The sequence below is a fragment of the Eutrema salsugineum genome, unplaced genomic scaffold (assembly GCF_000478725.1).
Source record: "Eutrema salsugineum unplaced genomic scaffold, Eutsalg1_0 scaffold_11, whole genome shotgun sequence".
In the NCBI taxonomy this organism is placed as follows: domain Eukaryota; kingdom Viridiplantae; phylum Streptophyta; class Magnoliopsida; order Brassicales; family Brassicaceae; genus Eutrema; species Eutrema salsugineum.
The window spans coordinates 2163591-2234406 of NW_006256901.1; the positions used below are offsets into that span (position 1 = coordinate 2163591).

General features: G+C 38.9%; 8 protein-coding genes and 2 non-coding genes across 10 annotated transcripts in view; 7 read left to right on the forward strand and 3 right to left on the reverse strand.

Moving 5' to 3' along the window:
- Window positions 1–1204, forward strand: part of LOC18026341 (protein EXORDIUM-like 5) — a 1436-nt gene extending 232 nt beyond the window's left edge. Inside the window, exon 1 of the mRNA XM_006409272.2 lies at window positions 1–1204. This exon is cut by the window's left edge and continues 232 nt beyond it. Coding sequence (XP_006409335.1) covers window positions 1–908 — 908 coding nt within the window. The 3' untranslated portion in view covers window positions 909–1204.
- A 6019-nt stretch (window positions 1205–7223) lies between these two features.
- LOC112089667 lies at window positions 7224–9251 on the reverse strand. Its single transcript, XM_024160414.1, has one exon. The coding sequence runs from the start codon at window positions 9249–9251 to the stop codon at window positions 7224–7226; it is 2028 nt and encodes a 675-aa protein (XP_024016182.1).
- Window positions 9252–13698: 4447 nt separating this feature from the next.
- LOC112090013 lies at window positions 13699–13805 on the forward strand. The gene has a single exon (XR_002901372.1). It is a non-coding gene; the product is annotated as a small nucleolar RNA R71 (small nucleolar RNA).
- A 7707-nt stretch (window positions 13806–21512) lies between these two features.
- Window positions 21513–21619, forward strand: LOC112090014. Its single transcript, XR_002901373.1, has one exon. It is a non-coding gene; the product is annotated as a small nucleolar RNA R71 (small nucleolar RNA).
- Window positions 21620–27011: 5392 nt separating this feature from the next.
- On the forward strand, window positions 27012–29554 carry LOC18026342 (probable serine/threonine-protein kinase PIX13). Its single transcript, XM_006409273.2, has 6 exons — window positions 27012–27429; window positions 27823–28139; window positions 28252–28387; window positions 28477–28619; window positions 28708–28831; window positions 28924–29554. Exons 1-6 carry the CDS (start codon window positions 27354–27356, stop codon window positions 29352–29354), a joined length of 1227 nt encoding a protein of 408 aa, XP_006409336.1. The 5' UTR covers window positions 27012–27353; the 3' UTR covers window positions 29355–29554.
- Window positions 29555–29630: 76 nt separating this feature from the next.
- Window positions 29631–31899, forward strand: LOC18026343 (pentatricopeptide repeat-containing protein At2g17210). The gene has a single exon (XM_006409274.2). It carries the CDS (start codon window positions 29631–29633, stop codon window positions 31854–31856), a length of 2226 nt encoding a protein of 741 aa, XP_006409337.1. The 3' UTR covers window positions 31857–31899.
- Window positions 31900–32056: 157 nt separating this feature from the next.
- LOC18026344 (ubiquitin domain-containing protein DSK2b) lies at window positions 32057–35671 on the forward strand. The gene is made up of 9 exons (XM_024160629.1): window positions 32057–32518; window positions 32766–33539; window positions 33809–34041; window positions 34127–34240; window positions 34375–34430; window positions 34816–34850; window positions 34994–35083; window positions 35161–35313; window positions 35404–35671. The coding sequence occupies exons 1-8, from the start codon at window positions 32266–32268 to the stop codon at window positions 35307–35309; spliced, it is 1704 nt and encodes a 567-aa protein (XP_024016397.1). The 5' UTR covers window positions 32057–32265; the 3' UTR covers window positions 35310–35313; window positions 35404–35671.
- A 401-nt stretch (window positions 35672–36072) lies between these two features.
- LOC18026345 (zinc finger protein ZAT2) lies at window positions 36073–36930 on the forward strand. The gene has a single exon (XM_006409277.1). It carries the CDS (start codon window positions 36073–36075, stop codon window positions 36928–36930), a length of 858 nt encoding a protein of 285 aa, XP_006409340.1.
- A 279-nt stretch (window positions 36931–37209) lies between these two features.
- Window positions 37210–38765, reverse strand: LOC18026276 (receptor like protein 42). The gene has a single exon (XM_024160649.1). The coding sequence runs from the start codon at window positions 38646–38648 to the stop codon at window positions 37362–37364; it is 1287 nt and encodes a 428-aa protein (XP_024016417.1). The 5' UTR covers window positions 38649–38765; the 3' UTR covers window positions 37210–37361.
- A 9060-nt stretch (window positions 38766–47825) lies between these two features.
- LOC112089668 lies at window positions 47826–49311 on the reverse strand. Its single transcript, XM_024160416.1, has 6 exons — window positions 49238–49311; window positions 48925–49131; window positions 48703–48835; window positions 48446–48603; window positions 48263–48362; window positions 47826–47918 (listed from the first exon to the last, which is right to left on the reverse strand). The coding sequence occupies exons 1-6, from the start codon at window positions 49309–49311 to the stop codon at window positions 47826–47828; spliced, it is 765 nt and encodes a 254-aa protein (XP_024016184.1).
- Between the last annotated feature and the right edge of the window lie 21505 nt (window positions 49312–70816).

The following is a 70816-nucleotide window of genomic DNA, read 5'->3' on the forward strand; positions in this document are numbered from 1 at the left end:
TCTCCCTCACATCGTCGAAGAAATTCGAAGGATCTTCCGATCTGATTCACCTCCGGTACCATATGGGTCCAGTACTCTCTTCTTCCCCGATTAACATCTACGTAATCTGGTACGGACGGTGGACTCGTCCCCACAAATCCCTAATCAGAGATTTCCTAAATTCAATCTCCGACGCAAAAGCCCCTTCTCCCTCCGTCGCCGACTGGTGGCGCACCGCCACGCTTTACACTGACCAAACCGGAGCCAACGTCTCTCGATCGGTACTCATCGCCGGAGAATACTCCGACGCCAAATACTCCCACGGCCAACATCTCACGCGCCTCTCAATCCAAGACGTAATCGCCACCGCCGCGAGATCCGCTTCCTTCCCGGTGGACCACAAGAACGGGATGTACCTCGTGCTGACGTCACACGACGTCACGATGCAGGACTTTTGCCGCGCCGTCTGCGGTTTCCACTACTTCACGTTCCCGTCGATGGTCGGTTACACGATGCCGTACGCTTGGGTTGGTCAATCGGGGAAACAGTGCCCGGAGGTTTGTGCTTATCCGTTTGCTTTGCCGGGGTATATGGGTCACGGTGGTCCCGGTGAGCTCCGGCCGCCGAACGGAGAAACGGGAGTGGATGGGATGGTGAGTGTGATTGGGCATGAGCTTGCGGAGGTTGTTTCGAATCCGTTGATTAACGCTTGGTACGCCGGAGAAGATCCGACGGCGCCGACGGAGATCGGGGATTTGTGTGAAGGGTTGTACGGAACCGGCGGAGGAGGAGGGTATATTGGTCAAGTGATGCAGGATAGAGAAGGGAAGACGTTTAATATGAATGGTAAAGGAGGGAGGAAGTTTTTGGTTCAGTGGATTTGGAATCCTAATTTGAAAGCTTGCTCTGGTCCTAACTCTGTGGATTAGACGACGGAGGAGGAAGAAGAAGAAGATGAGGCTTGTGTTGATTGATGATGGTGATTAACACTAATCACCTTGATTATGATGGAATAACACCTTTGATTAGAGTTAGCTTATTAGGTTAGTAGTGTAACACTTCTCTTGATTTTCGTTTTCATAATTATTTCTTTTTTATATATATAGCTTATACTGCTTTTGTGTTATTTGAATGAATCTTGATTTCAAATGCTTTTTATTAGTGGTACATGTTCAGATCTTTGGGAAAGCGAAAAGTTTGTTTGAATTCAAAATGTTTTTTGATATTTTTTCTGCATTATTTAATAGTAATCGGTTTCAATAAATGTTATTGTACGATAACACTTATACATGTCTTCAGAATTTAAGGAAAAGACAAATAATTAAAATGGACTAGTATTTAAAAGGTTTGTTGGATTGAGAACTGACATGATCTAGAGAAACGAATCTTAAAACTCTTACAAGGTAAGATTCTTAATTAATCATTTAATTGCAATTATATTTATTTGTCGGATAATATTCCAAGCGTTCATCTTTACATGTTTTATTTAATTAATTCTAATTTTAGTAGTGCTTAATTATTCTACCAAATGTGTTGGTTTACTTGTCAGTATGATTTTTATTATAATGTCTTTTATAATTTATGTATCTAATACAACAGAAAGTCAGAAACTACAAGTGTTAGTGTGTTCCCAAATGTTGGAATGTAATAATAAAGGTAAGCGAAAAAGACTTTAAAGACTATGCGAGTGGTAGAGACAATTGAGAGAAGGAGTTTTGTGAACAACAGCTAAGAAAAGGTCCCAACATTTGAAATTATAATCATTACCAATGTCAATGGAAACTCCAACCTTTTTATTTTCTTGAACCTTTTTCATTTTTTTGATAATGTTTATCAATGGTTTTTTGATGGGTTTCTATTAATATAATAATTTTTTTAATTGAAAAAGGAGGTTTAAAAAATAAAATCGATTTTTATTTAAGAAATGAAAGGATCGATCCTTCTTGCTTACTTGGCATGATGTTATTGGTTCTTTTATGTTCTACTTTATTTTTCTTCCTCTCTTTCATTTCTTTATGTCCTTCGTCTCTTTCTTCTCTCTGTTTTCTCCAATTCACAGTAAAAAAAACACAATTATTTGTGGATTTCTTAAATCAATTTAATTAATATAATAATTAATAAGAAATCTGGATTGATTTCTCTGATAAACTTGCTCTAAGCTATCGATCTCATAATACTTTCCACATAGTTTCACTGTAGATAATTGATGTTATCGGCAATTCATGTTGAAATATACATTATTCGTTCTTAAGTCTTAACTACAAGTCTATGCAATTTATAGGCATGTCATCAAAGTGTGCCAAAACCCACAATTTAAATTAGATGGGTACAGATAAGTTTTTAAGATCAGCAAATTTAAATGATTGATCTGCTCAAAGTTTAATCCTTAAGCTACTCTGCAAGAGCACAAATGTGCAGTTGTAGTATGTAGGGGTCGAACCACAGAGACAAGAGATCACTCAATAAACCTTATAGAGATCGAATTACGCTAAGCAGAAATTTTGGAAATAAATAACGATGCAGCAGAAATAAACTAAACAGCAGTGAAAACATTTGTAAGATTCAGATGGATGGAGATTAGGCTTAGGGCGTTTCTCAGGAAATCAATGAATGTAGATCAATCGATTTATCAGGGTTCAGGTTTAAGCACTGTTCTTGAACTCGAAACACAGAATTATAATTAACCAACTTCCGTTGTGAGAATTATCTAAGTTAAAATCCTAGAATTCCAAATTCATTTGCAAATAATGCACAAGTTGATATGTTCACAAAGCATCTAAACCAAATTCTTTTGCGAATAACTACTTTGCTCACTCTAGGTTCTTTCCAGTTATTCAATTACACTTCCGTGTCAATTAATCAACTTAAGATCTAAGTTCTAGGTGATCAGTCCAGAATTAGCTTTAAGAACAACTTATGGTGAAGAACTAATCAGATTATGAACCCTAACTAAATCAATTAATCAAACATCCAGAAAAAACCTTAATGAGAACCCTAAACCTAACAAGCTAACTACTCAGACATGGATACTGAAACAATAAACATGATTGAATAGATTGCAATAAGAAGATGAATAAAATAAATAAAGGGGTTCGAAATCTTCTCTCTAAACGAACAGAGTTCAGACTTGTCTCCCCAAGCTCTAAAAATCACAAAAGCCGAAAAAGTAAGAAGGTGTCTTGCTCGAAAATCTAAGGTCAGGTTCAGAAGAGACTAAAAACCTTATTTATATCTCTAAAACACGTCTTGGGCTTCTTTGGAAACTTCTGGGCCCAACTCCTTCTTCAAACAGGAAACAAAATCGCATTTTCCTTATTTCTTTTACAAGTGTCGAGCGTCACTCTCCATGGTGTCGAGCGTCACCAATGCACATGATTTGTCCTTCGCGAATTTGATCCTGATTTAGATCCAAAGTGCTCCAAAATCTCTAGTTAAGCTCCAAACGTACCTAAGACCTGTAAAGACTCCAAAAGACTCGAAAAACACTAAAAAGACTCAATAAATAAGACTTATACCATGGTTAAAAATCATAAATACTATGATATATCATCTCTCCCAGACTTAGCATTTGCTTGCCCTCAAGCAAACAGAACACCAAATAAGAGAAGAGGTTTGAAAACCCGGAGACTCAACCTTTCATTAGAACATCGCTTTGACCGATCACCCTGCAACTCAACTACTGCTTCATCATTCCAAATCGAACCACCATGTACTTCTCCGCAGACATTCACAGCTTCCCAGATTAAGTCCAAAATTCCACAACATTGTCCATAAAACCTCATCGCTGGATCTCACTGATGATTCCAATGCCAAGAACCTTCTAGACTCTTTCCCGTACTATACTCAAACAAATCAGCCATACACACTTTGGTACTTTTCTCTCCCCCAGACTTATTCTTTTGCACACTCATCATCTCTTCTATTTTTTTATGGCATATACACGATAAGGTTAAAGTTGCGAGTACTGATGGTGTTTGCCATCGAGTCCCCGAGATGTCTTCTTACCTTGTATCAAAGGGTTTCAGCAAATAATGGGGTCATAGGAAACTTTCCTACCCTTCGCTTCCTTCTTTTGTGTGATCATTCCAACTTAGAAGTGAAATAATGGGATCCTTGGAAATTTCCTAGCCCTTCACTCCTAAGCGAAAATCATCTCAATCTTTTCGCCTTTTTCTTTCTTTCTTCACCTTTTTAGCTCGTCACAGGGAGAGAAACACCAACATTAGATTTCACACAGGCTTTCATTTGTCAAGTATGAACGAGGAATCAAGCTCTATGAACATCAGTCACATCAATGAGGTAAAAGAAAGAGTTCAGAAATTAGCTCAGGTTAGTGGATTCTGTTAGAAACATGGACGCCTCTAGTCAACTGGTCAGCCTTTGGATTTTTCATTAGTCGGATCTAGACTGAATCTGCAGCAGTGGTCACTTAGATGAAAGGTCAGCACAATAATTCCGGGAAAAGCATCATGATCTCCAACAGGTTTTGACTCAAAAACGTTTTGACACAACTGACTCTTAAGAAAAACAAACACAATGTCAGCGACTACCTCCCCCAAACTTGAACAACACTGTCCTCAGTGTTATCGAGTCCGAAGTTGGTGACAAAGAACAACTTCGAGTTCTCATAGGCATGATGCCTGATTTCGTCCAACTCGTTCAGCTGTATCAGTCTCCTCTCTGCAGCAGATTTGATGTCGAAATTCATCAGCTTTATCGCCCAAGCTGCCTTGTGTTCGATCTCCACTGGAAGGTGACAGGGCTTTCCATAGAGCAGGTGGAAAGGCGTGGTGCTTAGAGGCGTTTTGAACGCTGTCCTGAACGCCCAGAGTGCATCGTCCAACTTCGCAGCCCAGTCCTTCCGAGTTTTACCCACTGTCTTCTCCAAGATCTCCTTGATCTGTCGATTCGAGACTTCAACCTGTCCACTCGTCTGAGGGTGATAAGGAGTTGCAACTCGATGATAAACTCCATGTTTCCTTAGGAGTTTTTCGAAAACCTTGTTAATAAAGTGAGAACCACCATCACTTATAACAATTCGATGCACTCCAAATCGAGGGAAGATGATGGTCTTGAACATCTTAAGAACCACTGAAGAAACGTTGGTTGGGCTGGCAATGGCTTCGACCCACTTAGAAACATAATCAACAGCAACCAGGATGTACTTATTCCCATAAGAAGAGGGAAAATGACCCATGAAATCGATACCCCAACAATCGAATACTTCAACCTCAAGGATGAAATTCTGTGGCATCTCATGTCGCTTGCTGATCTTCTCTCTCCTCTGACACGCATCACACTGCGAGATAAAGGCATGCGCGTCGCGAAACATTGTAGGCGACCAAAAGCCTTCTTGAAGAATCTTAGACACTGTTTTGAAGGTTGCAAAGTGTCCAGCGTATTCAGATCCATGACAATGAAACAGCACCTCTGGAACTTCTGACTCTGCGATACATCTTCTGTAAATCCCATCAGAACAGTGCTTGTACAGATATGGCTCATCCCAGTGATATCTCCTCAGCTCTCTCAGGATTTTTTTCTTCGCATAGCCCTTAAAGTTCTCAGGTTCAGCCTCTGCAGCGAGATAATTGGCAATATCAGCATACCAAGGACGTCGGGTGGCAGATACAGCAGCTGAACTGATCTCAGGAAATCGGCTTCGAATTTTAGAAGTCTCTGTGTTCTGCTGCGCAAGGTGTCGCGCGACACTACTGGTGGTTTCGCTCGACACTAACGTTTCTTCAATTCGAAAAGCCTACAATTCTTCGTCAAATCTGCTCTGAAACCCAGTTTCCACATAATATACATTCTCTTCTGGAAGAAAAATCATCTATGGGTACATTCTCTTCAACCCTGATGCGTGAGAGATGGTCTGCAACACCATTCTCAACACCTTTCTTGTCTCTGACCTCAATATCGAACTCCTGAAGAAGTAAAACCCATCGCAGTAACCTTGGCTTTGCATCCTTCTTCTGCATCAAGTATTTGAGTGCAGAATGATATGTGTGCACAATAACCTTCGATCCCACAAGGTAGGATCGAAATTTCTCAAAAGCAAAGACCACAGCCAACAGCTCCTTCTCAGTAGTAGCATAGTTTCTTTAAGCATCATCCAGAGTTCGACTGGCATAGTAGACTGCATAAAGCTTCTTGTCCTTCTTCTGTCCAAGAACAGCACCAACAGAAAAATCACTGGCATCACACATCATCTCAAAAGGCAAATTCTAGTCAGGGAGCTGCACAATAGGGGCACTTATCAGAGCTTGTTTGATCTGTTCAAACGCGGCAAGGCATTCATCTGTAAGCTCAAACTTGACATCCTTGCATAGCAGATCAGTAAGAGGACGTGCAATCTTGATGAAGTCCTTGATAAATCGACAATAAAACCCTACATGACCCAAAAAGCTTCTAATCGCTTTTGCAGAATCAGGTGGTTGTAAACTCATCATGACGTCAATCTTCGCACGATCCACTTCGATACCAGCTTCAGAAACTTTGTGTCCAAGAACAATCCCATCTCTAACCATAAAATGACACTTTTCCCAGTTAAGGACCAAGTGTTTCTCTTCACACCGAGCCAATACCTTGTAGAGATTATCCAGACAGTCTTTAAAAGATGATCCATAAACTGAGAAATCATCCATAAAGACCTCCATGAAATCCTCAATCATGTAAGTGAAGATAACTATCATACACCTCTGGAAAGTTGCAGGAGCATTACAATGTCCAAAAGGCATTCTGCGATAAGCAAAAGTGCCATATAGACATGTAAAAGTTGTCTTCTCTTGATCATCTGGATGGATAGGAATCTGTAAAAACCCTGAGTAACCATCAAGGAAGCAGTAATAGGGATTGTTTGCAAGTTTCTCCAGCATCTGATCAATGAAGGGCAATGGAAAGTGATCTTTCCTGGTTGCTGCACTCAGCTTCCTGTAATCGACACACATCCTGTGTCCAGTCACTGTGCGCGTTGGGATCAGCTCATCTTTGTCATTCTTCACAACTGTAACTCCTCCTTTCTTAGGAACCACGTGCACATGACTGACCCAATCACTATCTGAAATTGGATAGATGATCCCAGCTTCCAACAGCTTCATGATCTCCTTCTTGACCACTTCTTTCAAATTAGGGTTTAACCTGCGCTGGTGTTCGATCGATGACTTTGACTCATCCTCCAGGTGAATTCAATGCATGCACAGATCTGGTGAGATACCTGAAATATCATCAAGAGAATAGCCAAGAGCCTAGCGATACTTGCGCAACTTGCTCAGCAGTAAGGTAACCTCGGCGTTGTTCAAAGAAAAATTGATAATGACTGGATAAGTGGAATTAGATCCTAAAAATGCATACTTTAGTCCTGCATGGAGTTGTTTGAGCTCGATCTTGGGTGCCTTCTCTTCACTCCAGTCGGAGAATTGCTTAGCCTTTGCAGGAGGCACAAGTTGATCTATCTGCACTGCCAACTGCATGACATGCTCGCTGGAATCCAACATCTTCAAGTAAGATGCTGAAATTTTGTCCAAGTGCTCAGCTTCAGTTGTAGATGCGGTCAAAGCTTTCTCCAGTGGATCTGTGGGTCGCATCTCATGGAGGATCTCCTCTGCAAATTCTGTGAGTGTGTCCACATAGAAGCTTTGACCATCAATTGTAGGCTTCTTCATCAGCTTTTCCATATCAAAGTTCATCACCAGATCTACATTCAGAGCGATCCTGCCTTTCCTGACATCGATGATAGCACTTGCTGTAGCTAGAAAAGGTCTCATAAGGATAAGAGGATCCTTAGGCTCCTCTCCATACTCCAGAACCACAAAGTCAGTCGGTATCATGCAGTCTCCAATCTCGATTGGAACATCTTCCAATACTCTTTCAGGTATCCTTGTCGATCGATCAGCCAGGATAAGAGATATCCTTGTTGGCTTGAAGTCAGTCATGTCAAGATTGACAGCGACTGAATATGGCATGAGATTGACACTTGAACCCAAATCACACAGCGATCTTTTGAATCTCTCCGTGAAGATGGAGCAATCCAAGACAAAGCTTCCTGGATCATACAGTTTCTCCGGAATTTGGTTCTGAATTACAGCACTGACTTGATCAGAAATCATCATCACCCCTTGTTCATGGCTGTGATTGTTGATCACCATTCGCTTCACATAACGCCTGATAACATGTGTGATTTTCACAGTATCAACCAAAGGTATCTCAATCACAAGCTTTTCCATCAAAGCTTTGCACCGTGCATCATCTAGCTCTTGCTTGGACTTCCTAGGGCTCCTTGGATAAGGAACCTTAGGTTTGTAGACCTTCTCCTCAGCAGATTTTGGACTTGGAGCAATATCAGCTTTGCTCTGCAATTGGTGACGAGCGACACTGGTTGTGGTGTCGCTCGACACCGGCTCTGCAACTATAGAAACTTCTTCAGGATCTTCCAAATCCACGACCTCAGCTGCAGGTGGCGTCTTTTTGGGCTCATAACTCAAATTTTTACAACTCCTCAACGTGATGCCACTGCAGTGATGCCTCAGATTGGTGTCAGTCTTCCCAAGAAGAAAACCTTCTTGTCGTTTCACAGACCCTGCTGTTTGAGCAACCTGCGTATCAAGCTGCTTGATATGGGTGTTCAAAGCCTCGATTTTCCCATTCAGATCAAGGTAGAGAGCATTCATCTTTTCATTGAAGTCCACGGTGAGCTTCTGCTGACCTTCCAGAATTTGTTCCAGTATAGACTTCATCTCATTGTCAGGAGTTTGAGGTTGAGCTGAAGAAGTGCTGTAGTTTCTGGAAAAACTGTTGTTGGAATAAGGCTTCTGGTATTGAGGCTTAGGCGTGTAACCAGATAAGTTTTGACTGCTGTTGAAGGTGCTCCTCTGATTGTTTCCACTGTAGCTTCTGTTACCTTGCTGATTACCAAACCTTTGACCCTGAAACCCTGATCCACAGACAAAGTTGATATCTTCCTCCTCAGCTTCATCCTCAGGTTCGAAACTCTCCACTTCCTGTGCGAATCTGACAGACTTCTTACCCACTAGAAGGCTATGCACGGAGTCAAGCTTAGCCTTCACCTCAGCAATCTGCGATCCATCCACGTTCCCAGCCAGCTTCTTTCGCTCATAATCAGCATTCTTCTTGGTACTATTGCTAGATGCCAAGTTTTCGATGAGCACAACAGCTTCGTCAAGGTATCTAGTGTTGAAGTTTCCATTGCTTGCTGCATCAAGAGCCATCTGAGACCTCCAATCAATACCTCTGAAGAAGATACCCAACAGCTGCATATCGCTGAAGCCATGATGGGGGCAGTCTCGCAGGTATGATTTAAATCTCACCCAAGAAGCCTTGAACGCCTCAGTTGGTTCTTGAGAGAATGTCGAGATTTTTGTTCTCAATTCCTCAGACCTAGCATCATCGAAGAAGTTGTGCAAGAAGGCGTTCCTGGTTTCTTCCCAAGTAGTGAGTGATCCTGGCTCCAACTGCTTCAACCAGTTAGCTGCTTCTCCAGCAAGAAAATAAGGAAACAACTTGCAGAGGAGGAAATCATTGGACACTCCATTGTAGTTGATGCTGGTGACCAAGTCCTCAAACCTCTCGATGTGATCCATAGGGTGTTCATGAGAGTGACCATGAAAAGAATGCTGTCCCACAAGAGTGTAGTACACAGGCTTCAACTCAAAATCGTTCCTTTGAAACGCAGGAGCGCGAATCACAGATCGATTTGCATAGAAATGCTCAGGCCTGTTGTAATCTCCAATCGTTCTTCCACGACCAGCAGCAGGTGCAGGTTCCCTCACGTTCTGTTCTTCTGGAGAATTCCTCTGATTTGGAATGATCACAGCATTACTATGCGGTGCAGGTGGTGGGTTTTGGTTAACAACATTCACCTGTAAAGGTGCTGGTGGAATGATGTTACCATCTCCATCAAGTCTTTGGCCTCTCTCATTGCACACATGACCATCTTGGTCTCTCCAGATACCAGCATCATCACGCACAAGTCCGTTTGCGTTCTCCATCTCTGCCGGTTGCTTTGCCTTTCTGTTCGTTCGCTCTAACTCTGCTAGCTCCTCGTTGCTCAAGTTCACTAGCGGGATGTCTTTGTTGCTTCTGGTTCCACGAGTATGCATAAACCTGAAGCACAAAAGACAAAGAGAGAAAACGAAATAAGTAAATTAGGTTATAAAAACTAAAGGTGTCGTACGACACCACTAGTGGTGTCGCTCGACACTACTAGTGGTGTCGCTCGACACTAAGAAAATCTTAGTCGAAACTCAAAAACTAGGTTTAATGGCGAAATCAAGTCCCCGGCAACGGGGCCAAAACTTGATCTGCTCAAAGTTTAATCCCTAAGCTACTCTGCAAGAGCACAGATGTGCAGTTGTAGTATGTAGGGATCGAACCACAGAGACAAGGGATCACTCAATAAACCTTATAGAGATCAAATTACGCTAAGCAGAAATTTTGGAAATAAATAACGATGCAGCAGAAATAAACTAAACAGCAGTGAAAACGTTTGTAAGATTCAGATGGATGAAGATTAGGCTTAGGACGTTTCTCAGGAAATCAATGAATGCAGATCAGTCGATTTATCAGGGTTCAGGTTTAAGCATGGTTCTTGAACTCGAAACATAGAATTATAATTAACCAACTTCCGTTGTGAGAATCATCTAAGTTAAAATCCTAGAATTCCAAATTCCTTTGCAAATCCTACAGATTTAAACCAGCTTTAATGCACAAGTTCGATATGTTCACAAAGCATCTAAACCAAATTCCTTTGCGAATAGCTACTTTGCTCACCCTAGATTCTTTCCAGTTATTCAATTACACTTCTGTGTCAATTAAGCAACTTAAGATCTAAGTTCTAGGTGATCAGTCCATAATTAGCTTTAAGAACAACCTATGGTGAAGAACTAATTAGATTATGAACTTTAACTAAATAAATTAATTAAACATCCAGAAAAAACCTTAATGAGAACCCTAAACCTAACAAGCTAACTACTCAAACATGGATACTGAAACAATAAACATGATTGAATAGATTGCAATAAGAAGATGAATAAAATAAATAAAGGGGTTCAAAATTTTCTCTATAAACGAACAGAGTTCAGACTTGTCTCCCCAAGCTCTCAAAATAGCAAAAGCCGAAAAAGTAAGAAGGTGTCTTGCTCGAAAATCAAAGGTCAGGTTCAAAAAAGACTAAAAACCCTATTTATATCTCTAAAACACGTCTTGGGCTTCTTTGGAAACTTTTGGGCCCAACTCCTTCTTCAAACAGGAAACAAAATCGCGTTTTACTTATTTCTTTTACAAGTGTCGAGCGTCACTCTCCATGGTGTCGAGCGTCACCAATGCACATGATTTGTCCTTCGCGAATTTGATCCTGATTTAGATCCAAAGTGCTCCAAAATCTCCAGTTAAGCTCCAAACGTACCTAAGACCTGTAAAGACCATTGAGCAAGAACACTTTGCTCCTCTCTGCACTTGTTCCTTCAAACCATTGAGCAAGAACACTTTCTAGAACCTGAGATCACTTAGCAAACCCATCAAAACATTCTAAAAACACTAAAGAAAAGATTAAAAAGACTATATACAAGGATAAGCTTGGGGTGTCTCCCAAGAGCACTTTGTTTAAAGTCACTAAGTTTGACTTTGTAAAACCTTTCTTAGGTTGGGTGAGAAGGAGCACTAATGCTCTTGAACATGTCAATTATCTGAAGCATGAAAGCTGAGCTCTGCTCCCTTTGAGAACCATCAGGCCCATTTCCCTTTAACTCAAGCTTGAGACCTTTTTGCATCAGCTCTTGAATACCATCAGAATCCTTGTCAATGAGTGCCTTTGTGAGACCGGTTCTGAGCTCTGCAAATAACTCTGATTTCCCATTGCAATCCAACTTGTACTTTACAGCTCCGTCCTCACATGTCCAAGGGGTGAGAGTAAAGTCTTGTGAGGAAAATTCAGGTTCAAGGTTCTTTTCTTTTGAATCAGATCTTTCACCTTTGCTGTTGAGCATCTCTAGCTCACTAAGTGTAGGAGACCATGTGAGGAAGATGTCTTCTAATCTGATCAAAGGCTGTGTATTCTCATCCTTATGACCATAGTTGATGTGGGCTTGTTCTCCTTTCTCCACAGCTGAAAGGGATTTAGATTCTCCTAAAACTCCAACACTTCCCACATAATGCATCTCAAGCACCTTGGGCTCTTCTATCTCTTGAGCAGCTGATCCACAAAATTCGGCTAAGGGAGGCTTGACAGGGTAAGAAACGTCCTTATCCACCTTTGTAAGCACCACTCTTTGAGTATCAAAGTCAATCCTTGCACCAGTTGTGTTAAGGAATGAAGTTCCAAGCAAAAGTGGAAGTTCCTTTGTCTTTTTCATCTTCATGACTATGAAATCAGTTGGAACTATGCACTCACCAACCTTCAAAGGATAGTTCTCTATCAGCCCATGAGGTTTCTTTGAGTAAGAATCGCCAAAAGTGATGGAAGAAGGATATTCCTTTAAGTTCTTGATCCCAAGTCTCTCCATCATACTAAGAGACATCAGATTTACACTTGAGCCTGAATCACACAAGGCATTCTCAACTCTGAACTTCCCAAGAGTACAAGAGATTGTAAATTTCCCTGGATTACCCAGCTTTGGGAGTGATGTAGGCTTCATCTTTGGTGAATCTAGGCTGGAGACATCATCCCTTGACTGTACTTGAGCAACAAGCTGGTCCCTTGCTTCAGCATCCCTTGAATTGTTCCATTGCTCAACAAAATCATTCCAATGCTGCAAATAACAAACTGAACAGGCCGCCCCTCCACCTTCTTTTGCAATGTCCTCATTGAGATCAGGTAACAAGCTCATAAAGTCCTCTATAATGGCGTCCTCTTCCTCTTTATTAGGACTGGACCCATCAGAGACTTGACCATAAAGAAGGTATTCAATCTCTTGACCAGCAGCTGAGTGATCATCACTTGAGTAGATGGCATTGCAATAATCTTTGGGGTTTTGAACAGCTTTACCAGCAAGAGGGACCTGAGTTTCTGAAGTGCAGATGCCTTTGTTCTTTCTAAGAGTCATAAGTTCAGAGCTTAATGTCTCCATCTTAGAAGTCAGGTCAATACACTTGGAATCTAGCTTTTGTTGTCCTTGTAAGATCTGTTGGAGAACAATACCGATATCAGGACCTTGCTGTGGCATAGAACCCTGCTGAAACTGTGGCTGACCGAATCCAAGAGGTGGAGACCTTGGTTGCTGAAAACTGACTTGGTTTGTGAAGCTGTTCCCTTGTGCCTGAACCGCTTGTGGCTGATAAGATTGTTGACCTTGGTACTGATTATTTTGAACAAAGCCTTGAGGAGGGTACCCTTGAAACTTATTCTGGTTCCCAATGAAGTGTAACTCCTCTTGAGCAATACCAGGTTCATTGACATTAGTAAAACAACTCCTCTCTTCAGCTACATAGTGTATAGGTTGCTGAGTGACCTTTACCAGCTTTGCAAACTTAACTTTCAACTCCTCTAGGGTCTTTTCCAGCTCTTGTTGTTTACTAGAACCTTCTCCTCTATAGCACCGGTCATAGTCTTCCCCATAAGTGTCTTGGCTCATGGCTAGGTTCTCAACAAGTTCCATAGCTGCAGTGATTTCTTTTGCCAAGAAATTCCCATTTGATGCTGTGTCCAGCTGAGTTCTGATCTTGGGAACTACTCCTCTATACAAAGTGCTAAGGAGAGAGGCTTCTGAAAAGCCATGATGTGGGCATTGAGTTGTATAGCTCCTAAACCTGTCCCAAGCTTCTCCAAAGGTCTCATTAGAATGCTGAGTGAAGCTTGAAATCTTGGTCCTTAGCCTGGCGGTTCTAGCAGTGGAGAAGAACTTAGACAAAAATGCTAACTTGCATTGTTCCCAAGTCTGTATTGAACCGCTAGGTAGGTTCTTCTCCCATTGGTGTGCCTTGTCTCCTAAACTGAATGGGAACAACCTGAGCTTGAAACTGTCTTCAGAGACACCACTGATCTTTGTGAGATCACAAACTCTATCAAAGTGATCCAAATGCTCCAAAGGATCCTCATTTGGCAGCCCATAGAACTTAGAGTTCTGCACCATGTTGAGCATAGAGGCTTTCACTTCAAAATTCGTGTTCTGAACTGGAGGAGCTTGAATGCCAGCTCTGTATTGGTGTGTATTGGCTCGGTCATTGTCTCCTACATAGACCAGTGGACGTTCTTGACGCCAGGGTGGGTTTGGGAAGGGTTCTTGTTGATGAACCCGAGGCCGGTCTTGGTTCTGATTACCCTGAGCTGGTCCCTGATGGACCTGACCGTGTGGAACCTGATTTATGTTCCCATTAGCTCCAATACCAACTCCTTGACCGTGAGCAGCTTCTTGAGCCTGGTGCTCAATCCCAGCGTGCTGATCCATTCCCAATCTCTCCAAATGAGCAGCTCTTTCTCTTTGTCTTCTAAGTTGACCTCTTGTGATCATACACCTGAAAACAAAGACAGAACTTGAAAGGGAATCAGTAAAACAAACTAAACTTGATCTCAAAAACTATATCAGAAACTAATGCTAACTAGCCCCACACAATATGGCAACGGCGCCAATTCATAAGTAAGAGTTTTCAAGCTCTTAGAAGGGTTATCAATCCCCTTGTCAAAGTAGTATAAGGGGTGTCAATCCATATGTGTGGTAGTTAGGCACTAGTTTATAAGATAAGTTCTTAAGTCAAGCTAATCAAAGACAGGTTTGGTGACAAGTAACAAGTGAAAATATAAACAAGAAACAAACAAGCAATGATAAGGAAGTAAACAAAGCTAGCTAAACAAGATGATGATGATTAAACAAATGATAAGAGCTAAACCTCTAGATGTGATCATTGATTAGGGTGCTTTAGAGATTTATTCATGATGCTAAGAACAATAATGCAATGCAAGTTACTCTTTAGTCTAGACTTCAAAAGCAGATTAATTCATTCCCATGACAATAATCTCTTTGTAAATCACTTAATCAAGATTAATTCACCTTAAGCAAGATCAAGCAATCAACAAGCATAAAGTATCAAGTCTAATAATGACCAAACGGTTTCTATTTCAAAGAGACCGAATCTTACACAGAAAGCAGCAACAAGCAATCACATGATCTCAAAACCAATTAACTTAGAACTCAAATCTAGACTAATCCTCTCATGAAGGCATTAATCTTTACACTAATCCACTTTCAAACCAAATCATCATTTGTGAAATATGAATCAGTGAGCATTAAGAAACAGTTTTAATATGTCATTCATGCATTTAACAAATCATTCCCATGATGAAAAAGGCATAAACCCTTAGCTTAGCTCATTCAGACATTTCATCAAACACTTTGTGGGTGGAGAAATGACTAAGGTCTAGATCAGAGTGATGTGCAAAGATCTAGCATTAAGAGCAGCTAACTAAGGAAAGGAGATGAGAATCTAGAACCTAAACATCATAAACCGATCATCTAAGCACCCTAATCTACACACCTAGAAGCTTAAAAGATAACTACTCACTAATCATGATTAACACACCATTTCCTTTGCAAGAGGTGGTGTTAATCATGATTAGATGCAGAGATGAGATGATTAGATGATAAGAAACAGCTTTAAGATGATTAAACCTGCTAGATATCTCTTGATCAAACCCGTTTTTACACTAAGAAGCAGAGAGAAAACAAAAAGAGAACAGATTAGAAGATAAGGTAAAGCATAACTAGGGTTTTAATCTCTAAAAACTATTTATATAAAAGAGTGTGGGCCGGGTCAGCCCAGGATAAACTGGGTACTGACCCGCCATTTCTGGGTTGCTGGAGCCACCCCTCGCCATCTGAAGAAGTCTCACACCGAGGGCCATACACCAGGGGGTCATGTGCTGGGTTGAAACTTTGATGAACACTTGAAGAACATGCATGAGACTTGGCCTTTGATCCGGTTAAAGCTTTGAAACGTGAAGAGGATTTGTTTGTGATCTGGGTTGGAGAGATAAGGACCTTGGCATAACATGCCGAGGGGCTTGGTACCCGAGGTTTGTGAAACATAGGACCTCGGCATAACATGCTGAAGGGTTCACACCAAGGTCTGCTTCAACACTTAGTCGTTTTGGGATCATTTTGGTGATCAAGGGAGCCTTGGTGTTGAAAGACCGAAGTCCTACCTCGAGGTATAGTCCCAAGGCTTCGTAAACATGCCTCCTCGGCATACATGCCGAGGTATTCACGCCGAGGTAGGACACAACACTTAGCTTACAGTCGCATCTCTTAAAACCCGAATTGACCAGCTTCTCTTCTGTTCAGTGTAACTTTCAGCTCATAACTCCAAATGACCTAAAACCAGTTCCATAAGAAAGATAACTCATTCAACTCAATCTTTGGTAAAGAAACTATCGGCGCTTGGGAAGTGGAAGGCTTCCTGGAGGGCTCATCTTCGCAGTGCATTTACAGGATCAGAGAGAGGCGTCTAGACATGTGTCCATTCCGGAGACCGTATTTTCCTGCTCATAGCTCCGAATTGAATGCTCTTGCACGTTATAAAAAGAGGACTCAAATATCTCTGATTCTTATGAAGGCCTCGGAAACCTAATCGGCCTGGAAGTGCGCCGTCCTTCGCATTCTTAGGAGCTCATCGGGTCGGTCCAAGACGGCAGCGAGACAGGGGTTTCTTCCGACGAGTTCAACTTTCTGCTCACGCGTCAGAATTCTATTATTCCACTTGCTATGGAACCATGATCCAATCGTCTCCAACTTTGATGAAGCCTCCGACAGCTGAATCGGACCGGAAGGTTCCCCGGACAGGCGATCATTCAGGAGTATCGGGTTGCTCCGGAATGGATGCGAGAGAGGTCTGTCTTCCGATTACCATATCTTTCGGCTCCGTGGTCCAAATGCTTTGTTTCCAACTGTTATGAACTGTTGACTCAATTATCCCCAACTTTTATGAAGACTCCGACAGTTGAATCGGCCGGCAAGATCTTCCGGTGACGCGATTTCGGAGATGTATCTGCACCCGGGATTTTTGGCCGAGAGACTTGACCGCGGCACGTGTTTTTGGCCGAGAAAGCTACCTGCGGGAAGGATTTTGGCCGAGGATCTTCGACCTTCAGTACAGCATTTTGCCGAGAAACCCAAAATTGCTCCTTTCACCATTTTTGATCATTCCAACTCCATTTCTTCATCTGAATCACATCCTCCACTCCAAATTGGCTCCAAAAGCACCTGTTTAACACTCCAAAACATGCAAAACTCTCTTGGACCTAATGTAATCTCCTAAGTCCTAAAACAATGCCTAAAAACCTAAAATGCATGAGATAAGACATGATTTGGACTAAAAATATGTACACTAAATGATGCAATTTATGAATATATCAACTCCCCCACACTTATCTTTTGCTTGTCCTCAAGCAAAAAGAACAAATGAGAGAGAGAGGTTGAATGCATTGGGAGTTCATATTTCCTTTTAGAGAGAAGTGATCACAATGAGAATTCAAGTTCATGCTCAATTATGCAATGCAAAGCCATACTCAGATATATATCAACTCAACAAGAAATCTCCACAAGTTCTCCTCTCTCTCAACTCTTTCACATTCATTAAGCTTTTATCAAGTGAATCAAATGATGCAATGTTTAAACAAGCTGGCTTGGCTAGGGAGAGGCTATGAGATTAAAATGATCTCATCAGTGTTCAAGCGGGTTTAATGCAGTAAATGGATCTCTCTATGAATGATCAAACTTTGGCAGAATGCTAAAGGTAAAAAGCAACCTATGCATACAAGGGCAAAGACTCATCACACCCCACACTCTACTCAAAGCTTTCTCACTTGCTCACTCTCTCAAGAACCTCACTTTTCACACTCATTCTCCTCTTCACTAGGGGACTTACTTTTCATTTTCACTCTCAAGTCTTGGAGTTCAAACTTTACACAGCTCTTTTTCTTTTGCAACCTCTAGCCTCTTTTTCTTTCTTTTCAAAACATTTGAGCTCTTTGGCTTCTTTTCTTTTCCTTTTACTTAGAGGCTAGACTCTTTCTTTTCAAGACACCAGAGCTCACTTTCTTTAACTCAAAACTCCAAGACTCGTTTCCTTTTCTTTTATTCCCCTAGCTATTTCCACTTTCTCTTTTCCACTCATCTCACCTTTTTCCACTCACCAACAAATCGTTTCCCCCACACTTATTCCTCGCCAACACTCTCAGTTCCTTGATGTTGGAACACAGCACTCAATGAGACCTGCCCTTGTCGCTCTAAACCTAACACTTTCTGCTAAGTTTGATCCAAGGTGGCCTTTCAATTCACACACAAACATTGGCTTGAAAGAAGGATGGGTTCAAGGTGAGGGAACTGATCCATGATGTGGATTCAGCTACTTGAGCTAAGGAAAAAGGGCGGTAAAAACAATGGTTCTAGCTCAAGTATGTATATCGGTATCCACAAGCCTATTCAAGCAATGCATCACAAGATATTTTCAAGTCAAGTTCAAAGGTTCTCACTTAATTAGAGTTGAGTTCAATTCAAACTTGCTTCTCAGATTCAGATCGTTTCAGACTTTGCAAGCACAGAAAAAGATTCACAAGCATATTCAGTTCAAGTTCTCAAAGTGATGTACTCTCTAGAAAACCTATCATTACTCCCTGCAAGATGCAACCTATATGATGCAACTAGACTCGATCCTAAAAAATGTGAATGCAATCTAGAATGAACATTTGTGAAAATTTTCTGATTAGATGCAACTACATGAGACTCAAGACTCAAAGTGGAAAATAAGATCAAAGAAAACATGATTAGTAAACACTAAACTCCTCCCCCACACTTAAATAACACAGTCCTCTGTGTTATAAAAGCATAAGAGAGAAGGGAAAGGCAAAAGCAAGAAAAATGCAAAATGAAAAATTAAGAACTAGATGCATATGTACAAAGAGTTTGGAGAGTTACCAGACTTGTTCATGATGGAATGGAGGCATTGGACATGGAGGAGAATGCTGGTGCTTTGAAACCTTTGCTCTGACTCAAGTCTCTCAAGCGTTCCTCTTTGTTCATGCTCGTTCAGGGACCCCTCTTCCTAGCCATGCCGAGGCTTCTATACCGAGGTGGACAAGTTTCTGTGTAAGTGGCAAGGGCACCTCGGTATTAGCTCAAGATCACCTCGGCTTTGGCTCTCCAAGGCTTCTCACAGCACTTGGTTCCGTGAAGATCAAACAAGAGACCTCGGTAATGATCATCTTTAGGTGCTTGGCCGAGGTCTCAGGTTCACTGCTCCTTTGAATCATAAGGCCGCCACCTTTAAGCTCCTCTCTGCACTTGTTCCTTCAAACCATTGAGCAAGAACACTTTCTAGAACCTGAGATCACTTAGCAAACCCATCAAAACATTCTAAAAACACTAAAGAAAAGATTAAAAAGACTATATACAAGGATAAGCTTGGGGTGTCTCCCAAGAGCACTTTGTTTAAAGTCACTAAGTTTGACTTTGTAAAACCTTTCTTAGGTTGGGTGAGAAGGAGCACTAATGCTCTTGAACATGTCAATTATCTGAAGCATGAAAGCTGAGCTCTGCTCCCTTTGAGAACCATCAGGCCCATTTCCCTTTAACTCAAGCTTGAGACCTTTTTGCATCAGCTCTTGAATACCATCAGAATCCTTGTCAATGAGTGCCTTTGTGAGACCGGTTCTGAGCTCTGAAAATAACTCTGATTTCCCATTGCAATCCAACTTGTACTTTACAGCTCCGTCCTCACATGTCCAAGGGGTGAGAGTAAAGTCTTGTGAGGAAAATTCAGGTTCAAGGTTCTTTTCTTTTGAATCAGATCTTTCACCTTTGCTGTTGAGCATCTCTAGCTCACTAAGTGTAGGAGACCATGTGAGGAAGATGTCTTCTAATCTGATCAAAGGCTGTGTATTCTCATCCTTATGACCATAGTTGATGTGGGCTTGTTCTCCTTTCTCCACAGCTGAAAGGGATTTAGATTCTCCTAAAACTCCAACACTTCCCACATAATGCATCTCAAGCACCTTGGGCTCTTCTATCTCTTGAGCAGCTGATCCACAAAATTCGGCTAAGGGAGGCTTGACAGGGTAAGAAACGTCCTTATCCACCTTTGTAAGCACCACTCTTTGAGTATCAAAGTCAATCCTTGCACCAGTTGTGTTAAGGAATGAAGTTCCAAGCAAAAGTGGAAGTTCTTTTGTCTTTTTCATCTTCATGACTATGAAATCAGTTGGAACTATGCACTCACCAACCTTCAAAGGATAGTTCTCTATCAGCCCATGAGGTTTCTTTGAGTAAGAATCGCCAAAAGTGATGGAAGAAGGATATTCCTTTAAGTTCTTGATCCCAAGTCTCTCCATCATGCTAAGAGACATCACATTTACACTTGAGCCTGAATCACACAAGGCATTCTCAACTCTGAACTTCCCAAGAGTGCAAGAGATTGTAAATTTCCCTGGATTACCCAGCTTTGGGAGTGATGTAGGCTTCATCTTTGGTGAATCTAGGCTGGAGACATCATCCCTTGACTGTACTTGAGCAACAGGCTGGTCCCTTGCTTTAGCGTCCCTTGAATTGTTCCATTGCTCAACAAAATCATTCCAATGCTGCAAATAACAAACTGAACAGGCCGCCCCTCCACCTTCTTTTGCAATGTCCTCATTGAGATCAGGTAACAAGCTCATAAAGTCCTCTATAATGGCGTCCTCTTCCTCTTTATTAGGACTGGACCCATCAGAGACTTGACCATAAAGAAGGTATTCAATCTCTTGACCAGCAGCTGAGTGATCATCACTTGAGTAGATGGCATTGCAATAATCTTTGGGGTTTTGAACAGCTTTACCAGCAAGAGGGACCTGAGTTTCTGAAGTGCAGATGCCTTTGTTCTTTCTAAGAGTCATAAGTTCAGAGCTTAATGTCTCCATCTTAGAAGTCAGGTCAATACACTTGGAATCTAGCTTTTGTTGTCCTTGTAAGATCTGTTGGAGAACAATACCAATATCAGGACCTTGCTGTGGCATAGAACCCTGCTGAAACTGTGGCTGACCGAATCCAAGAGGTGGAGACCTTTGTTGCTGAAAACTGACTTGGTTTGTGAAGCTGTTCCCTTGTGCCTGAACCGCTTGTGGCTGATAAGATTGTTGACCTTGGTACTGATTCTTTTGAACAAAGCCTTGAGGAGGGTACCCTTGAAACTTATTCTGGTTCCCAATGAAGTGTAACTCCTCTTGAGCAATACCAGGTTCATTGACATTAGTAAAACAACTCCTCTCTTCAGCTACATAGTGTATAGGTTGCTGAGTGACCTTTACCAGCTTTGCAAACTTAACTTTCAACTCCTCTAGGGTCTTTTCCAGCTCTTGTTGTTTACTAGAACCTTCTCCTCTATAGCACCGGTCATAGTCTTCCCCATAAGTGTCTTGGCTCATGGCTAGGTTCTCAACAAGTTCCATAGCTGCAGTGATTTCTTTTGCCAAGAAATTCCCATTTGATGCTGTGTCCAGCTGAGTTCTGATCTTGGGAACTACTCCTCTATACAAAGTGCTAAGGAGAGAGGCTTCTGAAAAGCCATGATGTGGGCATTGAGTTGTATAGCTCCTAAACCTGTCCCAAGCTTCTCCAAAGGTCTCATTAGAATGCTGAGTGAAGCTTGAAATCTTGGTCCTTAGCCTGGCGGTTCTAGCAGTGGAGAAGAACTTAGACAAAAATGCTAACTTGCATTGTTCCCAAGTCTGTATTGAACCGCTAGGTAGGTTCTTCTCCCATTGGTGTGCCTTGTCTCCTAAACTGAATGGGAACAACCTGAGCTTGAAACTGTCTTCAGAGACACCACTGATCTTTGTGAGATCACAAACTCTATCAAAGTGATCCAAATGCTCCAAAGGATCCTCATTTGGCAGCCCATAGAACTTAGAGTTCTGCACCATGTTGAGCATAGAGGCTTTCACTTCAAAATTCGTGTTCTGAACTGGAGGAGCTTGAATGCCAGCTCTGTATTGGTGTGTATTGGCTCGGTCATTGTCTCCTACATAGACCAGTGGACGTTCTTGACGCCAGGGTGGGTTTGGGAAGGGTTCTTGTTGATGAACCCGAGGCCGGTCTTGGTTCTGATTACCCTGAGCTGGTCCCTGATGGACCTGACCGTGTGGAACCTGATTTATGTTCCCATTAGCTCCAATACCAACTCCTTGACCGTGAGCAGCTTCTTGAGCCTGGTGCTCAATCCCAGCGTGCTGATCCATTCCCAATCTCTCCAAATGAGCAGCTCTTTCTCTTTGTCTTCTAAGTTGACCTCTTGTGATCATACACCTGAAAACAAAGACAGAACTTGAAAGGGAATCAGTAAAACAAACTAAACTTGATCTCAAAAACTATATCAGAAACTAATGCTAACTAGCCCCACACAATATGGCAACGGCGCCAATTCATAAGTAAGAGTTTTCAAGCTCTTAGAAGGGTTATCAATCCCCTTGTCAAAGTAGTATAAGGGGTGTCAATCCATATGTGTGGTAGTTAGGCACTAGTTTATAAGATAAGTTCTTAAGTCAAGCTAATCAAAGACAGGTTTGGTGACAAGTAACAAGTGAAAATATAAACAAGAAACAAACAAGCAATGATAAGGAAGTAAACAAAGCTAGCTAAACAAGATGATGATGATTAAACAAATGATAAGAGCTAAACCTCTAGATGTGATCATTGATTAGGGTGCTTTAGAGATTTATTCATGATGCTAAGAACAATAATGCAATGCAAGTTACTCTTTAGTCTAGACTTCAAAAGCAGATTAATTCATTCCCATGACAATAATCTCTTTGTAAATCACTTAATCAAGATTAATTCACCTTAAGCAAGATCAAGCAATCAACAAGCATAAAGTATCAAGTCTAATAATGACCAAACGGTTTCTATTTCAAAGAGACCGAATCTTACACAGAAAGCAGCAACAAGCAATCACATGATCTCAAAACCAATTAACTTAGAACTCAAATCTAGACTAATCCTCTCATGAAGGCATTAATCTTTACACTAATCCACTTTCAAACCAAATCATCATTTGTGAAATATGAATCAGTGAGCATTAAGAAACAGTTTTAATATGTCATTCATGCATTTAACAAATCATTCCCATGATGAAAAAGGCATAAACCCTTAGCTTAGCTCATTCAGACATTTCATCAAACACTTTGTGGGTGGAGAAATGACTAAGGTCTAGATCAGAGTGATGTGCAAAGATCTAGCATTAAGAGCAGCTAACTAAGGAAAGGAAATGAAAATCTAGAACCTAAACATCATAAACCGATCATCTAAGCACCCTAATCTACACACCTAGAAGCTTAAAAGATAACTACTCACTAATTATGATTAACACACCATTTCCTTTGCAAGAGGTAGTGTTAATCATGATTAGAAGCAGAGATGAGATGATTAGATGATAAGAAACAGCTTTAAGATGATTAAACCTGCTAGATATCTCTTGATCAAACCCGTTTTTACACTAAGAAGCAGAGAGAAAACAAAAAGAGAATAGATTAGAAGATAAGGTAAAGCATAACTAGGGTTTTAGTCTCTAAAAACTATTTATATAAAAGAGTGTGGGCCGGGTCAGCCCAGGACAAACTGGGTACTGACCCGCCCTTTCTGGATTGCTGGAGCCACCCCTCGCCATCTGAAGAAGTCTCACACCGAGGGCCATACACCAGGGGGTCATGTGCTGGGTTGAAACTTTGATGAGCACTTGAAGAACATGCATGAGACTTGGCCTTTGATCCGGTTAAAGCTTTGAAACGTGAAGAGGATTTGTTTGTGATCTGGGTTAGAGAGATGAGGACCTTGGCATAACATGCCGAGGGGCTTGGTACCCGAGGTTTGTGAAACATAGGACCTCGGCATAACATGCTGAAGGGTTCACACCAAGGTCTGCTTCAACACTTAGTCGTTTTGGGATCATTTTGGTGATCAAGGGAGCCTTGGTGTTGAAAGACCGAAGTCCTACCTCGAGGTATAGTCCCAAGGCGTCGTAAACATGCCTCATCGGCATACATGCCGAGGTATTCACGCCGAGGTAGGACACAACACTTAGCTTACAGTCGCATCTCTTAAAACCCGAATTGACCAGCTTCTCTTCTGTTCAGTGTAACTTTCAGCTCATAACTCCAAATGACCTGAAACCAGTTCCATAAGAAAGATAACTCATTCAACTCAATCTTTGGTAAAAAAACTATCGGCGTTTGGGAAGTGGAAGGCTTCCTGGAGGGCTCATCTTCGCAGTGCATTTACAGGATCAGAGAGAGGCGTCTAGACATGTGTCTATTCCGGAGACCGTATTTTCCTGCTCATAGCTCCGAATTGAATGATCTTGCACGTTATAAAAAGAGGACTCAAATATCTCTGATTCTTATGAAGGCCTCGGAAACCGAATCGGCCTGGAAGTGCGCCGTCCTTCGCATTCTTAGGAGCTCATCGGGTCGGTCCAAGACGGCAGCGAGACAGGGGTTTCTTCCGACGAGTTCAACTTTCTGCTCACGCGTCCGAATTCTATTATTCCACTTGCTATGCAACCATGATCTAATCGTCTCCAACTTTGATGAAGCCTCCGACAGCTGAATCGGACCGGAAGGTTCCCCGGACAGGCGATCATTCAGGAGTATCGGGTTGCTCAGGAATGGATGCGAGAGAGGTCTGTCTTCCGATTACCATATCTTTCGGCTCCGTGGTCCAAATGCTTTGTTTCCAACTGTTCTGAACTGTTGACTCAATTATCTCCAACTTTTATGAAGACTCCGACAGCTGAATCGGCCGGAAAGATCTTCCGGTGACGCGATTTCGGAGATGTATCTGCACCCGGGATTTTTGGCCGAGAGACTTGACCGCGGCACATGTTTTTGGTCGAGAAAGCTACCTGCGGGAAAGATTTTGGCCGAGGATCTTCGACCTTCAGTACAGCATTTTGCCGAGAAACCCAAAATTGCTCATTTTCACCATTTTTGATCATTCCAACTCCATTTCTTCATCTGAATCACATTCTCCCCTCCAAATTGGCTCCAAAAGCACCTGTTTAACACTCCAAAACATGCAAAACTCTCTTGGACCTAATGTAATCTCCTAAGTTCTAAAACAATGCCTAAAGACCTAAAATGCATGAGGTAAGACATGATTTGGACTAAAAATATGTACACTAAATGATGCAATTTATGAATATATCACATCTTCAATAGAGTATGAATTAATTGTGTAGCTATGTGGAGGATGCATGTGTTTCAAGAACTCTAGTAGCGCTCATGCGACATAGGAACCGATCGCCATCAAATAGCTATGAGGAATTGATGTAGATAATTAATTGATTATCAAAGCAATTGATTTTAACGAATATTTCTGAAGAAGTTTTGAAATGAGCTAAACACATCGGATTGAACCATCACGGAAGAAAACTTGAAAGAAAGAAAGGGAAGTATTAATACATACACATGTTGTTGTTCTTTTTTTTGGTAGTGACACATGTTGTTGTTCTTACAAACGAGTAGAAACTAGTAACTATATTATAAATAGTAAATACTAATCAAGGTTACTGTATAAAATTCAATGCATTTGATATGATTGGATCCGTTGGCCCAAGACATACATCAAGATCCAAAGATAGCCCATTTTGGACCAAACCATCTCCCTCTCAATATGTTCAAAATTTTCTTATCCCCTCTTTACGTATGTACGTCAGTACGTGTTTGGTAATTACGTTAGTTATTTTCAAAAACAGCTTTTAAATATTTCTTAACAAAAAATGAATTTGCTTTCTTTTCTCACATCAACTTTGAGGCTTATTTCTTTTCAATTGTTCCGTCCACAAACAAAATCTATGATCATGATCGTTTGACCGACGCATTACGCGTGAGACGTATGTGAAGCTTACATTCTATATTTTACGCGTGTGATTAGAGTAGTCGTCGTCATATACTTTTAATAATGCACATATGATTTGTTGGCAACTATTTAGATCAATAATCTTAACTTGTTTTACATTAATTGCGTGCGGACACGAACATTTGTTTGTTTTATATTTTATTCTGCTAATGGATTATGTTTGTTAGTTTGTAACTTGAGTGAATTCGATGCCAATAATATCTTGTATTTTCTATTTTTTTTATTATTTTTTTTTTGTTTCATGCTAAAATATTATTATGCATCTTGTTACTTTACAAGAATACTACACGAAAATTCTTTCTTCTGTGTGGTTTTCCATTTGTACATAAAAACTCATTACTGTAACGCCAACATCTCATGTCCATGAAACAAAATTATAAGGTAGATATGATTTCATCTGTATCCAAGTAATTTAGTATGTCTTGAATTTCGATACTATACATTAATAACTCATAAAATTAATAATCCAAAAGTTTATCTTTTAATCAATTTGACATTAATTTATAATTTTATGAGAATCTAACACCTGATAAAATTATAATTAATTAGATGATTGTAGCATGTGTTACTTAGTGAGATTTTGCCATTTTTCTAATATTATTTACTTTTTCTGTTTCACGAAAGAGTCGTTTTACAGAAATTAATTGTTTTCTATTTCAAGTGCAGATTTTTAATTTTTAATTTAAAACCTAATAGTTACCTTATTAATTAGAGAAATAAACTTAGCTAATACTGTATATATTAATAAAAGGTACAATAGAGTTTTAAATATATTTTTTTCAAATATGTTAGAAAATGGTAGAATAACAAAAGTTTTGTGAAACAAAAAGAATATTTCTAAATTTCATATTTCAGAAGGTTTAGAAAATTAGAGTTACTTTTGTTTTCAATGTTGAATTAGTAGCTATATTTGAAACAGACATCGACTTGTTGAAAAGTAAAATAAAAAGTTTCAAATGAAGAAAATGCCGAGGATAATTTGTTCGGTGAATTGATTGATTTTCTCTTTCTAGGTGGAGATATGGAAACAATTTCAGTTGACTTGACCTTAAAAAACTTCTCTCTCTCCTCTCTCTTCCTCAAATCCTTGCACCACAACAAATTAAATATACAGACTCGGTCTTCTCTTTCCTCTCTCAATGCCATGGTAACAAATCAACCACTAGTCAGAGAAGTGAAAACAAAAAGAAAAGAAATTTCGTCGAATTGGAGAAAAAAGAAAGCTTTTTTACTATTTTTTCTCTTTTGTCAACTCATTCACACCCAATTTTAAACGGTACTGGTCCGATCTCTATCCATCCCCTTTCATCCTTATTGTATCTTTTCTTGTAAAGTACTCTCTTCTCGCTTCACACGCCATTTTTTTTTTCTTTCTCCCTCCCTGACTTCGGTAAACTCCTGGAAAGAAGGTGTATGATTGTTTACACAGATACTTGTATATAACTGAAAAAGAGGCAAAAAAGGGTTTGGCTTTTAATTTCGTTTGTCGGTATGGGGCTTTGTTGGTCTTCTTCATCTGATTCTCCTTCAACAACAACACCTAGCTCTACTGGTAACATCAGTTCAGGTTCGTCTTTTCAAGTCTCTCCCTATTTTTGTGAGTAAGCTAATCAATTTCCCATATGGGTTTTAGTTAAACTTGTGTAACACGTCGGGATTCATCTGCAAAACCAGTGTTAGTTTAGTACGATGCAGAAATGTTACGCCTTTACATCTCTGCGTGTGGTTTAGCCTTGGTTAAACGATGGAGCCTTTTGCTGATTTGCTTTAGACTCTTCTTTTGGTGTTATCTCATATGGGTTTTACTAAAAGTTTCCTCCTTTGGTTAACAATCTCGTTCTCTTGTTGTTGTTTAATCAAGTTTAAGTTCCATTAATGTTGTTTCTCTTGTTTCTGATATGTTATGCGATTGAATGTTTTGGGGCTTGATTTTGTTCTTGAATGGTTCTAATTGAAGCAGGTCCGTTTAAGTCAACGACTACGGGAACATCAAGAAGTAACATATCTAGCAATAGTGGATTCTCTGCGGGAAGTGGCGAAGATGCTTACCCTGAGGGTCAGATACTTCCCATTCCGAATCTGAGGATATTCAGCCTCGCGGAACTTAGAGCTTCAACGAGGAATTTCAAGTCTGAGAATGTTCTTGGAGAGGGAGGATTTGGTAAAGTCTTCAAAGGCTGGCTTGAAGAAAAGGGGCCAGGGAATCACGTCACTGGAACTGTGATTGCTGTCAAGAAACTCAACTCTGAAAGCTTCCAAGGATTTGAGGAATGGCAAGTGAGTACTGAGTAGGGTCTTAACTTATCAAATGGTAAAGTAGTTATCTCTGATATGCAATAGTGAGTTTTGTTTGTTTACTGGAATGGTTTCTTTCTTGATTTTTGTGCAGTGTGAGGTGAATTTTCTTGGGAGGGTTTCTCATCCCAACCTCGTGAAGCTGTTGGGATACTGCTTGGAAGGTGATGATTTGCTTCTGGTGTATGAGTATATGCAGAAAGGAAGCTTAGAGAATCATCTCTTCCGAAGTAAGAACCTTCTTTTGTTTATGTACACAAGTCATTTCAGATGTTATGATCGGATGATTAATTGCTCTATCTGCTTCTATTTCCTCCAGAGGGTTCTGTTGTTCAGCCGCTCTCATGGGAAATAAGGCTAAGGATCGCAATAGGAGCAGCTAAAGGCTTAGCGTTTCTGCACGCTTCAGAGAAGCAAGTGATTTATAGAGACTTCAAAGCTTCAAACATTCTTCTTGATGGGGTAAGTAAACACAAATGGCTTATGAATTTGATCTAGCAAATTATCAAGCGTGTAACTTAACAACGGTGTTTGCTTGCTCTTTATGCAGTCATATAACGCAAAGTTATCAGACTTTGGATTGGCGAAATTAGGTCCTTCCGCTAGTCAATCTCACATCACAACACGGGTTATGGGTACACAAGGTTATGCAGCTCCAGAGTATGTTGCTACAGGTACTATATACAATACAAATCTCTTTATCTTCTTGGCTCCTTTTGGTTTCCGAGGACAAACTTTGAACATGTATTGGTTTTGTTTCTAACAGGTCATTTGTATGTAAAGAGTGATAATTTCGGGTTTGGCGTAGTTTTAGCTGAGATCTTGACTGGTCTACGTGCTCTTGATCCTACACGTCCTACCGGGCAACACAATCTAACCGAATGGGTCAAGCCTCATCTATCAGAAAGAAGAAAGCTTAGGAGCATAATGGATCCTCGTCTAGAAGGAAAGTACCCTTTCAAATCCGCTTTCCGAGTTGCTCAACTAGCTCTGAAATGCCTTGAACCCGAACCCAAGAACCGTCCATCGATGAAAGAAGTGGTGGAATCTCTCGAACTCATTGTAGCTGCCAATGAGAAACCGTTGGAGCGTAGGTCCACTAGAGCTTCCATAAACGTAGGTCATCAACAAGGCCATTTTCGCCGGCAACATCTTTCTTCATTTCAACCTAGGCAAACAGCTGCTAGAGCTCACTAGTGTTGTTGTTTTGAACACTCAAGATTCTTTTTCTTCTCTCTCTCTCTGGTTTTGTATTCGTTAATGAGGAAACTATTCGCATGTATACTACATGGAAACCAAAAGACAAGACAAGGTTGTAACTAGTAATGTGTAGTGTTTTGCTGTGTGTATTGTAATTGCCTAAATAGTTAAATGAGATCAAGAAAGTTTAAAACTCATAGATAAGTCATATTATTCAATTGTGGTTTGGACTATTTTTATAGAAATGAGCTTGCTTTCATAAGTTTCAAAGAAATGGGATCACACTTGTGCTCAAAGCTACAAGCTTTGTCCTCAAAGATTAAACAAGCTTCCTCCAATGGAAAATGGCGGGAAGTGGTCTCTGGGTATTCAGAGATACAGAGAGCTGGGATTCAATTTAAGGATCCTTTCGTTTTCCCCATCGTTTTTAAAGCTTGTGCTAAGCTCTCATGGCTGTCACAGGGTAGATGCATCCACGCGAGTCTGTTCAAAAGAGAGTTTGAATCTTTTGTTTCCGTCGGGAACTCGATTGCTGATTTCTACATGAAATGCGGAGACTTGAATTCCGCGATGCGAGTATTCGATTGCATGAATTCGAGAGATTCGGTCTCTTGGAACGTAATCGTTTTCGGGCTTCTCGATCATGGTTTCGAAGAAGAAGGGCTATGGTGGTTTTCAAAGTCAAGAATTTTGGGTTTTGAGCCTAATGTTTCGACATTGGTTCTTGTGATTCACGCGTTTCGTAGTTTACGATCGTTCGTCGATGGAGAGAAGATTCACAGCTACGTGATTCGTAGTGGGTTCTGGGGGATTTCGTCTGTTCAAAACTCGATCTTGTGCATCTACTCAGAACGTGATTCGTCAAGCACACGCAAGCTGTTCGACGAAATGTCTGAAAGAGATGTTATTTCATGGAGTGTGGTAATCCGAAGCTATGTGCAAAGCCAAGAGCCTGTTTTGGGATTGAAGTTGTTCCGAGAGATGGTTCGTGAGGCGAAAACAGAGCCTGATTGTGTAACCGTTACAAGTGTTCTCAAGGCCTGTGCGGTAATGGAGGATATCGATATGGGAAGATCAGTTCATGGATTTTCTATACGTAAAGGCTTTGATTTGGGAGATGTATTTGTACGTAACTCACTCATCGATATGTATTCAAAAGGATTCGATGTTGATTCAGCATTTAGAGTGTTTGATGAGACGACTTGTCGAAACATGGTTTCATGGAATTCGATTTTGGCTGGCTTTGTACACAACCAAAGGTACGAAGAGGCTCTTAAGATGTTTGATTTGATGAGAAAAGAGGCGATTGAAGCAGATGAAGTTACGCTCGTGAGTCTTCTTCAGGTTTGTAAGTTCTTTGAGCAGCCATTGCCCTGCAAGTCAATACATTGCGTGATAATCCGACATGGTTACGAATCAAACGAAGTGGCCTTGAGTTCTTTGATTGATGCATATACAAGCTGCAGTCTTGTTGACGATGCAAGAACCGTGTTTGGTTCGATGACGTACAAGGATGTAGTGTCTAGTAGCACAATGATCTCTGGATTAGCCCGCTTTGGAAGATCCAATGAAGCGATCTCAATCTTTTGTCAGATAAAGGATAAGCTCAATGCAATCACCGTCATAAATCTACTTGACGCATGCTCTGTTTCAGCAGACTTGAGAAAATCAAAATGGGCACATGGAATTGCTATCCGGAGAGGCTTAGCCACGACTCACATCTCAGTTGATACCTCTATCGTTGACGCATACGCAAAATGTGGAGCCGTGGAAATCGCGAGGAGGACATTCGATCAAATTCCTAGTAAAAACATCGTCTCTTGGACCGTGATCATATCAGCATACGCAATGAGCGGTTTACCGGATAAAGCATTGGCATCATTCGAGGAAATGAAACGAGAAGGTTACAAACCAAACGCTGTGACATATCTAGCAGTTTTATCAGCTTGTAACCATGGTGGATTGATCAAGCAAGGTCTCATGATCTTCAAATCAATGGTTAAAGATCACAACAAACCTTCATTGCAGCATTACTCTTGCGTTGTAGATATGCTGAGTCGAGCTGGAGAGATTGATAAAGCGATGGAACTAATCAAGAACCTTCCAGAACACGTTAAAGCCGGAGCTAGTGCTTGGGGATCGATTCTAAGTGGTTGCAGGAACCGTTCGAAAAGTGGGATCATGACCAAGGAGGCAGTAGCTGAGGTTCTTGAGCTTGAGCCTTTGTGTTCTTCAGGGTATTTGCTGGCTTCAAGCGTGTTCGCTGCAGAGGAATCGTGGGAAGATGTAGCGAAGATGAGGAAGTTAGTGAAGGAGAGAAATGTTCGGGTCGTGGCGGGTTATAGCATGGTTCTCGAAGGATCCATGGCTAGGAGGTTTTTGGCTGGAGAGAAGCTAAACCAGAGTGATTATGAGTTAACCGACGTCGTCAAGAGTCTTCATCGATGCGCAAGGTTAGAAGACGAAGTTACTGATGGACTAAAGGCCCAATGGGCTTAGCTAAATAATTAAAATACGACTTAACGACACCGTATTTGGCCTTGGCGAAGAAGTAAAATTTCATTAAACGACGCCGTAGCGAGATTTTGTTATCCTCTGATTCGGATCGAAGAAGGAATCCGACCGACCCGACCCGGCCCGACCCGATCGAGCCACCGGTTCGAGGCGATACGTTCTCTGGAGCCGAAGTCATATGATTCTGAGTTGATTGGCCGTTCAGAGCCAACAAAAAGTCATTCTCTTCACATTTGTTATATCCCTTTCCTCAAGAAATCTACCAAAACCGACTCAAGAGTGCTTTTGAGTCTTCTCATCTTCGTTGATTTTTTTTTTCTAGGGTTAGGGCTCTTGATCGATCTCCGCGGAAAACTCTTGCGATCTTCTCTGAGCTAGGATCTAAAATTTAGAAATGGGTGGAGAAGGAGAAAGCCAGCCGCTGACTGCTGTTGATGGTGTTGAAGGAGGAGAAGGAGGAGGAGGAGCTGTGGCCGTGAACGTCAGGTGCTCGAATGGATCGAAATTTAGTGTGAGTACGAGTCTCGATTCGACGGTGGAGTCTTTCAAAGAGTTGGTGGCGGAGAAGAGCGATGTGCCAGCTAATCAGCAGCGTTTGATTTATAAGGGTCGGATCCTTAAAGACGATCAGTCTCTCCTCAGCTATGGTAATGTTTTCTGATTTCGAGATTCCTTGTCTCCTTTGGATTTAATTGATTGAAAATCTCGTAGGGTTTCTCCGTTGGAAATATCAAATTAGTATTCTGGCGATTTCTTAGCTTTTTTTGATGGTTGTTTAGCTAGATACCATGTTCTTGCTATATTGTTTGTGATATGTTTTACATCTTTGGATAGTCAAATGGTTTGCTGTGATCTGATTTTCTTGCATTCTCTGTGGAATTTTGTTGTATCTAGGTTTGCAGGCTGATCACACCGTTCATATGGTTCGAGGCTCTGCGCCTTCTTCAACACCTCCTTCTGCTCCGGCTGCAAATGCTGGAAACCAAACCACTGCACCTAATGTTACTCGAGGGGTTGGTTCAAATGATAGCTCAAATCCTCTCGGTGGGGAATCTTTGTTCCCTGGGCTTGGATTCAATCCTTTGGGTGGTGGGAATGCTATGGCTGGGTTATTCGGAGCTGGTCTTCCAGATCTTGAGCAGGCACAGCAGCAACTAGCTCAAAACCCTAATATGATTAGAGATATGATGAATACACCAGCCATTCAGAACCTTATGAACAACCCAGAATTTATGAGGAGTATGATTATGAGTAACCCGCAAATGCGTGAGCTCGTAGATCGCAACCCTGAGCTTGGTCATGTGCTCAATGACCCAAGCATCCTTAGGCAAACCTTAGAAGCCGCGAGAAACCCGGAGCTTATGCGTGAAATGATGCGGAATACTGACAGGGCCATGAGTAATATTGAATCTATGCCTGAGGGATTTAACCATCTGAGGCGTATGTATGAAAATGTTCAGGAACCATTGTTGAATGCTACTACTATGTCCGGGAATGCTGGAAACAATACGGCTTCTAATCCTTTTGCTGCTCTCCTGGGAAACCAGGGGGTTACTACACAAGGTACCGATGCTTCGAATAATTCTTCGACAACGAATGCTGAAACGGGAACAGTGAATAGTATCCCAAATGCAAATCCACTTCCTAATCCTTGGGGAGCTACGGCTGGTAAGAAGAACCTGCATTTTCATCCTCTTAATTTCCTGCGAGATTTCTCGTCTTTTGACGGATGCGATAATATCTTTTAAGTTCAGAGTGGCTTGTTAATAAGAAATGGAAGTTTTATGTATACCATTGGTTTAGGAGCAATATTGTGTATAATAAATTGGCGAGTAGTTCATGTCAGTCTCAAAATTTGTTGTTATGAGTAGTTTGTGTATGCATAATTTTCTTGGCTGCTTGTTTCTAATTTTACTTTTACTAAACATTATTGACAGGCCAGACAAATGCCCCTGGAAGGACAAACTCTGGTGGGGATGCGAGAAGCCCTGGACTTGGTGGTCTTGGTGCCCTTGGTGGTCTTGGAGGCCTTGGTGGACTTGGTATGCTTGGAGCGGATTCACCTCTTGGTGCCACTCCAGATGCTTCGCAATTGACCCAGATATTGCAAAATCCAGCCATGTCGCAGATGATGCAAAGCATGCTTTCCAATCCGCAATACATGAACCAGGTTACACATAGATTAGTCTGAACTTAAGACATTGCTGCAATGCTGCTATAGTGAGCATATTTTTAATGTTTTCCCTTGGTTCCAGCTTATCAGTCTCAACCCACAACTCCGAACCATGCTAGACGCGAATCCTCAGTTGAGAGAAATGATGCAGAATCCAGACTTCCTTCGTCAGTTTAGCTCTCCGGAGATGATGCAGGTCAGTTTGGCTTCTGTTGTCTTTAAGCATTTAAATTTTGACATGTGGTCTCTCCAAAGAAACATTTCTGTATCTCTAAGAATGTTGAAGTTTCTTCACCCTAATGTGATGAATGTTTTTTTTTTGGTCTTTAGCAAATGATGACTCTACAGCAATCACTTCTCTCTCAGAATAGGAATACGACCACCCAGTAAGTGTGGATACCCTTCACTGTTTTGTTTTGTTTAATCATAGTTGAGCAGTAACAAGTCCTTTGTATATCTTAACTGTAATTTGGGTCGTATTGTGTTTAGACAATAATGTGACTAGCTCTAAACATATAATTCCATTGGTGGTGAATGCAAGAAATGGATTGAATCTTGAGTATTGCAGCATCTCTTGCATCTTTAACTGGGCTGATCATTTGTAACCTCTTTCAAGGGCTGTAAAGTATTTTAATCGTCAAATAAACTTGAATAGAAACATAAACATTATTGTTTCGTTTTAGTTCTCTTTTGGCGTAAGCGTTGATCTCTCTTTTATTTTATTTTTTTCCATCAATCCGTACTTATGTTCCCAATCCATCTTCTCTGTAGGGAGCCGGGGCAGACTGGTGGTGCTGCTGCTGCAGGTACGCTTAAAAGGCTTTAGTTACTTTCTATTAGTAAAGTAGTCGCCTTTTTGTACTCTTTGCTTTCATACATGTTTAATTTTAGCACATATATTTTCAATTTAGCTTAATGAGTAAAATCATTACGATGGTAATGTTTATAGGGACAGGCAATAACATGGGGCTGGATTTGTTGATGAATATGTTTGGCAGTCTCGGTGCTGGCGGCCTGAGTGGCACGAACCAATCCAACGGTGAGATTCACAGGGAATATACTTTTTGTTTGGTTGCTTATGTAACTATCTGTTGACTGGAAAATTTAATTTCACAGTTCCTCCTGAGGAACGCTACGCGACTCAGTTGCAACAGCTACAAGAAATGGGGTTCTATGACAGAGCAGAGAACATAAGGGCTTTGCTTGCAACCAATGGAAACGTTAATGCTGCTGTAGAACGACTCTTGGGGAGTATTGGCCAGTAGCCAGGTTCGTTAACTGATGTCTCAGTTATAGAATAAACAGCCTTGAAATGTGTCTCAGTAATGATGATATTATAATTTATATTTATGGTGATAGGATCGTGAACTTGTGGATAGAAAAACCGCATCAATACGGTAATTTGTGGTCACATCTTCTTTCTCTTTACCCATCCCCAAAACCTTTTTTTTAATGTAATTTGGGTCGTCGTCGTCGTTTAACTTTCAGATTTTATTTGAATTGTTACAACATACATCTGTAAGAGCTTGTTTCTGAACGTGGAATGGCTACATTTACGTTTATCTTATAGTTTTTCGTTGTGCTGTGTGTATTAATGGCTTGAGATCAACCAAAAAAGATTTTGATGCATTTTAGTGGAGACAGTAAATCAAACTGAAATCGATGAATCAAACAACAAAAAGTTTGGTTTTGATTCAGCTTGATTCCTTTCACTTGGAACTAAACCGTGCCCGGTTCAAAGTTCAAATCAAACCGTGCCCAATTGCACTTCATCTCAAGTAATAAAAATGTTTTTTTTTTAAGTATTAAAAATGTAAATCCGAGAAAATAGGGGCTTAAACGAATGAGAAAAAACAATTCGACAAGTAACTGCCAAGAAACCGTTAAGCGATAAGCGACTCCACGAATCAAAACTTAAGTCCCTCTTCTACATAACCAACCATAACTCCCACTCTTCCACTTTTTTTTTCTTTTCTTTTCTTCTTCATCTTCTTCTTCTTTCCTTAATTCTCTCTAAGACTTGCAATAATGACGAACACTTCAGATTCCGATCCCAACTTCAATATCCCATTTGCTCCATCGAATGTTATTCTTCCGAGTTACAATCAAAACCCAAGAAGAAAACGCACCAAACTCTCCAATAACGAAACCGGTTCTTCATCTTCTTCTTCATCAAGGCCTAAACCAGTCAAGAAACCAGACCCTAATGCTCCCAAAATCACAAGACCATGCACCGAATGTGGTAGACAGTTCTGGTCAATGAAAGCACTCTTCGGACACATGAGATGTCACCCTGAGCGTCAATGGCGTGGCATCAACCCTCCTCCTAACCACCAACGAACCGCCACGTCATCATCATCGTTGGCTTCGGTTGCATCGGAGGAAGATCATAACATTGCCTCTACTTTACTGATGTTGGCTAATGGCTCGATGACCGGTTCAAGTGGAGCAGTGGAGGCACGGTTCGAGTGTGGTGTTTGTAAGAAAGTGTTTGGATCACATCAAGCGTTGGGTGGACACAGAGCAACACATAAACATGTTAAAGGATGTTTCGCCATTACAAACTTAACCGAAGAAGATCCTGTTCCTCTCTCTCCTCCTCCTCATCATCATCATCATCAAGAGACCGTTGATCAAGATCATAAGAGCAAGAGTCATGTGAAGTTTGTCTCAGGGATTAATCATCGATATAACATCTGTTCTAGAGTGTTTTCGAGTGGGCAAGCTTTAGGTGGTCACATGAGATGTCACTGGGAGAAAGATCAAGAGGAGAAGAACCAAGATTCGACTGTTATCGATCTCAATGTTCCTCCTGCAATGAACTTGCCCTCTTCTTCTTCAGACACATTGTCAGAATGCTCTTTAGATCTTAGGTTAGGACTTTGATAAGATATAACATATGTATATTTAATTTATAGGGGTGTTATTGGTTTCTTTCTCTGAACAAAACTCTCTATTTATGTGTGTGATGATTTGTAAGATGAAGTTATAGGATTGGGGTATTGTAATTTATATAAAATTAATTCGTTGATGAAGTTGCATAAAGTATTATGTGTTCTATATTATTCAATTCATTTTCATTTGCATTAAGTTGTTTGTATATGTGTTATCCTATGCCATTTTTCTCATTATAAAAAACCAGATGTGTATATGATTATGACAGAGAATTCACCATTCTTACTTAATAGAAAAAAGAAATAGTGCGATGAAGAAGATACTACAAACAAAAGGACATGCTTCAATACAAGACCAGCAACTACTTGACACACACGGAACGACCAAACTCAAAACTGAAAATATCTTATCGGTTTCTACGCTTAGTCCAGACCAATGATCTTGACGAGCCACTCTGTCTTGCAAGAAGCAATGACTTGTGCTATTGTCAATCCAAGAATCAATCCAGGTCCATACCCTACTGCCACTGCTTTCCAGTTCAACACCTCTTCCTCTTCTTCCTTAGGTAGTTGCGTTGGTGGCGCATCAGTCTCAAAGCAACGTTCCTCGAGAGGAAGACCACAAAGCCCTGCATTCCCTTCAAAAGATGATTTAGGCTGGCCAGTAATCTGTGTTCCTTGTGGTATTTCACCCTTGAGTTGGTTATGAGACACATTTACGTAAGCCAAAAAGGAGAGGGTCCCTAGTCCATTAGGAATAGTCCCTGAGAGTTGGTTTCTTGACAGGTCCAATGACTCGAGCTTCACAAAATTGGCAAAAGACAGAGGAATTGAGCCTGTGAAAGAGTTGTTCGATAAGTTGAGTGCAACCAGTGCCTTCAAGAGACCAATGGATTCAGGAATCTGTCCTTGGATTTTGATTCCAGAAAAATCAATGGCGCTGTAGAAAGTGAGGACGTTCGCTTGCTCCATGTGTAGACCTTTGTATTTCAAATCTATATGATCCATATACCTATAGGAAAACAAACCGTAAGGTCTCTTCTCGTATAGCATATATAGACCCCCATCTTCATTCATCGATGATTTCCAGTTTAAGAAGTAACTCGGTGGCAAGTTTCCAGTAAACTGATTATCAGATATCTCAAGAATCCGCAGCTCTGAAAACCCGAGAGGACCTTGATGAGGAGGAGATATAGGACCATAGAATTTGTTTGAACCGAGGATAAGGGCTTGCAAATTTGGTAAAGCCTTGAGCCAGAAAGGAAACGTGTCTTGGATTCTGTTGTTGTCAACGCTTAGAAACATTAGAGAGGAGCAATTAAGAAGAGACTTTGGAAGCTTCCCGGTTAGTTGATTGTAGCCAACGTTGAGTGTTTGTATAGAGGCATCAGCATAGAACACGTCAGGGATACTTCCTTCCAAGTTGTTTTTACGGAGATCCACAACCGTGAAGTTACTTAGACATTGAGGAATTAGACCGGTGAAGTTGTTGTAGGATAGATCAAGGATAGAGAGCGAGCTTCTGTTGCAGATTGAGAGAGGTATCTCCCCTGTGAAACTGTTAGCACCGGCAAACAAGACGTTGGTAGAGTGTGGTAGGTGAGGAAGTGATCCTTGAAATCTGTTTGAATCAAGAATCAGTATCTTCACTGAAGAATTCACTAAAACGTCTGTGGAGCCTTGGAAACCGTTGAAATAATTATCAAACATATCCACCGTTCTTAGACGAGGAAGCTTCCATAAGCCACTCAGGGACTTTCCCTTTGATTCTGTTGTTAGATATGATTACATCCTCCAAGTTATGAAGAGTCTTTAAGATGTTTGGGAACTCTCTGATGCCACACGGCCTCAAGAACAATGTTCCCAAGGTCAATGGGATGTATGAATCTGAACTTAAACTGGTCGGAGATATACTGTTACCAGAAAGATCGAGGTACGACAAAGATTTGAGTGAGGAGAAGAGCCTTAGGTCAATAGGGTAGCTCATGTTTAGGAAAGATAAGTCAACATTTGTCAGGGTAATGAGCTTTGAGATAGGCTCTAATAGTTTTCCTGTAAAAAGGTTGTTCCCAAGGAAAAGGAACTGGAGTCTATATGAAGTAGAGGAGTTAGGAACTTCAATAGAACCGGCCACGGTGAGATAGTTTTCACTCAGATCAAGATATGATAAGTAAGGCATAGTGAGGAGAGAAGAAGGAATTGTGTCAGTGAAGTGGTTTTTAGAAAGTTGTAAAACAGAGAGCTTGGTTAGATTTTGTACAAGTGGGAAGCTACTATTGAGCTTGTTTTCATCAAGCTGCAACTCGGTTAGCCTGGTTAGATTACTAATTGTGGGAGGAACTTGACCAAAGAAGCCATTAGAGGTAAGATACAATCCCTCTAATCTATAAAGATTGCCAAACTCGGAAGGGAGTGAGGAACTGAAGTTGTTGTAACTAAAATGAACCCAATATTAATAAGCATTTGGACTTGTAATATTGAGTTTGTGTGTGAATAAGAAATGAAGTTTAATAAGCAAATGAGTCTTATAAATTCATTTGAGATTTGGGTTTGAGCCTATGGAAATGAAATGTTCCTATTGGCTATAACTAAAAGTGGAAGTTTAGTGAAAGTGTATTTGTCCCACATTGCTCACAAAGGAGAAAAATCTCTTGTATAAATATATGACCTTCTCACAATAAGGGTCAACAGCATTGTGGAAGTAAAAGAGCATTATGCAAAAACACCTATGCGCGCCGCCGCCGCCGGTGCCGGGCTCGTTGCTCATCGCATTTTTTAATTGGCTCTTAGGGCTCTTGGGCTCTTGGGCTCTATATAGCTGGGTGTGGGTCGTGGGCTTCTTAGTTCCTGCGAAATATTTTTTGCATATTGAAAGGATAAATCTTAGGAAATAAAAGATTGCGTCCAGATAATAACGGAAGATTTCCGAATCTTTTTACTCGCGGAAATAGGAGAATATCTCGTAATATTCCTTTTCGCAAAAGCTTATTCCTTGTGGATCAAGCTGAACCTTCCAGTATAAATAGACGTCCTCTTCTCTCATTCTAGATCATCGAATTAAGAATCGAATTTTCGAATACTCCAAACACACAGCAAATCCCTCTCGTCTTGATATCGTAAGTGTCTCGAGAGTTATAGCGTAGTATTTTAGTTCGCAGATTCTATTACGGGTGTTGCGTAATAGTCTCATCACGGTTGTATCCTGGGATTCAAAAATCGCAACAAACTATCACAAATTACGGGCGATTTATTGAGTTAAGGAAAGAGATCATATCTCGACTCCGTGTTTTCGTCTGTTTTCAATCGGTTTTCAAACTCTCGTTTTAATCTCTTACCTTAACATATCGTTTATAATATTGCTATTTTCTATTCGTGATTTCAATCGGATTTTTGCGGTCTTACAATCTTAACTCAATAAATCCGCTTCCTGCTTATTGCTTGAATCGGATTGAATTTTGCGAAACAGTTCTTATAAACGGTTTTTGAGAAAAAGAGTTTTTAAAATCGATCTACAAAGTGTCTGCGAAAGTTTCTTAGCTATTTCGTAGAACTTTTGATCTGTTAAAGACGAATCTTCTGAAACGGTTTATGCGGCAGTCTTAGACAAGCCCGCAAAACGTGTTAAGGTTTAAGAACGTCATCAAAAGACGATTCTGGGAACACCTATTTTCGAGTTCTAAGAATACCTATTGGTAATATCTGTGGAAACTCAAAGCGAATCCTTTTCGGAAAAACGCTGTTCATAGCGACTTAAACGTTTTAATCGCTGATTTGAATCTTGGTTCTCAATACTAACTTCGGTTATCTTCTGTGAACAGATTCAACTATGACTGATGGTGATGTCAACATGACTACCAATGGAAGCTCGGGTGAAGTCAGGATGCCAGCGTCGGTAACCGCAGGACTTCAGCCCGACAAGTTTGATGGTTCGAACTTCAAGCAGTGGCAAGAAAGGATGCACTTCTTTCTGTCGTCAATGCAGCTGAGCAAGTACCTCACAGAGGATCCCCCAACAGTTCCAGACGGAAACAAAGATGTTACGATTCTGGCTACCGTTGAAGCATGGAAGCACTCAGACTTTCTATGCAAAGGGCACATCAAAAATCGCCTGGTGGACCAGCTGTTCGATGTGTACAGTGAGGTCAAAACTTCCAAAGAACTTTGGGATGCTTTGGAAAAGAAGTACAAGTCGTACAATGTCGGCTCTGGGAAATTCGCTACAGCGAAACTCCTCAAGTTTGAGATGGTGGATTCTCGTCCCATCATGCCACAAGTGCACGAGCTGGAACTAATCTTTCAAGAGATTAGGACTGAAGGAATGAAGCTATGTGAGACATTCACGGTGAACTGCTTCATTGAGAAGTTACCTCCAAGTTGGGCAGACTTCCAGAACTATCTTGCTTACAAGCAAAAGGCCCTGTCTCTGGCAAATCTGATCTCCAGATTGCAGAATGAGTCACTAAAACGTGACAAAGTTGGAAAAGAAGATGGTCAGATCATGACCCATGATGCAAACGTGGCTGAGTACAGAAAAAAGGGCAAAGGCAAACCATCCAACAAGGCTGTGCCTAACAAGTTTCCTCCACGAAACAACACTAGCTTCAAGAAGCAAGGTCAAGCACCCATGAAAAACAAGTTCAATGGGAAGTGCAACTACTGCAACAAGCTTGGACATAAGTCTTCAGAGTGTCGCCGAAAGGCTAAGTCTGAGAACAACCAAGCTCACTTGACTGAAGTAGACCTGTGTGCAATGGTTACAGAGGCTAACTTGGTGGAAGAGAACCCCAAGGCGTGGTGGTATGACACAGGTGCAACCACACACATCTGTATTGACAGAGAAATGTTCAGTACCTATCAGAAGTGCAAGACTGATGATCAATTGAAGATGGGAAACGTCTCCCAGTCCAAGATTGAAGGTACTGGAAAAGTTGTGTTGAAGATGACTTCAGGCATGGAAGTTACTCTCAACAACGTGAAGCATGTTCCAGACATGAGGAAGAACCTGATCTCTGGTATTCTAATGAGCAAGCATGGTTTTGCAATCAACTTTGAGTCTGACCAGCTGATACTTAGGAAGAATGGTGTTTTCATAGGAAAAAGTTATGTTAAGTCAGGATTGATCAAAATGTCTGTAATGACAATCCTGAAGAAAAACAAAGTTGTACCTGATTCCAAAGATTTAATTAATAAGAATCCAGTTGCTTATGTGGTTGAGTCTTCTAATATTTGGCATGAACGTTTGGGACATGTTAATTACAAGTCTATTCAAAGACTGATGAATTTGAACATGATTCCAAAGTGCAAAATTAGCAAAGACAAATGTGAAATTTGTGTCCAAGCAAAGCTCACGAAAACACCATCACCTCATGTTGAACGAACTACCGAACCTCTTGGGTTAATCCACACTGATCTGTGCGATTTAAAATATCTACCATCAAGAGGTGGTAAAAAGTATTTTGTGACTTTCATTGATGATTGTACAAGGTACTGTTACATGTATTTGCTGCGTAGTAAAGATGAAGTCTTGGACAAATTCAAAGAGTACAAACTCGAAGTTGAAAAGCAACTGGCAAAGACCATCAAAATGGTCAGAAGTGATAGGGGTGGAGAATATGATGGACCTTTCAATGAGTTTTGCCTGATAAACGGAATCATCCATCAAACTACAGCCCCCTATTCACCTGAATCCAATGGAGCTGCAGAAAGAAAGAATCGAACTCTGAAGGAGATGATGAATGCAATTGCAGGAATCTGGGACACCCCAGAATCTGTGGGGGGAAGCACTGCTCACCACAAATTATATCCTCAACAAAATACCTCATAAGGTAACTGGCAAAACACCGTATGAACTTTGGAAAGGTAATGTATCTTCGTACAAATACCTGAAAGTGTGGGGGTGCTTAGCAAAAGTCGCAGTGCCACCTCCAAAGAAGGTCAAAATTGGACCTAAGACTGTGGACTGTATCTTTATCGGATATGCTCACAATAGTAGTGCTTATCGATTTCTGGTACATAAGTCAGATGTATCAGATGTTCAAGTGAATACTATCATGGAATCAAGGAATGCTTCTTTCTTTGAACACATATTTCCATATAGGGATAAGCAAACTACTAAACGCACTCGTGAAGAAAGAGATGTGACTACTTCTGTAAATGAGATGGAAGTAGAACAGGTTGAAGATGAACCTAGACGAAGCAAAAGAGCTCGTAAGGAAAAATCTTTTGGTGAAGATTTCATGATGGTCTTTCTTGTCGAGAATGAACCGAGATCTTACACTGAAGCCATGTCTACACCAGAAGCTCCATATTGGAAGGATGCTGTCAATAGTGAGATGAGTTCTATAATGCAGAATCATACTTATGAGATAACTGACTTACCTCAAGGGTTCAAAGCACTAGGGTGTAAATGGATCTTCAAGACCAAGCTGAAAGCTGATGGTTCTATAGATAAGTACAAGGCACGCCTTGTGGTGCAAGGATTCAGACAAAAAGAAGGTCTAGATTTCTTTGACACCTATTCTCCAGTTACGAGAATAACTTCGATCAGAATATTGATTGGCGTAGCAGCCTTGCGAGGCTTGGAAATCTATCAGATGGATGTTAAAACTGCCTTTCTAAATGGTGATTTAGAAGAAGAAATATACATGAAACAACCCGAAGGTTTCGAGGTTAAGGGTCAAGAGCACAAAGTGTGTAGACTCGTGAAATCATTGTATGGACTGAAACAAGCTCCAAAACAATGGCACAAAAAGTTTGACAATGTGATGATGTCAAATGGTTTCAGCATTAACGAATGTGATAAATGTATCTACTACAAATGTACTCCAAACGGATACATCTTACTATGTCTGTATGTAGATGACATGCTGATTATTGGCAGTAACAAAGATATCATTCAACAAACCAAGAACATGCTCAATGGAAAATTTGACATGAAAGACATGGGACTTGCAGATGTCATTCTTGGGATTAAGATCATTCGAACTTCAGATGGAATTACTCTGTCTCAAGATCACTATGCTGAAAAGATCCTAGAGAGGTTTAAGACCTACTCGAATGGAACCGCAAAAACTCCAATGGATATGCAAGTTCACCTAACCAAGAACACAGGTGAACCAGTATCACAGGTGGAGTATGCACGGGTAATTAGAAGTCTGATGTACTTGACCAATTGTACAAGACCCGATCTAGCGCATGCGGTAAACGTGTTAAGTCGCTACACAAGTAATCCAGGTCATACTCATTGGAAAGCAATAACTAGAGTGTTGAACTATTTGCGATACACTAAGAGTTATGGGCTACACTTTGGTAAAGAACCATCAGTGTTAGAAGGGTATAGTGATGCCAATTGGATTTCAGATTCTAGAAATTCCAAATCCACAAGTGGATATGTCTTCACACTCGCTGGAGCAGCAGTATCCTGGAAATCTTCCAAACAGACACTCCTGGCCCGATCAACCATGGAGTCAGAGTTCATAGCTTTAGACAAAGCAGCCGAAGAAGCAGAATGGCTTCGGAACTTCCTGGAAGATATCCCGATGTGGGAAAAACTAGTGCCAGCATTACGTGTACACTGTGATAGTCAGTCGGCTATTTCTCGGGCACTGAATAATCTGTATAATGGCAAGTCTCGTCACATACGAAGACGACATAAGACCATTAGGCATCTGATCTCAAGTGGTGTACTCACGGTTGATTACATCAAGTCAGCGGAAAATTTAGCGGATCCATTCACCAAAAGCTTGCCGCGAGATCAAATCATTAAATCATCTAAGGGAATGGGCTTATTGCCTATCACAAAAGAGGATGTTTGATGGAAACCCCACCTACGCGATTGGAGATCCCAAGAGCTTGGTTCAAAGGGACAACTAAATCAAGCAGAATCTGAGAAAAGCACTGAAAAATGCTCAATTTCCATGATGATAAACAGTGCTTCCTGTAATTATGTAAGGTTAAGCTTTATGGCTTTTAATGAGATAAGACCATAGCCTTCATATACATGTATATAGAGTATAACAGGATACTTTCTGTGTATGTGACAGGTACTTGGCAATAACCTAGTGAGTGTGAAATGAGGCCGTTTCTAGGAGAACGAAGACAAGGCTATACTCTCCAAGTTCACTCATGATAAACCAGGCACGTTCAAGGCCACAATGAACACAATAGAGAACTGAATGCTACGAGAAGACAAAGCTGGGTTGTATCTGTTGATTTGGTTTACACCAAAATCCGGGTGGTTCACTTCCTGAAGAGTAAATCCGACAGATATTAACAATGAGTGGTTCAAGGCTGAAAAACGCTTCTTCCTCAGACACAGTTAGTTTTCGCTTATACTCTCGAAAAGTCCGTCTGTCGAGTCAGTAGTCTAGTTTGAGTCTAGTCTGCATAGTCTATCGAGTCTGCATATGTATAGAGTCATTTCTATTCATGTGGGGGATTGTTGGAACCCAATATTAATAAGCATTTGGACTTGTAATATTGAGTTTGTGTGTGAATAAGAAATGAAGTTTAATAAGCAAATGGGCCTTATAAATTCATTTGAGATTTGGGTTTGAGCCTATGGAAATGAAATGTTCCTATTGGCTATAACTAAAAGTGGAAGTTTAGTGGAAGTGTATTTGTCCCACATTGCTCACAAAGGAGAAAAATCTCTTGTATAAATATGACCTTCTCACAATAAGGGTCAACAGCATTGTGGAAGTAAAAGGGCATTATGCAAAAACACCTACGCGCGCCGCCGCCGTCGCCGTCGCCGGTGCCGGTGCCGGTGCCGGTGCCGGGCTCGGGCTCGTTGCATTTTTTAATTGGCTCTTAGGGCTCTTCCTGCGAAATATTTTTTGCATATTGAAGGATAAATCTTAGGAAATAAAAGATTGCGTCCAGATAATAACGGAAGATTTCCGAATCCTTTTACTCGCGGAAATAGAAGAATATCTCGTAATATTCCTTTTCGCAAAAGCTTATTCCTTGTGGATCAAGCTGAACCTTCCAGTATAAATAGACGCCCTCTTCTCTCATTCTAGATCATCGATTTAAGAATCGAATTTTCGAATATTCCAAACACACAGCAAATCCCTCTTGTCTTAATATCGTAAGTGTCTCGAGAGTTATAGCGTAGTATTTTAGTTCGCAGATTCTATTACGGGTGTTGCGTAATAGTCTCATCACGGTTGTATCCTGGGATTCAAAAATCGCAACAAACCGTCACACATTACGGGCGATTTATTGAGTTAAGGAAAGAGATCATATCTCGAGTCCGTGTTTTCGTCTGTTTTCAATCGGTTTTCAAACTCTCGTTTTAATCTCTTACCTTAACATATCGTTTATAATATTGCTATTTTCTATTCGTGATTTCAATCGGATTTTCGCGGTCTTACAGATCAAGGTAACGGAGTTGGTTTAACTCAAAGATGCTACTGTAGGGATTCAGAGTTCCAGAGAAGTGATTATGAGAAAGGTCTAAAAGTGTAAGCTTGGTTAGATTCCGCACAAGTGGGAAACTACCAGTGAGCTCGTTTTGGGAAAAGTCTACGTAGGAAAGGAGGCTTAGGTTATTAAATGGGAAAGGAACTTGGCCAAGGAAGCCATTTGAAGAAACGGACAAGACCTCTAACCTGTTTAGATTGCCAAATTCGGAAGGAAGTGAAGAGGAGATGAAGTTATTGTGACTAAGATCAAGGTAACGGAGCTGACTAAATCCAAAGAGGCTACTGTTGGACTTCAGAATTCCACTGAGGCAGGCCCTTAGCTGTAGCTTTGTGATTGCACCCGTCGAGTTATCGCACCAGACTCCATTAAAGGTGTCACTATGGTTGCAATGGCTGGTATCAAACTCGTTCTTGAACAACGTAAAGGCTTGAACCTGGTGGGGACGGCAAGCGACAAGGCCAACAACAGGGTTTTTAAAAAGGAATACGCTTGATGAGGAGTAGGAGACACAACAGAATAAGAGTAGCGAGAGTAACCGTGCAACTGACATGATCGTAATGAAATTTTTTATAAGAAGAATGATTTTGGTTTAAGAAAAGTGAGAGAGAAGAGGATTAGTACCTAAGTATAAGTAAAGAAGAGTATGTGGTTTTGAATTGGAGTGTATGTCACGACCCACACAACATGACTTAGAGCCACTCAAAGTTGATGTCTAAGAACCACTCAAATCAGTAAATTCCACGTCAAATTTTTTTTTCTAACGTATAACTTGGATTGAAATCACATCAGTTTGAATGTTCTCACATAGTGGAATTAGTCAATACCCTTAGTACTTTGCAAACTAACAAAATTTAAATACGATTAATTGTAATCCTGCTGGAAATTAGAACAGAATAGAGAAGCTACATTTGTTTTGGGGCATGAGCAGATAAAGATATGGCAGAAATAAGATAAACAAGTGGGTTACTAGATTCTACAACTATTTATAATTTATTAAATTTTATAATATAATTTCTTTTTTTATTTAGATATATTTTCCTAATAACTGATATATATATATTTTTCTGTTTATATATAACTAGTTTAGGATCCGTGCACGCACGGGTTTAATTCATTAGTAATTTCTGCTTGAATTTTAAATATTTGTTTCAAATATTATTATTCTGGCTTATTAAATCACATATTGTTCGTGTTTATCATACCTCTTTTTTTAATGTTCTATATTTTTAATATCTAAATTTAAATTATGGCTAAATACGTTATTTTTGAGTTAAATAAGGACCAATATAGTTCTTATAGAAAGCAAGTGAAAATTAAAAACAAATACAGTTGTTATGGGTTTTTCTAGTTGGGGAAGTCTTTTTTTTTAATAAACCCAATAATTGAAAGTAGTCCAAATCATTAATAAATAATATAATTGGGCAGCATTAAAAAGAGTAAGTCGCAATATAATAAGATTCAGACTTCAATTCGTGGTTTTTTCTTGAGATTGCCAGTTGGTTCTTCCTGCTCTTCGTGATTGCTTTCACAATTCTTGTCGTTCGAAATTGGCTGAAGAATTGAAGACAAACAACCAAGAAAACAAATGTTAAGTTAACTAATATATTCTTAATATAATAACGCAAGCAAAAGTTGGCATATTTTATTATATGTATCTTTATGTGGTTGAGAATCTTTGATACTGTGAAACTCTGATATGATCCTTCAAAATCTTTTTTCTTAATTTTTATTTCGAATAAATAAGTTTCACCTACGATAGATTGTACACTTCTGGGAATGTGGCCCAATTCTTGTTCGCTGGAGTTTCTTTTGATCTGTATCAAAATTAGCTCAACTATTAGATAAAATTTAAATCAACATAAATATAATATATGTGCATAATGTATCATTCTTACGGATTCTGCCGTTGTTCCAGTGATTTTAGCACCATCTTCATCAAATATGACAAAAGTTGCAGAATCTTCTCCATCATCTACTATTACTTCAATTCTGAAACTGGAAGATAAATAATGGGTTAGTATCTACAAAACTTAATGATAGTAAAACTTTAAATATCATAATAATACTGTCAATAATACCTCAGCAATCCTACGGCTTGTGATTTACCACATTTTTGGCAAGAAAGTGATGATCCTGACTTTGTCAACTTTGTTGAGCAACTTGAACAGGATATGTAATTCCAACCTTTACGTGACACAATCTCGGTAATAGTTGCCTTGCAAACAAATTTTTTATCCTGCAATTAATAAGGTTGAAAATATTTCAGAATTATCTTAGTATCACTAAGATTTAATAAGATATGCAATAAATTATCAATTGAATGTAGTTGCATTACCTGAGGGACATCAGATGAGATAAAATCCCAAAGATCATTAATTGAATGTTGGGCTTCAGAATCTTTATTATCAATTGATTGTTCTTCAGCCATGTCGCCTAAATTAACAATACACCCTCCATCGTATTTGAAGCTAAAGAGATACAATGATTTTAATTAGTTAAATAAATTGAGTATCAACAAATTAGTAATTTTGAAACTAAAAAAAAACAACAAATATACCTTTTTCGAAACGCAGTAGCAGAATCAAAATCATGATTCAAATAGAATTTGGTTCCAGAAGATGCTGACAGACTAATTGCACCTTGATACGTCTTAATCAAAACACTTGTCATGATGAGAACAATGTTATCACTTTCCATCCCACGATATTTATCTTCCAATTGTTCTGCTTGTTCTGCCCATATTGTTGCTGGTATTTCTGTTCCACTGTTAATTCATTTAAAAAGACGAACAAATAAGAGACAAACACAAAACAATAGTTGTCGTTAAAAGTATTATAAGAGTGTAATCTAAAAAAAAAAAATAAACTTACCCTTCTAACAATATAGTCAGAGTAACCCTTCTTAGGTTGACTGTTGTTTGACTACGAACATCTGCTTTGTCCATATTTTTGATATAGCCGATTACATCTACATTATAAAAAAATCAAAAACACATATAAATCTATAAATTTTAAAAAATTAAATTTAAAAAATCAAGAATGTACCGTATAAATCTTCAGATGTATCTTTCAGTTTAGCCAAATCCTCGTAATTTTAAAGTCGAAACTTTTCATGAGCTATTTGACAATATTGTTGTCCTACAGAGGCTATTTTTGTTCTCTCAGTTAATCTAATCATAAATTTATGATCAGAAACTTTGTAGTTCTTATTGCAGTCTTGGTAAGATTTCCTTCACACAATTGATCTGCAAACTTTTCCAGAAGAGAATGTGTACAGAACCTTGAATAGTATTATTCTATAGAAAAAAAATGGATTAAAGTTAGATAATAAGTTTTAAAATTAGAAAAACATATTTTTTAATTGAACAATAAAACTAACCTTCTCATCAAGTAATAGGAAATTAATTCCTATGAGCTCATTGTTTCTTTTCAGATTTCTTGCCTCCCACTTTCTGATTAGACGAACTACAGTACGACGGTAGGAGCGTTTTCTGTTTAACTGATCCAATGTCAAATACTCCCTGTTGTTGTTCAGAATTTCAGCACTCATTGTTTTTTTTTTGATATTTGATATTCCTGAAAACAATATAAAAAAAAATAATTTAGATATAAAATTATTAAATTATTATGTAGCCCTAGATAATTATGATAGCCCTAGATAATTATGATAGCAATGCATCCAACAGAGAAAATATAGTTAAGAAGACGTAGCAAAAAGATGATGATGTCTAACCAAGAATGATACGCAGATGCCTAAGAAATAGTAGTGAGAATTTTAGTTATATTGTTAGTTATATTGTTGAGAAGACGTAAAAAAAAATGCTGATGCCTAACCAAGAATTATACGCTGATGCCTAAGAAATAGTGGTGAGAATTTGAGAATTTTGGTTGTGAATTTGAGAAGCTATCAAACAGGTTTTTATAGTGGTGAGAAATTAGAATTTCTTTTCCTTTTAAAATAGTATGACCTTTTTAATTTTTTTTTTTTATAATCTTAGTTTTAGGAACTAAAGTTCTTTTTTTCATATCTTAATTGAATTTAATATGTTTGATTTCTTTTTCACGTTTTTATCCTTTATCAAAAATATATACTTTTAGTATTTCCTTTTTTAAAATTAAGATTTGTCAAAATATAATTCTAACTGAATTAAAAACGTTTTTATCCTTTTTTAATTTTTTTTTTACCTTTTAGGATAAGAACCAACTTTGAAATTAAAATTTAACTCTAATTTAATTATACATTTTTATTCTTTTTTATTTACCTTTCAAGATAGGAACCAAGATTTTTATCTTTTTCACGTTTTCATCTTTTAAAACAAATTATGATTTTTTATTTCTTTTTTGAAATTAAAATTTGTCAAAATATAAATCGTGTCATCATCTTGCGAATCTTTAAATTTAATTAAACATGTGTAAAAATCTGATCGTTTTATTTGACACGTGTCATCTTTTAAATCTTTAAATTTAATTAAACATGTGTAAAAATCTGATCGTTTTATTTGACACGTGTCATCATCTTGCGAGTTACTACGTTTCAATCATTCTCTTTTATATAATAAGATTTGTTTTTACTAATTTTTTTTTCTAGTATATATATGACCGCGATTAGAAAAATATTATTCTAACATGTCTGTTCATATTAATTTGAAAGTAAAACAATCACAAAAACGTCATTATAACATGTCAATTTATATTAATCTGAAAAGAACCAAGACTATTAATACATAATTATAACTCATTTATTCATCTTATTTGTATATTTTATATATTTTTAAAGTTTGAATATTAAAAAATTGAAACTTATTTAATGAAATATACAATAATATATTATTTTTATCTTTGTCATTAAAAATATTATTTAAATTTGAATATTTAAATTAAATCTAAATTAATATCAAATTTATTATTTTGTAAAAATATAATAATAACTAATTTTTGATTTTTGATAAATACTATAACTTATATTTAAGAAAATCTATAACAAATCTAAATTCAAATTCAAATTTAAATTTTTGAATTTATTTTAAAATATAAATTAAAATATATATTATTTTATTAATATTACATTAAATTGACTTGTTTGATAACATAAATAAGAGTTATAAAAAACAGAATAATAAAAAACTAAGCAAAATCTGTTTGGACACAAAACATATTTCTGTTTTAATAGTATATATACCAGTCATATCTAATAAAATAGTTTGTTGAAACTTTATTTCTCTGTTTGAATTTTCTTGGACTGTTTGATTCAAGAATTTATCTCAAATCAATAGGAGACCATCGATATGACCCTCTCTTCTTCAAATCAGGTTTTGAAACTTGAAACTCGATTATCTTTCCTTTTAATTATTTGTAAATCCTTTACTATTATTCTAAACTATAAACACAAATGAATTTTCTGTACATAATTTTTTTTGGTTGGGAATAGTTTTTGATTAAAAAAATAAAAGAATTTTGTGTTCTTAGAGTGAAATGACATTAATTTTGTGTTATCTTATTATATAAAAGAGAATGATTGAAACGTAGTAACTCGCAAGATGATGACACGTGTCAAATAAAACGATCAGATTTTTACACATGTTTAATTAAATAATTTAACTAGATTTATATTTTGACAAATCTTAATTTCAAAAAAGAAATAAAAAATCATAATTTTTTTTAAAAGATGAAAACGTGAAAAAGATAAAAACGTTTATAATTAAATTAAAATTATAGTTAATTTTAAAGGTGGTTCCTATCTTAAAAGGTAAATAAAAAAGGATAAAAATGTATAATTAAATTAGAGTTAAATTTTAATTTCAAAGTTGGTTCTTATCCTAAAAGGTAAAAAAAAAATTAAAAAAGGATAAAAAAGTTTTTAATTCAGTTAGAATTATATTTTGACAAATCTTAATTTTAAAAAAGGAAATACAAAAAGTATATATTTTTGATAAAGGATAAAAACGTGAAAAAGAAATCAAACATATTAAATTCAATTAAGATATGAAAAAAAAGAACTTTAGTTCTTAAAACTAAGATTATTAAAAAAAAAAAATTAAAAAGGTCATACAATTCTAAAAGGAAAAGGAATTCTAATTTCTCACCACTATAAAACCTGTTTGATAGCTTCTCAAATTCACAACCAAAATTTTCAAATTCTCACCACTATTTCTTAGGCATCAGCGTATAATTCTTGGTTAGGCATCAGCATTTTTTTTTACAGTCTTCTTAACAATATAAATAATGTTGTGAAAACTTAGAAACTTTATTAATCACTGGAATGTATATATAGAGTACATAGGGAATCTAGGTTAAGTACAATGCCCTGATGGGCCTAATGGGGCCGGGTATAAAAGTCCATATATGATATGTGTTATAACACTCCCCCTTGGACGAAGTGGACCGGGGCCAGCTACTCAATCGGGGATCTCGATAATGCGCCTGGGGGAATGTTGGCCCTCATTAAAACCTTTACCGGGGAAAAACCCGAGTGGGAACAAAACCATGGTGAAGGAAAAAGAGTACAACACGCATTACTCCCCCTGATTGTAGCATCACTGCAGATCTCTAAGTCTATACATTCCTATCTGTTTGACGAGCTTCCGGTGTGTTGAAGTAGGCAATGATTTGGTGAAGAGGTCAGCTGAATTCTCACTGGATCGGACCTGCTGAACGCTGAGAGTGCCGTCCTTCTGCCAGTCTGAGGTTGAGAAGAACTTCGGTAGAATGTGCTTCGTCCGATCTCCTTTGATATATCCTTCCTTGAGCTGAGCTATGCATGCCGCGTTGTCTTCGTACATCACCGTGGGCTGTGTGTCTTCGTCCATACTACAATCTCTGCGGATGTGCTGAGTCATGGAGCGCAGCCAGACGCATTCCCTACTAGCCTCATGAATGGCTAGGATTTCAGCATGGTTTGATGAAGTGGCAGTGAGTGTCTGCTTCATTGATCTCCAAGAGATGGCTGTTCCTCCATGCGTAAAAACGTAGCCAGTTTGAGACTTGGCAGTGTGCGGATCTGATAGATATCCTGCATCGGCGAAGCCGACTAACCCATCTTTATTTTTGTTAGTATAGAAGAGTCCTAAGTCTTGAGTACCTCGAAGGTATCTTAGGAGATGTTTTATACCGTTCCAGTGCCTCTGAGTTGGGGATGAACTATATCGAGCGAGGAGGTTCACGGCGAAACATATGTCTGGTCTAGTGTGACTAGCCAGGTACATTAACGCTCCTACAGCACTGAGGTATGACTTTTCAGGACCAAGGATTTCTTCATCATCCCTTTTGGGACCAAGAGGGTCATCACTTAACTACCATTGGGCTGGTCAATGGGTGAGCTTGGTCCATATTAAATCACTTGAGTACCTTTTCGATATAAGCCGATTGATGCACAAGGATTCCTCCTTTGATGTACTCAAGTTGTAATCCCAAACAGTACTTTGTTTTGCCTAGGTCTTTCATTTCGAATTCTGCTTTTAAGCAGTCGACTGTTTGGGAGATCTCACCAGATGTTCCGAGGATGTTTAGATCATCCACGTATACTGGTATGATTACAAATCCTTTGTTTGAGTACTTCTTGATGAAGATGCATGGACTGATGGGGTCATTTTTGTAGCCTTCTTTGATGAGGTAATCGCTGAGGCGGTTGTACCACATACGCCCACTTTGTTTCAGTCCATACAAGGATTTGTTCAGCCTGATGCAGTATTGATCTCGAGATGCATTTTTGTCTTTTAGTTCAATGCCATCTGGGAGTCTCATATATATTTCGTTGTCCAGAGGCCCATAGAGATATGCGGTTACAACATCCATTAACCGCAGATCAAGATTTTCTCTTATGGCCAGACTTATGAGGAATCGGAATGTTGTTGCATCCACCACTGGAGAATAAGTCTCCTCATAATCGATTCCGGGTCTCTGTGAGAATCCTTGTGCTACAAGCCGTGCTTTGTATCGAACGACTTCACCGAGTTCGTTCCTTTTGCGCACAAAGACCCATTTGTGGCCCACTGGCTTGATGTGTGATGGGGTCCGGATGATCGGACCGAACACGTTTCTGAGTTTGAGACTCTTTAACTCCACGTTTATGGCTTCTTTCCATTTTAGCCAATCTGTTCGATGTGTACACTGTGTTATTGACGTGGGTTCTAGATCCTCTTGCGTGAGCGCAACATCAAGTGCTACTTTGTATGCAAAAAGTGCATTTAAGTCGACTTCTTTTCGATTCCATTGTATTCCGGACATATTGTAATTGATGGAGATCTCATTGTTATCTTCTGAACATGGAGATTCGGCGTCCCGAACTTCCATTGAGGGTTCATTAGATTGAGTCTCAGCCGCGGCTATGTCTGATATTGCAGGAATCCCAGTTTCGGTTATTGCACCTTTCTTTGATTTCCGGGGATTCTTATCTTTGGAACCGAGAGGTCTGCCCCGTTTGAGACGTGGTGCAGACTCTGTAGCAACTTGGGTCTGTCCCGTTGGGACAGCTATTCGTACTGGTGCATTACAAGCTGGGATGTACGATTTGGTTACTTTGGTCGGGTCAGCAAAGGAATCTGGCAATTGATTAGCTAGCTTTTGATAATGAATAATCTTTTGGATCTCTGAATCACATTCTAGAGTCCGAGGATCTTGCCAATTTAATGATGTTTGATTCCATGAAAGATCTTTGACCAGCTTGTTTGTCTCACCACCTAAAGAGGGATATACCGATTCATCGAATTGGCAATCCGCATATCTGGCCTTGAAGAGATCTCCAGTGGTTGGCTCGAGATATCTTATGATGGTGGGAGAGTCAAAACCAACATATATTCCCATCCTTCTTTGAGGTCCCATTTTGGTTCGATGTGGTGGAGCAATGGGTACATATACTGAAGACCCAAATGTTTTGAGATGGGAGATGTCTGGCTCATGACCCGAGAGTAGTTGGGATGGGGAATATTTGTGTTCACTAGATGGCCGGATGCGTATGAGTTCAGCAGCATGTAATACTGCATGTCCCCATGCTGAGGCCGGGAGCTTTGATCTCATGAGTAATGGTCGGGCTATCCATTGAATGCGTTTAATGAATGATTCAGCCAATCCATTTTGAGTATGGACATGTGCTAAAGGATGTTCCACGGTTACCCCCATGGCCATACAGTAGTCATTAAACGCTTGTGAGGTAAATTCACCAGCATTGTCAAGGCGGATAGTCTTTAGTGGGAAGTCAGGGAAATGGGCCCGCAATTTGATGATTTGGGCCAAGAACCTAGCGAAGGCTTGGTTCCGAGAGGACAAGAGACAAACATATGACCAACGGGTCGATGCGTCTATAAGGACCATGAAGTACCGGAATGGTCCGGAAGATGGATGTATAGGTCCACAGATATCGCCCTGGATTCCTTCTAGGAAATGAAGTGTTTGTTTAGAGATTTTAACTGGTGAAGGCCGAGTGATCAATTTGCCTTGAGAACAAGCTGTGCACATGAGGTGTTGAGGATAAGCTCGGTTTTCTTTGAGGGTATGCCCTTGAGAGTTTTGAATTAGTTTACGCATCATATTTGCACCGGGATGACCGAGCCGGTCGTGCCAAATAGTATAATCAGTAAACCGGGCTTTGAGAGTGGTATTAGCTTCAAACATACTGACTTTAGCATGGTAAAGTCCAGTAGAGAGCGCGGGTATGGTTTCGAGGATTTGTTTATGGCCGTCTACGGTTTTAGTGACTAGGAGGGATTCTTTGTTCCCTTGACCTTGGGTTTCTATGTGGAAACCATTCTGTCTTATATCCTTGAAGCTCAGAAGATTTCTCTTCGAACTAGGAGAATATAGAGCATCTGGTATTTCAAGTTGTGTGCCATTTGATAGCAACACATAGGCATGGCCATATCCTTCGATAAGGTTTGAGGGACCCGCGATGGTGCTAATATTTGCGGTTTGATAGGTTAGGTTTATGAAGTAACTTTTGTTTCTTAAGATAGTGTGGCTGGATCCACTATCTACGACTATGGTTTCCATTTGCTGGTGTGCTTTTCCACCTTTGGATTTCTGACAGGCTAATGAAACTGGGAGCTAATAGACCTCAGTTAGCCGCTACAAATTCCAAGGATTGATCACCAAAACTGGAGAAGCTACTGGTTGAAGAAGGAAAACTCGGATCTGGTTTTTTTTTTCGGTTGATCGTCGTGTACTGTAAGTGTGCGTGAGGGCGCGTCCGACGTTGGATCGACAAACGGTTTTCACCAGTAGATTCGTCTCGTCGAGGGCTTCGATTTGATATGTAGATCGTCTTCTGGTTCCTCACGGTTTGGAAGATATGCGTCTTTTAAGTTTCGACTTGCTTTTAGGGTTTTGGTGGTGGCCGGATTTATTAGGGTTTTTCGCTCAGAGAGTCTTATCGTGCTGATAACGTGTTGTGAAAACTTAGAAACTTTATTAATCACTGGAATGTATATATAGAGTACATAGAGAATCTAGGTTAAGTACAATGCCCTGATTGGCCTAATGGGCCGGTATAAAAGTCCATATATGATATGTGTTATAACAAATAACAATATAACTAAAATTCTCACTACTATTTCTTAGGCATCAGCGTATCATTCTTGGTTAGGCATCATCATCTTTTTGCTACGTCTTCTTAACTATATTTTCTCTGTTGGATGCATTGCTATAATAATTATCTAGGGCTACGTAATAATTTAATAATTTTATATCTAAACTATTTTTTATATTGTTTTCAGGAATATCAAATATCAAAAAAAACAATGAGTGCTGAAATTCTAAACAACAACAGGGAATATTTGACATTGGATCAGTTAAACAGAAAACGCTCCTACCGTCGTACTGTAGTTCGTCTAATCAGAAAGTGGGAGGCAAAAAATCTGAAAAGAAACAATGAGCTCATAGGAATTAATTTCCTATTACTTGATGAGAAGGTTAGTTTTATTGTTCAATTAAAAAATATGTTTTTCTAATTTTAAAACTTATTATCAAACTTTAATCCATTTTTTTCTATAGAATAATACTATTCAAGGTTCTGTACACCATTCTCTTCTGGAAAAGTTTGCAGATCAATTGTGTGAAGGAAATCTTATTGAAATTTGCAATTTCAATTTGCAAGACTGCAATAAGAACTACAAAATTTCTGATCATAAATTTATGATTAGATTAACTGAGGGAACAAAAATAGCCTCTGTAGGACAACAATTTTGTCAAATAGCTCATGAAAAGTTTTGATTTAAAAATTACGAGGATTTGGCTAAACTGAAAGATACATCTGAGGATTTATACGGTACATTCTTGATTTTTTAAATTTAAATTTTTAAATTTTATAGATTTATATGTGTATTTGATTTTTTCCTAATGTAGATGTAATCGGCTATATCAAAAATATGGACAAAGCAGATGTTCGTAGTCAAACAACAGTCAACCTAAGAAGGGTTACTCTGACTATATTGTTAGAAGGGTAAGTTTATTTTTATTTTGATTACACTCTTATAATACTTTTAACGACAACTATTGTTTTGTGTTTGTCTCTTATTTGTTCGTCTTTTTAAATGAATTAACAGTGGAACAGAAATACCAGCAACAATATGGGCAGAACAAGCAGAACAATTGGAAGATAAATATCGTGGGATGGAAAGTGATAACATTGTTCTCATCATGACAAGTGTTTTGATTAAGACGTATCAAGGTGCAATTTGTCTGTCAGCATCTTCTGGAACCAAATTCTATTTGAATCATGATTTTGATTCTGTTACTGCGTTTCGAAAAAAGGTATATTTGTTGTTTTTTTTTAGTTTCAAAACTACTAATTTGTTGATACTCAATTTATTTAACTAATTATAATCATTGTATCTCTTTAGCTTCAAATACGCTGGAGGGTGTATTGTTAATTTAGGCGACATGACTGAAGAACAATCAATTGATAATAAAGATTCTGAAGCCCAACATTCAATTAATGATCTTTGGGATTTTATCTCATCTGATGTCCCTCAGGTAATGCAACTACATTCAATTGATAATTTATTGCATATCTTATTAAATCTTAGTGACACTAAGATAATTCTGAAATATTTTCAACCTTATTAATTGCAGGATAAAAAATTTGTTTGCAAGGCAACTATTACCGAGATTGTGTCACGTAAAGGTTGGAATTACATATCCTGTTCAAGTTGCTCAACAAAGTTAAGTCAGGATCATCACTTTCTTGCCAAAAATGTGGTAAATCACAAGCCGTAGGATTGCTGAGGTATTATTGACAGTATTATTATGATATTTAAAGTTTTACTATCATTAAGTTTTGTAGATACTAACCCATTATTTATCTTCCAGTTTCAGAATTGAAGTAATAGTAGACGATGGAGAAGATTCTGCAACTTTTGTCATATTTGATGAAGATGGTGCTAAAAATCACTGGAACAACGGCAGAATCCGTAAGAATGATACATTATGCACATATATTATATTTATATTGATTTAAATTTTATCTAATAGTTGAACTAATTTTGATACAGATCAAAAAAAACTCCAGCGAACAAGAATTGGGACAGATTCCCAGAAGTGTACAATCTATCGTAGGTGAAACTTATTTATTCGAATTAAAAATTAAGAAAAAAGATTTTGAAGGATCATATCAGAGTTTCACAGTATCAAAGATTCTCAACCACATAAAGGTACATATAAAATATGCCAACTTTTGCTTGCGTTATTATATTAAGAATATATTAATTAACTTAACATTTGTTTTCTTGGTCGTTTGTCTTCAATTCTTCAGCCAAATTTGAACGACAAGAATTGTGAAAGCAATCACGAAGAGCAAGAAGAACCAACTGGCAATCTCAAGAAAAAACAACGAATTGAAGTCTGAATCTTATTATATAAGATTTTTTTCCACATCTTTTTAAAGAATAAGCTGTTAGGTTTTTTTTTATTTTTTTGGTCAAGTTTGTTAGGTTGCTTTTAAATTTTTTAATCTTATCTTATTATAAACACATAAAGTTATACTATAGTTTTGGTTTCTATTTTTTCACCTTTTATCCTTTAATTATGTTTCTTGATTATAGATAGAGGGAATATAGACATATTACTCTGATTTTGATTGCTCATTACGCCCCACATGTATAACAAATACTTTCCATACAATCTGAAATTTTGATACAAAAAACAGAGTAATTACCCAAGCATTATAATTATACCTGACTCATCAATTGCAGTTTGCAAAATCTGATGGTTAATTTGGATAAAGAAGTCAAATCTAACAATTAATAATTACATAAACTAAAGCAATTAAAAAAACGAAAGTGCTAATATAGTTACTTTAAAAAATATTTACAACATTAAAAAAGGGTAAAAATAACATAGAAATTCAAATGATGAAACATCCAAGCTGCAAGTAGACCAAGACTTGCTCTTGCAAAACGATGAAAACTCTGAAGAACACATTGCAAAGAGTACATATCCAGATTTCCATGCTTTCTTTAAAGACAAGAATTATCTAATTGAACGTGCAATTCTTACTCCTAGAAACGAGACGGTAGATAAAGTGAATAACTACATGTTATCTTGCCTAGAAGGAGAAGCAAAGGAATATTTGAGTTCTGATAGTATCAGAGATGACAAAGAAGAAGTGGCGAATCAACATATTCTTTACCCTACAGAGTTTTTAAACACTCTGAAATTCTCAGGTATTCCAAACCACCAACTAACTCTGAAGATAAATGCACCAATCATGTTACTAAGGAATTTAAATCAAAGAGAGGGGCTTTGCAATGGGACAAGATTATTAGTAACTCGCATGGGCACAAGGATTATCGAAGCGGAGATACTAACTGGAGATCAAGTAGGGAAAAAGGTTTTTATTCCTAGGATAATTCTAACACCAACAGATGCAAGATGGCCTTTCAAACTAAGAAGACGTCTATTCCCTGTGCGAGTTTGCTATGCAATGACTATCAACAAAAGCCAAGGTCAAAGCTTGAACAAAGTTGGTCTATATTTAATTTACCAAATCAAGTTTTTTCTCACGGGCAACTATACGTTGCGTTATCAAGAGTGACAACAACTGCTGGACTCAAAATTCTTAATGTTGGAACAAACAAATATGACAATGATATCTTAGATAACATTGTATACCAAGAAATTTTCAACAACATATGAAATTTTAACAATTAGTTTAGTTCGTTCAAAATAAAAATATAAGTCACTTAATTGAGTTTGGAAGCTTACTTTCATTGGATTCTCTTTACTTCTTCGGCTCTACCAAATATGAAGCGAATCAAATCTTCTCTCTCTCTCTCTCTCTCTCTCTCTCTCTCTCTCTCTCTCTCTCTCTCTCTCTCTCTCTCTCTCTCTCTCTCTCTCTCTCTCTCTCTTTGCCTTCTTTTGCATCATCATCACTATCAGCGATTGCCCATCTATATGCAATCTCTCAGTACTTCGAAAACTCTTAACTCCGACAACATCGATGTCTCCGCCGTTTTAGTATTGCGCCTTACTCTTTTTAATACTGTCCAATTATATTGTTTTTTAATGATTTGGACTACTTTCAATTATTGGGCTTATTAAAAAAAAAACTTCCCCAACTAGAAAAAAACAAAACAGCTGTATTTGTTTTTAATTTTCACTTGCTTTCTATAAAAACTATATTGGTCCTTATTTAACTCAAAACATTAAAAATATTAAAAAATATTGGTCCTTATAAGAACTATATTTAACGTATCTAGCCATAATTTAAATTCAGATATTAAAAATATAAAACATTAAAAAAAAATAGGTATGAGAAACACAGAGAGATTTAATAAGCCAGTAATATTTGAAACAAATATTTAAAATTCTAACAGAAATTATTAATGAATTAAGGTTGCACGGGTCCTAATCTAGTGAAATTATAATAGGAGATCAATCACACGTAATAGAAGATATTGAGTTTAAATTTTAATTGGAGATCAATCACAATTCACACCTACTAGAAGATGTTGATTATTAAATAAATAATGAATGAAAATAAAAATTTTATATTATTAATTGATAAAAACACTTAAAAAAAATGTTAGTCCCATATATTATTTACCTGAGTGTTCTGCTGAGGTGTTCTGCTGAGGTGTTCTGCTGAGACTCAACTTATTCGATTTATTACTATTGTGCTATCTGCATACTCTTATTTTATTGATATTAATAATGTCATTTATTTTCAACGGCAGATAAAGAAGAGTGCAATTTTTAGTTTTTAATACGCTTTCCAAAGACGGTTATTTGTCGCTCTCAAAAACAATTTCCACATAGCCAAACTCTTCCGTTTTCTGGCGTTTTCGGCCGGCGCTGGCTTCTCTGGCGTCGGTCGGCTTTTCCTCTCTCTAGGTTTTTCAAATTTCTTCCTTTCTGCATAATTAATAATGGGAAGTCGAGAATCCCAAATCAAGGTCTTGTGGATTTCTACGATTTCACTTCTCTACAACTTCGATATTGGCTCATCCACAATTTGAGTAATACTTCTTAGCACCCAAATTTCATCACTCTACATGAGATCTAGAGATTCGAGGACAGATTCTGTTGTTTCCGTTCCCGACCAGATGTATCATCATCAATCGATGGGTTTGAATTTTCCTTCTCAACCTCGCGTCCTCTTTCTCTCTTTCGGGAAGAGGTTATTTCCGACCATAACCTGGCCACAACCCATGAGTCTTTGTGTCGGCATAATGCCGTCTCTAAACTGTGTATGTCGTTTCATCATTGGAACGTATCGTCTTCAACATCAAAAAGTTCGTGACTTTAGCCTTGATCTTTCCAACTTGAGAAAAGGAAAGCAAGTTTGGGTATGGGACCCAAGAGTAAACGACTGCGTTTTTCTCATTTGTGGGATGGGATTCTGGATCTCTCTCTTTGCCTATTATCGGATTATGATTTTGATTCTTCACTTGGCCTTTCAGAACCAACGAAGTGATGCTGGAGGGGAAATAAGACAACAGGTTATTGTGTCTCAATCCATTATTTGGAGTAGACATGATTTTTGGGTGCAACATCATGGTTGGGCTGAGTATGAAAGGTTATTGTTGATATGTAATATCACACTAAGGGGTAAAACAGTAATATTTGAATCAAAAGTCTCGTTTTATTAGTAGATAGTTCGGAAAAATACAACTTGAGTTAAGGTCGTCGTAATTCCGACGACCTCGTTAGCAAAGGGAGAACTCGAGATAAAGTTGACGATCTCAAAGTTCTTCAAAGGTCTCTGCTGTTGATTTGCGGATGCCTCGAATGAATGAAATTCTCCCTTATTTATACGAATTCTAAGGCAGTTTGAGAAAAACTTTCCTTTTCCTTCTCGATATGGGATTTAACATTTTCTTCCTCGATATTTCCGGAAATCCTCCGTGAAATTCGGGAAAGTCGGCCAATTTTCGTAAATTGGGCTTTAATGGGCCTTCTAGAAAGTCGTATGTCGGCCCATCCGATTTAACGTCGATTCCAATCTTCGTAAACCGAGGTCTTTCCGGGCCGGTCTCGATTAACACCGAGTTAAACCGGAGGTGCGAAGTACACCACCAACAGTAGGTCCCCCCTCAGTTCGTCGAAGGAGTTTTTTTTTTTTATATGAGTTCGGCGAAATTCATGTACTCTTTTAACTTGGTTTGGATTGAGACCGGAAATAACTTGGCGGAAAAAATCTCTTACCGCTTTTATCTTGTGCCACTTGGCATAACCTCCATCTTTTGACTGCTTCCTTGTACGGACTCTATTCAGTGCGGGCTTTCTAACGGGCCTCAATCCTCTATAAATACTCCTCTTTATTTTCACTTCGTCACTTCTTCTCCACCATTTAAGGTATAAAGTTCTACCTTCTCTCTAGAATTTTCTCTCTCTATTCCTTTTTTTTAGTTCGTTTTTCTTTAAGTTTGGCGATTTTAATTGTTTGTATCACAATCCAAAATGGGCGACCTGCCCCATTTTCTTTTAAAGCTTAGTGGAACTCATTTTGTGAAGCCCACTTTGTGAAGCCCAATACCGAAATGGCTGACCTTCATTATCAGCGAACTTAAAGCCCAATATTTCCATCCGACCTTCATTTTGTGAAGTCCACTACGTTGGAGCCCATTTCTTTTTTAATTTGCTGACCCTTGCAACTTGCCAACTCCCTTTTTGATATAACTAGGATAAGACCTGCGTGTACACGCATGTTTGTATATTAAATATATTTTCTAACTTGTATTTAGTATAAAATGATATATATTTGTTATTATGTCTGTTGGAGTTACTATTTGATTTGTAGGAAAAATATCCTAACAAATACAACATAGAAGATTGAGTATTCGATGAATTTGTTTTGATACTGCATAATTAAATTTTATTTTCCAATTTTTTATTAAAAAAATAAACATAAAATATGACAATGATCTTATAATAGAGATTTTGTGATGAGTCTTTCATAAGTAAAATTGTTTGACTTTCATCCCTCCTAATCTCTTTGCCTTTTTTTTGGCAGGTTGTGCATTCGTCTCCCCCAAACCTCAAAGCCATTTACCATGTGTTACCACCATGTTTAAATGTGCCAATTGATTCATAACATTCTTTTTCAGCATCAAAGAGTCTCATTGCATAATAGAAAATTTAATGTTTAACGCCTATAACGGTTTGAATATCTTCATAGCTCATAAAATTTCTTCTGATTTATCATCATTCATAGATAATATATCTCAGATGATGATGAATGAGTGTTAAATATCTTACTGGTGCTTTTTCCTCTTTTTTGTGTTTCTCTTGTCGAGAGAATTTCCTTTACATCTGTCTCAAACCCAATGCTAATGAAGTTCAGATGTTTCATACAATTGAGAGCTATTTTAGGTTTGCAATTCATCATGGCAAGGAGGTGGTTGATTGGAGATACACATGCATCCTACCATAGCATAATTTCCTTCATTCGTCCACCACAGGATTGCTAATACACACATACCAACAATCACTACAAGAAAAACATCATTTTACAACGGCCAAAATGGTCGTTATTTCGTCGTAATAGGGCTATTACGACGGACTACCGACGAATTCAAAATCGTCGTAACCTCATCGTCGTAATAGACAAATCGTCGTAAAATCGTCGTACAATTTACGACGGTTACGTTTCGTCGTAACATCGAGGGAAAAAGATCGTCGTAAATGTGTCGTACAGTTTACGACGATTTTACATTGAATTGCGTCGACTTGATCTTTGCCTGGACCGTCGTTAAGTGGTCGTTAATAGTCGACGTAAGATTGTCGTAAAATATACGACGCAAAAATCGTCGTAAATCAATCGTAAAGTATTTAATCATTTCGTCGTAAAATCGTCGTAAAACACGGACGTATAATCGTCGTATTTGTCGTCGTACATTTTGGTCGTAAATCATCGTACTATTTACGACGAATGTACGACGGTTTTATAAAATAATAATAATTATATTACGACGATTATACAACGTTTAATATAATTGAAAATTAAAAAAAAAAAATTAATTCGAATTAAAATTTAAATAAAAAAATAATTTATAATTTAAAATTTAATTAAATTTCAAATTAAAATTAATTGTAGTATTTACAAAAAAACCCTACAGCTCTAAATCTAAATCTACATCAATATCGTCGATCCCGTCACCGGTCTGCTCCCCATCGTCCTCGACGTGTTCCTTGCCGGGTCTTCGGTTAGATGCTTCCGCCGGCGCCTGATCTCCGGTTCTAGGAGGATCAACCCCGAGAGACCGGAACATCTCCTCATCCGTCTGCACCGGTGGTTGCCTCCTAGTAGATGACCCGGCAGACGATCCGACAACCCCATTAGCCCGCAGCCTGTCCAACTGCGCCATCAACACCGGGTTGTCGGCTCCCATGATCTCGAAGAGACCGTACAGCTGGTCGATCCTCGTCTCGTAACGGGTCCGCATCTGATCTATCTCCTGGCGGATAACCGGATCCGGGACCCGGACGTGACAAGTCTTCGTAGCTCTCGGGGTATCACGGATGGATCCTATCCCTAATACCCACCCCTTTTTCTTTGGGGCAACCTAAAAATATTTAAAAACATTATGGTTAGAAATTCAATTTAAAATTAAAATTACATTAATTAAATATATTAATTGAATTTACCTCTTCGAATATCTGGTCCATCTCCGCCACCGTCAGCGCTGGGGTCGATTGGACCGAGCTACCTCCGGGAGACGTTGGACGCGCCTGCTGAGTCAGTTGCGTCTGCCGCTCCTCGATCGCCGCACAGACAGCGTTGTAGATCTCCTCCGCCCGAGGATCCGTGAATTCGCCGTTCCGCTTTTTATGCGTCTCGGCGAAAACCTTCGTCATCGGAGGAAGTTCTCCTTCGTTTTCTTCGACCTACAAAATCAAAATGAAAAAATTTATAAGAAAAATAAGGGTTACTTATTTAAAAACAAAAAAAAATAATTTTAATTAACTTACCATCATAAGGCGTCTTCCGGTAAAAGGAATCTGGCCGGAAGTGTGTGGGACGTTCTTCCGATTTCCCGCATCGGTGTTGTTGAGGCGGAATTTGACCTTCTCCTTGAAGGCCGTCTCCACACGTCCGTGTGCGGATGTTTTCCAATGCCAGTTTTGCTAAGACAAAAACAAAAAAGTTAGTAATTATTATAAAAAGTAAAAAAGAATAATTAAAATTAAATAAAATTGTAAATTACTTACCGCAAAACACTTGAACCAAGTGTCAAGTGTGGCCTGATCCAGCTTCTTTCAGCTAGTATGGGGTTGTACGAAAAACCTCTTGATGATATCCGCAACGTTACGACCGACTGCATTGTCGGTCGTAAACCTAGTCAAATACAAAGAGAAAGTAAATTAATTTCAAAAAATTATAAATATTAATTATTTTAAATATTTTTTTAAAAAAATTTCGTACCAATATGTTCCCGGGGCTCGATCCGGGTCGAGTTTGTTCATTCTCCAACGACCCGGCTGTGCCAGAAGATCCTGTACCGTAAACTGGGTATACGGTACAGGCTGGATCGGATCAGATGCAGGATCGGCCGCTGCAGGGCCGCTGGTTCGGCTGGTGGTGGTGGAGGCGGTGCCGGCTGCGGTACAACGGCCGGTTGAGAAACCGTCCGTTGTGTTCCCGAGGACTCCGGGATGACTGATCCAGTCGCCGAGGTAGACGGGGCCGTACCGTCAGAATCTACCAGCTGTCGGTAGTGAAACCTCTTAGCCCGAGGAGCCATATCAACGTAATCTACAAAATTTAAAAACATTTGTTACTAATTTTTCAAATATTTATTTATAAAATCCGAGCCTATCTAAATTCCGAAACCTAAATCTAAATTCTGAACCTAAATCTAAAAGAATATGTAATGAAATTATTTTTAAAAAAAAGTTACAAGAGTATTTGGCTGGGATGGAGGGAGAGGTTTAGGAGAGTACGGAGTTAGAGAGAGAAAGTTTACTAGAGAGAGAAGGGAGAAGAGAGGAATGAGCGACGAAAGGGGGAAAACTCGCGTCCCTTATATAGATTTTGTGATCGTCGTAAAATCGTCGTAACTTTACGATGATTTTACGACGATTTGGTTGTATATCAGTCGGTCCACTGCATGATATGACACGTGTCATGATGAGAGCGTTTGACTGTTACGATGTTTTTACGACGATTTTACACAAAAGTGTCGTAAAGCCGTCGTAACGTCTAAACATTTATAACCTCGTACCTCAGATCAAGAGCCTATCCGGTGAAAACGTTACGACGGTTCCACGATGGTTTTAGAGAACTTAGTCGTAAAACCGTCATTGAAATTCCATAATCTAATATATAACCTTTCACTTAATATTTACGAAAACATGCATGAACTTCTAAATATGTATGTTTTTTTTTCAAATTTTTGATTTTGATCAGATTGATAGCATTTCATATAAAATAAGATAACCAATCAAAAACATTTGTGAAATACCTTACAACCAATAAGATATAAAAGATTCAAATTCTTGGATTTCAACATTACGACGATTTTATTTCAAAATAAGATAACCAATCTAAATATGTATGTTTTTTTCAAATTTTTGATTTTGATCAGATTGATAGCATTTCATATAAAATAAGATAACTAATCAAAAAAATTTGTGAAATACCTAACAACCAATAAGATATAAAAGATTCAAATTCTTGGATTTCAACATTACGACGATTTTACGACGAAATAGTGTACTCGTCGTAAAATCGTCGTAATATTACGACGATATTACGACTGATCGTCGTAAAGACGTCGTAATGCTTAAACCCTATTCATTCAGGACTTAAAACCTAGACTTAGGGTTTAGGGTTTAGAAAACCGTCGTAAAACCGTCGTAAAATCGAATATTAGGGTTTTTAAAAAATTCAAACAAACAAAGTTACAAATTACATAATAACAAACATTCACTAAATACAATGCATGAAACTCAATCAGATTCATCTTCCTCTATTACTTCATCACCATCACCGTCGTCTTCACATTCTTCTTCTGTATCATCGGGAAGATTTTCAACTTGCCTGTTCCGAGGGTCTATTAAGAAAATCTCCTCATCAACATCTGGTTCAGACAGATCTACGCAAGTGTCCTGTTGAAGTGGAACATCCTCAACCCCTACAATCTTGCCCCTCGGAGCCACTATAACTACAGCTAACCATGAGATTCCTGTTGATCGAACTCGAGGGTATGGCAGAAACGTTACCTGTTCTGCTTGAGAAGCTAATATAAATGGCTCAAACCTGTTGTACCGTCGTGATTTGTTCACGTCAACAACTCCAAACTTGTTTAGACGTACCCCTCTTCCACCAGTTGGATCAAACCAATCACATTTGAAGAGAACAGTTTTCAGCCTTAACAATCCAGGATACTCTACTTCAATTATTTCTTGCAGAACTCCATAAAAATCTATTTCACCCCTCACACAAACTCCATAGTTAGTTGTCACCCGCTTTGCACCGTGACGGTATGTGTGAAAAACATAGCCTCGAGTGAAATACATGGAGGCTGTAGTTATTTTTGCCATCGGACCTAGTAGTAACTCATGGAACCATGTTGGAAATTCATCCGGATCATTCGGGTCCACCTAATAAGAAAAAAATTCCGCTTTAATTTCTTGATTTGGATATATAGCAAATTAAAGTAGTCTTTTAATTAAAATTTTATACGTACTTGCCCTTTTAACCACTGGGCATAGTGTTGATCTTTACGATCATTGATTTCAGTTTCAGAAACCCCAGATATGCATTTTTTAACCTCATCAACAAATGTGCTGAGAAAAACAACAAATAGTTATTAATACTGACAACTCATATAAAGATATTATTAATTAAAAAGTACATTTCATACGATGACAACTCTTCACAATTTAACAGGATATACGTATGTGCACTGTGATAATCTTTTTCATTGGACCACCAAACCTCTTTTAGTTTTCCACTAAGACGTCCGATCGGCGAGAATATGTCAGGTACACCTTCAACGGCATATGTATGGCCAACTCCTCCATCATCATATCGACGAGTAGCTATTTTGCGTGTTCGTACTTTCGGTGCAAAATAGTATGAAGTGAAGTGTGAAGTCTCTTGCATCAAGCTTCCCGCCACAATTGAGCCTTCCACTTTAGCTAGGTTTTTGGCTTTACCTTTAAGATGTTTCATGAAACGCTCGAACGGATACATCCACCTGTACTGAACGGGTCCACCGAGCTCTGCTTCGTGTGGGAGATGAACAGGAAGATGTTCCATAACATCAAAAAATGATGGTGGGAAGATCTTTTCCAAATTGCACAACAAGATTGGAATATTCAATGTCAGTTGTGATATTACATCAACTGATAATGTTCGTGTACTAAGATCCCGAAAAAAAGCACCAATGCCTCCAATAGCTTCATGGACATTTTTGGGCAAGAGTTCAGCAAATGCAAATGGAAATAATCGTTGCATAAACACATGGCAGTCATGGCTTTTTATCCCAGCAAACTTTACCCCCTTCTCAACAGATTTGGAAAGATTAGAGACATACCCATCAGGAAATTTAACGTCAGAAGAAACCCATCTGAACAATGCTGACTTTTGATCTGCACTCAACCGAAATATAGGAACTGGTGCTTTCCTGTTTCTCAGTAGATGCAACTCACTTCTGTTGCATAAATCAGGCAAGTCCAATCTTGACTTACCATTGTCTTTTGTTCTTCCCGCTACGTTCATAACTGTATGCATGATGTTATCAAAAAAGTTTTTTTTCAATGTGCATGACATCAAGATTGTGTCTGAGCAGATGATCTTTTCAATAAGGTAGTTGCCAAAAGATACTTTTCTTGTGCCAATTATGATGAACTCCATAACCTTCAGGCATATTTGCAGGAGTGTGCCAGTTTCCCCCACGCGTTACTGTTTCCTCTGCCCTCCAATGATCGATTTGCGCCTGTATATCAGCTCCTGTTAAATTAACGGGTGGAGGGACATGTACACTTTTGTTCTTTATAAATAACCTCTTGTTCCTCCGATATGGACGGTTATCCGGTAAAAACCTCCGGTGACAATCAAACCAACAAGTTTTTCTACCATGATTTAGCTGAAACACATCAGTTCGATGAAGCCAATAAGGACAAGATAGCCTCCCATGTGTAGTCCATCCAGATAGCATACCATAAGTGGGGAAATCGCTTATTGTCCACATAAGCACAGCCCGCATAGTAAAATTTTTCTTCGTAGAACAGTCATATGTAGGAACGCCAATATACCATAACTGATTCAACTCATGTATGAGTGGCTGCAGAAATACATCAAGAGCTCGCTTCGGATGATTTGGACCTGGAACCAAAATACATAGGAAAAGAAATTCCCTTTGCATGCACAAATCTAGAGGAAGGTTATAAAGAGTTAGGATTACTGGCCATAATGAATATTGTCTACCAGACATACCAAATGCACTAAAACCATCAGTGCACAGACCAAGATAGACATTCCGTTTGAACTTAGCAAAATCTGCGTATACCATATTGAAGTGTTTCCATGCCTTTGCATCTGATGGATGAACAACTTCTCCATCTACTTGTGTATGTTCCGCATGCCATCTCATTGATGCAGCTGTCCTTTCAGATTGATAAAGCCGTTTTAACCTATCAGTTATAGGGAGATACCACATACGTTGGTACGGTATCCTTTTACGCCCACCAGTTTGCGGCCTGTATCTTGGTTTTTGGCAAAATCGACATTCCTCCAACTGATTATCTTCTTTCCAAAAAATCATACAGTTGTCAACACATACATCTATCATCTCAGAAGGTAGACTAAGACTAAAAATCAACTTCTGAATTTCATAGTATGTTCCCGCTGCCAAGTTATCCTCCGATAGATACTCTTTCAGAAGATCAGCCCAATCATCCATGCAAACCTCAGCCAGGTTATGATATGTTTTAATTGACATCATCCTAGCTGCCAACGATAATTTAGACAAGCCTTCTCTACATCCTTCGTAGATTGGCTGATTAGCATTG

Coding starts and splice junctions, on each gene's coding strand:
- LOC18026343 (XM_006409274.2), top strand. CDS start 29,631: ATGGGATCACACTTGTGCTCAAAGCTACAAGCTTTGTCCTCAAAGATT.
- LOC18026344 (XM_024160629.1), top strand. CDS start 32,266: ATGGGTGGAGAAGGAGAAAGCCAGCCGCTGACTGCTGTTGATGGTGTT. Junction 34,431..34,815: donor AATAGGAATACGACCACCCA/GTAAGTGTGGAT, acceptor TCTTCTCTGTAG/GGAGCCGGGGCAGACTGGTG. Junction 35,084..35,160: donor TGGCACGAACCAATCCAACG/GTGAGATTCACA, acceptor TTAATTTCACAG/TTCCTCCTGAGGAACGCTAC.
- LOC18026342 (XM_006409273.2), top strand. CDS start 27,354: ATGGGGCTTTGTTGGTCTTCTTCATCTGATTCTCCTTCAACAACAACA. Junction 28,140..28,251: donor AAGGATTTGAGGAATGGCAA/GTGAGTACTGAG, acceptor ATTTTTGTGCAG/TGTGAGGTGAATTTTCTTGG. Junction 28,620..28,707: donor CAAACATTCTTCTTGATGGG/GTAAGTAAACAC, acceptor CTCTTTATGCAG/TCATATAACGCAAAGTTATC.
- LOC18026345 (XM_006409277.1), top strand. CDS start 36,073: ATGACGAACACTTCAGATTCCGATCCCAACTTCAATATCCCATTTGCT.
- LOC112089668 (XM_024160416.1), bottom strand. CDS start 49,311: ATGGACAAAGCAGATGTTCGTAGTCAAACAACAGTCAACCTAAGAAGG. Junction 48,604..48,702: donor TCTCATCTGATGTCCCTCAG/GTAATGCAACTA, acceptor TATTAATTGCAG/GATAAAAAATTTGTTTGCAA. Junction 47,919..48,262: donor CTGGAACAACGGCAGAATCC/GTAAGAATGATA, acceptor TCAATTCTTCAG/CCAATTTCGAACGACAAGAA.
- LOC18026276 (XM_024160649.1), bottom strand. CDS start 38,648: ATGTTTGATAATTATTTCAACGGTTTCCAAGGCTCCACAGACGTTTTA.
- LOC112089667 (XM_024160414.1), bottom strand. CDS start 9,251: ATGCAGCTGTTGGGTATCTTCTTCAGAGGTATTGATTGGAGGTCTCAG.